This window comes from Suricata suricatta, chromosome 10 (genome assembly GCF_006229205.1).
Source record: "Suricata suricatta isolate VVHF042 chromosome 10, meerkat_22Aug2017_6uvM2_HiC, whole genome shotgun sequence".
In the NCBI taxonomy this organism is placed as follows: Eukaryota; Metazoa; Chordata; class Mammalia; order Carnivora; family Herpestidae; genus Suricata; species Suricata suricatta.
The window spans coordinates 36,525,752-36,597,840 of NC_043709.1; the positions used below are offsets into that span (position 1 = coordinate 36,525,752).

General features: G+C 37.7%; 3 protein-coding genes and 1 non-coding gene across 4 annotated transcripts in view; 1 reads left to right on the forward strand and 3 right to left on the reverse strand.

The window, feature by feature from the left end:
• Positions 1 to 14,134: 14,134 nt before the first annotated feature.
• LOC115305800 lies at positions 14,135 to 14,238 on the forward strand. Its single transcript, XR_003914998.1, has one exon. It is a non-coding gene; the product is annotated as a U6 spliceosomal RNA (small nuclear RNA).
• Positions 14,239 to 25,200: 10,962 nt separating this feature from the next.
• MYF5 (myogenic factor 5) lies at positions 25,201 to 27,199 on the reverse strand. The gene is made up of 3 exons (XM_029955938.1): positions 26,699 to 27,199; positions 25,807 to 25,882; positions 25,201 to 25,391 (listed from the first exon to the last, which is right to left on the reverse strand). The coding sequence occupies exons 1-3, from the start codon at positions 27,197 to 27,199 to the stop codon at positions 25,201 to 25,203; spliced, it is 768 nt and encodes a 255-aa protein (XP_029811798.1).
• Positions 27,200 to 34,785: 7,586 nt separating this feature from the next.
• Positions 34,786 to 36,468, reverse strand: MYF6 (myogenic factor 6). The gene is made up of 3 exons (XM_029955324.1): positions 35,930 to 36,468; positions 35,552 to 35,642; positions 34,786 to 35,333 (listed from the first exon to the last, which is right to left on the reverse strand). The coding sequence occupies exons 1-3, from the start codon at positions 36,446 to 36,448 to the stop codon at positions 35,215 to 35,217; spliced, it is 729 nt and encodes a 242-aa protein (XP_029811184.1). The 5' UTR covers positions 36,449 to 36,468; the 3' UTR covers positions 34,786 to 35,214.
• Positions 36,469 to 62,782: 26,314 nt separating this feature from the next.
• The window catches only part of PTPRQ (protein tyrosine phosphatase receptor type Q), a 194,975-nt gene continuing 185,668 nt past the window's right edge, over positions 62,783 to 72,089 (reverse strand). Inside the window, exons 43-45 of the mRNA XM_029954974.1 lie at positions 68,330 to 68,465; positions 63,289 to 63,412; positions 62,783 to 63,055 (exon numbers count right to left, since the gene is read on the reverse strand). Of these exons, the coding sequence (XP_029810834.1) occupies positions 63,018 to 63,055; positions 63,289 to 63,412; positions 68,330 to 68,465 (298 nt within the window). The 3' untranslated portion in view covers positions 62,783 to 63,017. The remainder of the gene's footprint in view (positions 63,056 to 63,288; positions 63,413 to 68,329; positions 68,466 to 72,089) is intronic.

The following is a 72,089-nucleotide window of genomic DNA, read 5'->3' on the forward strand; positions in this document are numbered from 1 at the left end:
TTAGCTAGAGCTGCCAGTGTAGACACTCTGGATTCTATGTTTACCCCAGTCCTCACTAATCCCTTCAATCATACACAGCATCTTTTGCTTGTTTACATAATATGTCTAGTTTCTAGAAAAGTTTGAATTTCATTTCCGTGATTTTCTCTTTTAGTCCCACTATCTCTTTTAAGACATGCCTCACTTAATGTCTGTTCTTATAATTATCAATATGCAAACTACCCAACGGTTAGCTCTGTGAGAGTTCTGTGCTTCATTCTGGGGTTTCTAAAGGGCACATGATGGATGTTCCGTGAATATTTGATGGAAGGATAATGCATTGGATGAGAAAGTGTCACAAGGTAGGGACGGGACTGGTACAGGAGTCAGAACATCTAGCTTTTCTATTAACGCACTATGTGACTGTCAGCAAGATATACCTCCATTTTTTAATCTCAATTTTCATGTTTCTAAAAATAGAATGGTCACCCTGTCATTTCTTTCTAGAATTCTATGATTCTAGAGTTCTCTGAATTGGAGTTTCTTTAATTTCTAGAAGTTTGCCAGCTCGGTCATGAAGTCCCCACCCTCTTCCCCGTTGAATATGATTGGAAAATTATTGTGCTTATGGTTTTGCAAGGGCGGGCAAGAGAGCACACCAAGGAAAATAATACTTGGCACCTTGTGAATGAGGTTTTAAACCAAATATTTTTAGACTGTGTGTTTTTTCTTTTATGTTATCTAAATCCTCCTAGCAGGGTTCCCATTTCAGACTTGATTTAGAGTTAATAATATGTTAAGAGTCAAGCAACTCTGTCTTCTCCGCTATGCAACACAAAAGGGGAGAACACAGGCATCAGGACACTTGTGATGAAGAATTTGCCAAGTCACAAGTTCCTTTATATTCGGCAGAGCAGTGAGAATTGTGTTGCCACTTGAAAGATAAATAATAATTGTAATAACTTCTTCTTTATTCCCAGCAGGACTGTTGGAAATCTGAACAGTACTTCTTCACAATATTGCAACTGGCAACACAGGCTCCCTGCTGTCTTTAGGAAACTCAGAATCATGTCATAAGATATATTCTTCTTTTCCTGACATGGCCTCATGCTGGATGTCTCAAGTAAAGGAAATGATTTCTTCCTTGAAATGTAGCACTACACAAGTAATAATTAAACACTATAGAAAAATTTGAATATAAATAAAACAGGAAGCATTACAATGACAGTCACCTAAAATACTGCCATGTAGACTGTCACTCTTAACATTCCAGATACATGCACATACAGATACACATAATTTAGAAAAAGGTATTTGTCATTTTATTTTCTAGAATCTTCCTCCTTTCTACCAGCCCACTACTGTCCTGGAGAGTAACCTGTCTACCTCCTTCAGTGGAATTTCAGTGAGACAGTGAATCTAAGTGTTAGCAAGAAGTATTGCTTCTCAATTTTGCTTCTTGTATAGGGAGCACTTTTTCTCAGCCTTGAACTACCATCATCTTGAGCCCCAAAACTCTTTATTGTGGGAGTTTTCTTATTCATTATAGGATGTTTAGCAGCATCCCTGGCCTTTGTCCACAAGATGCTAGTAAAACCTCTCCATCGTGGACAACCAAAGATGTCTCCAGCCATTGCCACTGGGGAAAAATGGCCCCCAACAATTGAGAATGAATGATGTAGTGTGATTGTCCTGGAATAAAACTTTAGGCCTCTTATGAGAAAGGAATGACTTAGCTGTTTTGAGACTCTGAAGGAAGGAACTAAGCACGTATATCTGGCATCTTTTGGATTTCCTTTGGGATCTGTTGCTTTTGGAGAATATATTATGCTCTCCTCTTAGGAGGCTTCTGGTAATATAACTGAGACTTGAGGTTTTGGCAGTGATTTACTGAACCAAGTGTTTATTATTTTTTTTGAACTTAGATGCTAGTCAAAACTGTACTATATGACATGCTTTTAAGGTTGTGGAGCTGACTTTAAATTGGCATGATTTAGGTGAGTGGCTTTAGGACTTGGGATTTTTTGTGTGCAGACTATATGGTTATTTTGACCTTGACAGGCCATCACAGAGTAAGGTGGCTTTATCCTCAGGCAACTGACTATATCTCAGCAAAAGTGGGATAATGGCCTTGGCAGATGTCTGCTGCTTGGCCAAGCTCTAGAAGGCAAGCTGCCATAGCTGGACAATAAACTCTAGTTTGACTTGACATTGCAAAAAAGACAGAAAAGTGGATCTGTTCTTTTTGAACATTGATAGGGAGAGAACTGTTGGCTGTTTGTACTGTTTTTCAGCCAGACTTTCAGACTGGGACTTTGACTAGCTCAGGCTGCTGGGTTCCACGTGGACTCCACTCATGAATTTCAAACTTTAAATTATTAGTGGCCAACCTGAGCAGATGGGCTGTGCCAGCTGCCTGAAATTTCATCCTTCTTTTTGTGGTCTTAAGCTGCATTCTTGGCAAAGTAAGAGCGAACATCTTTGATTCATGTTCCTTGGCCACATGTTCGCACATGCGTACCCTCTACTACCATCACCACATGGTCTCAAAATGGCTATGGCTTTGTCCATTACACCAGTTCTGACCATTCTCACCTCTACATTGTAGAGGCCCAAAGTATGATCTTATTCATATTAGTAAAGTCAATTTTAGGGTTTATGAAAAAAAATAATATGACATTGCTTACCATAAAGAAGATATTCCTTCTTCTTTGTTGGAGGTAGAGAAACAACCCAATGAACCTTTGGAAAAGTAAAGATCTATACCTGTAACAACATGTTTCTTGAAATCACAGTGACCAAAACATGGCTTTAAAAATTAGATTTCAGAAAGGAGCAAGAGCAGTATAAAAATAAAGGAAGGCAAAGAATTAAACTTGAGAAAGAGAAAGCATTCTTTAATGTTAAGATCATAGAAGATATTCTAGAGGGATGTGACAGGGACAATGGGGGTATCTGGGTGGCTTAGTTTGGTTAAGCATCTGACTTTGGCTCAGGTTATGATCTGACAGTTTGTGGGTTAGAGCCCCATGTCAGGCTCTGTGCTGACAGCTCTGAGCCTGAAGTCTGCTTTGGATTTTGTGTCTCCATCTCTCTCTCTCTCTCTGCCTCTCCCTCACTTGCATTCTGTCTGTCTGTCTCTCTTAAAAATAAACATTAAAATTTAAAAAAAAGGGAAAATGACATTAGATCTTAAAGGCCATAATAAACAGATATAAAAAAAGAAATGTTTCCAGATCTCATTTCTTTTAAAGAGAACATATGAATTAGAGAACTCATTTCAGTTATTCATAAAGGGTAACTAGAGTCCAATAACTTCTAATAGAGGAAAAGAAACAAGATCTTAAAGAGAAGAATAAAATGACTGCCTCGCAAAGAGCAGGATTCGAGAAATTACTGACCTTGAACCACACGGTTTGTTCAACTAAAGCTGCAGAGTCAAACTCAGCACATTTGGAAAGTCCCCTGAAGATTAGAAGAGCTATATCAAACAGTTCTAATATAGAAAATTTGTACCTATTTAAAAAAATAGTAAGATTGATAATAGAAACTCAAGAATTACCTGGTGAACTTCCAAGGTGACAGTATTTGTCAACAGGTTGGGAAATAACTGCCTGTGCCTGGAAGGAATGTGCTCCAGGAACTTTTGACATTTTAAATCCAAGGGAAGGCACAGATGAGATGAGAGGTACTGCTGGAAGCGGGGAAGAACCATAATAGAATATCTCCTGAGCAAGATTATCTAACTTGGCAGAAATACAGGCGGACATAATTTTGAATACTAGAAGCTTTTAGTGGCCCCATAAACTGTGTACTTCTGTCTACAGCAGACACCAATAAGGCAAAATCTAGAAGCATTTGTAAGAAAAAATAAAATCTGAGCCAGAAAACAAATTTTTAAAAAATGGAAACAACAAGACATTCCAATCCAGCACACAGTGCAAGTTCTACCTGTCTAACTTGGAAGGAGAGCAATGTAAAAATCAGGTAAATGTTAAAGTTAAACTGAACTTTTCTAAAAGGAATAAGGGAATATCAAAAAGAAATAAGGAAAGACTATAACAGCTCTGTAAAAAGATGCACAAGATTGATCTAGGACTTTCCAGAAGCTGCAGGAAGACAATGGCTTGGGGAACACATTGGCAGAGGTCCTCCTAGTCTTTACTGCACTCTGAGACGTAAGCCTCAATATGTCAAAAGCATCATCAGCTCAAGAATTGAACAAAGGTGATTTTGGATCTAAACAAATGTGGAGACCAGGTGAAAAGCACATTGAGCCAAAAATCTATACAACAAAAAGCATTGAGAGCAGCCACTATGTTTGTGCTCAGGAGAAATCGGAGACTTTGCCTATTAGTGAGGAACCACAGCATAAGAAGCGTAGATTCTACCGAGAGATGAGAATAAAGGAGTTTTGAGTCTGCTGAGTAAAAACAAGTATGATCCAGTCACCAGAGATCCCACATTGCAGAAATTAAGATTTGCAAGAAAATAACAGTATTATAATGTGTCTACGTTAGCTTTTGCCAGGCTGATGAGAAAAGGAGATTATTCCAGAGAGAGGGAATGGTGTCTTCAAGACTAAGAGTCACGTGGTCAGCGTCAACAACTGTACAAAGTCAAGCAACAGAATAGAGGAATGGCCAGAGATGAAGTCAGAGGCCAGATCTGACATACAAATAAGCCTGATAAATAGGTACTATTCATAGGTACAAATAAAAACTAAGTATATGTTAGTACCAAAAAAGTTGAAAAACAAGTTTTAATGATGGAAATACTAAGTGTCTTAGAAAAAGTAGCAGCTAAAAATGTTTCAGGTAAGGTTGAATAACACTGGACCAGAAAGGGAAGAGGTCTTAGTGGAAGTGGGAAATAAATACTAGTGAGGGTTTTGGTTATCTGTTCTGCATAGCAATGTGGCTGAAAATTTCGTAGCTTAAAGCAACAGAAGTCTATTACTTTTCATGATTCTGTGAGTTGGTTGGATGATTCTTCTCCTGACCTCACTTGAGCATTCTCGTGGGACTGTGGCGCTCAGTTGGTGTGTTCGTTGGGGGGGTGTGCTCAGCTGAACAGCTGGAATGGATTTTCTCTTGATGTAGTCTTTTCCTCAAGGAAGCTTGGTGGAGCTTATTTATAGTGTGATGGTCTAAGGGTTCCAACTAGGTGAAGGTGACAGCTGCAAGGCTTTTTGAGTCCTAGGTTCAAGGACCTGTGCAATATCATTGTATTTGTCAAAGCAAGCAGCATGGTCAGCCTACTGTTGATGTGTAGCAAAATATTGCACCATATTTTTTTTGGTCCATCTGATCAACCAATAAATACTTGAAGTTCTGTGGTCAAAATCAGTTGAACATGGACCTCAAACATCTGAACTATGATCCACCAACCAGTCTATGATATCATCCATATTCTACATTAATCATTTTGGGTGTTAGAGTTCTATAAATGCTATTCACAGAAGGACCTGTAGTATTTGGGTTATTTTCCCTTCCTCCACAACTTTTGGTTTTCTGAAGAATTCATAATTGGTTTGTTTTCTTTGTTTGTTGTGTGAACTTTTTGTCCATTTATATTAGTCCATCTCAAAACTCTCTCTCAATGTGTTGTTAATCTCTTCTCGATACAGGAGGTATTCTTCAGTATTCTTTTTCTAAAGGTGTTTCCTGTGGAAAATCCTATCTTGTTCCAATCTGATTGGTTAGCCAAATAGCGGTCTCCTAGAACTTTGTCATTAGCTAATTTCTGGATCTTATGTCTTACTTGTTTCTTTGCACAAACTCCCTCCTACTAGTGAAATACACCCCCCAGTAACTTTCTGAAAGAAGGTAAGTTTCTGAAACCATGAATTTCTATTTAAAATATGTTCTACCTTCCCACTTACTTGAACAAAAGTCTAGATAGGAAATAATTTTTACATAGAATTATGAAGGCATTATTTTGCTGTCTTCTATCTTTCCAAATAGTTCTTGAGATGTTTAATGTTTTTTTTTTTTTATCTTGATCATGGGTATAAAATCTGTATTCTTCTCTCTGGAAGGTTTTAGAATCTTCTCCTTGTCCTCATCTTCTGAAATTGCACACTGACATTATTTGGTTTGGGTTAATAGTCACCCATTGTGCTGAGCATTCAATGGATTCATTCAATCTGACAGAGACACTTCTTTATTTCTGGGAAATTTTAAAAATTATTCCTTTCTCTGCTTCCTTTAGTCTCCTTTCTCAGAACTTCTATTATTTGGTCATTAAGTCACTTGGTATGGTTCAAAAAGATGTCCAGTCTTTTCTCTGCCATTTGCCCTCTTTTTTCTTTCTGAGAAGTATCTTTAACTTTATTGTTCAGTCCTTCTCATGAATACTTTGTTGTTATACTTTCGATTTCTATGAGCTCTTTTTTATGAACCAAATATTCCTTTTCTGTAGGATTCTTTCTTGTTTCTTGATACAATAATTTGTAAATATCACAAGGGTTGAGTTTTTTTGTCAGTTCTTACTCCTGAATTCTTGATGTTTGACACATAGTAAATGTTCAAGTATTTGTTAAATGAATCTCTTCAGAGATATTTTTACAGGATTTTGGAGGTTTTCTCCTTTGTATAATCTCTCTTTCCTCCAAAATTTTATTTTCTAAATTATTTTAGCTTCTTCCTTTGTACAACTACTGAATCTTGGTTGTCTGCTTATATAAAAGCTTGCCTCTAAAAAGCTGATAAAAATCTCTTTATACACAGACTGACTTTCATAACAGTAGATTTCTTGTATGACATCAATCAAATAGAATTTAAAATATTCAGATCCAATTTTTAAAGCACATTTAGAGTTAACTATAGAGTGTTCTGAATCATGTGGGATATGTATACATGTCTAGTTTTAACATGTTCTAGTATTTTTCTCATCTTCCTGAATCCCTTTTTTTATTAATTTAAAAAAAATGTTTATTCATTTTTGAGAGACAGAGCATGAGTGGGGGAGGGGCAGAGAGAGTGAAAAGGAGACAGAATCTGAAGCAGGCTCTAGACTCTAAGCTGGCAGCATAGAGCCTGATGCGGGGCTCAAACTCATGAACTGTCAGATCATGACCTGAGCCAAAGCTGGATGTTTAATCGACTGAGTCACCAGGCACCCTTAACATGTTATAGTATTTTCTTATCATTCTGGATTCCTCTTAATCTTTACATTAATGGCCTGCCCAAGGTAAGGCTACATCAAACGATTATCTTTTTTTTTTAATTAAAAAAACCCTTTTAATGGGTTTATTTATTTTTGAGAGAGGAACAGAGGATGAGCAAGGGAGGACCAGACACAGAGGGAGACAGAATCTGAACCAGACTCTGGGCTCCAAGCCTTCAGCACGGAGACTGACTTAGGTCTCAAACCCATGAACCGTGAGATCATGACCTGAGCTAAAGTCAAATGCTTAACCAATTGAGCCACCCAACGGCCCTACAAATGCTTATCTTTTAATTTTGCCTTCCAATGATATTCATATAAATATCCAAAGATCTATAAGAATATTCATTACTGTGTTTATTTTTTTTTATTTTATATGTATATAAAGAGAGAGCATGAATGAGGGCAAGGGGCAAAGGGAGAGAGAAAGAAAATCTCAAGTATACTGCTCAGCACAGAGCCCAGCACAGGGCTCAATACCACCACAGTAGGATCATGACCTGAGCTGAAATCAAGAGTCAGACACGCTGCCAACTGAGCCTGCTAAGTTGTTTTTAAACAACTTCTATGTTCATCAGTATGGGCAGTGTAAGATAAATGGTGGCATAAGCATATAATGGAATACTACGCTGATTTTTAAAAACTTAAGGCTTAAGGGATACTTGCATGTGCTTATATGGAAAGAAGTCTAAATTTTGTTTAAAACAAGGTACAAAGCATAAAGAAAAATATGCAGTGTTACACTTGCATAAGAAATGAATATGCACAACATTAATTATCCCTTCCTATAAATAAAGCCTAGGTTCCTGGGGGAAAATATAAAATCTACTTTCTTTGGTAACTTATTCTATGGATTAATAACTTAAATAAAATCTTGGGGAAAAAAAAGAAAAAAAATCCATGAAAAGAGAACCATTTTTCTGTCTTATGTAACCTCAAAACAAAATGTTATTTATTTATATATTATTTAGTACATTACAGGTACCATTTTATGAATATGTATATTTCAGATATTTTACGCATGGTAACTTTAATTCTCACAGCTAAATATAAAGTAGATACTATTATTAACTCTCCTCTTTTTAAGATGAGGATGCTAAAACAGAGAAATTAAATAATTTGCTTAAGTTTACTACCTAAAACTTGAATCTTTCTGTTACTTTTAGCCTATATCAGCATTCCTAGCTCATATATGATTGGAAGGGCCAAGTTTTATTACTTTAAAATTATAGTTGGTCATTCATAAAATAAAATTGAGTTCTTAAACCTTTCAAATTGCTGTTTACTCTAATAAGCCCTATTACTTACATCTTCTTCATTGAATCACAACCCCTATTTTTATGTTTTTTTTTTATGTCTTCATCCTTATGAAACCTTAAATTCCAGACTTGTGTTTCTCTTACTTGGTGCTGACAGCAGCCAAGGAACCTTTGCATCTATAGCTTATGATTAAACATCAGTCTTTTTCATTGACCTCTGTCCTGGGGCTGTGACCTTCACAAACACTTCTCTTTTTTTACTGAATGGTAGGACTTTGTTATGGAGAATGTGCTGGTGTATTTCTAAATGGTAACTTTTTCCCCCATCCTGTGCCTAAGACAGGTGATTTTTCTTGGCTTTTTACCAGAGAACCTAGTGTAGTTCTTGTAGGGAAAACCCATAGATGCATGGGGATCACTCTAAGACTGAGATCCCCAAGAGTATCTCGTTCTCAAGTTAGTCCACACTGACTTACCCACAATTTGTCCTAATCATTTTGTAGATGTACTTGTCAGTTTATGACTCTGGCCCATTCTAGTCCAGGTAAATTATTACTGGCACTCTTTCCCTGGGTTCACATGTCTTCCCAGATTTGGGGATGCTCTTTCCCCTGCAACCTCAATTCTCTGTTGGGTCTAAGAAAAATTGTTGGTTTTCACTTCGTCCAGTTTCCTTCTAGTTGTGAGAACAGGTAGATGGTGCCTAAGGTTTTACACATCAGAGCTGAAACTAGAAGTCCAACTCTTTTTCTTAGGGTCCTGTGCACCTCCAACCCCATCCCTGTCTTATGAGGGATCAGCTCCTGAGTACCACCGACCTAGAGGCAATGCAGAACACAGCCTATAGTGATAAATAACCCCATCTTTGCTCCCCCTTCAGATCAAGAGCAACCGATAGTGTTACTTACCACAAAAAGAGAGATTTAGGAGCAATCTCATGTATTATGTTTGTCACTCTTGGCTTCCCCACAACACATTCCTAGTTTGCTCAGACCTCTCTGGGTACTCTTATCTGCTCCTTTTGCCAATTTTTCCTCTTCTTCCTAATTCTTAAATACTGTCAATCTTCAGGGACCCTTCCTAAGTCATCTCTTCATTCCACATGCCTTTCTATATGTTCATGGATTCAGTGATTATCCAGCTAATTAAAAATTTCAAAATTTACTTCCATCCCATCCTTTCTTTAACTTCAAACATATATATCCAGTTGCTTCTCAATATTTATAGTTGAGCTTCTTAAAAGCATTTCAGTAAATATTCTGATTGAGAGAATGATCGAAGACCTAATGAGCTTTCCATTGCTACAATGTCATTAATCAGTGAGCTCAGTAATTAATGCTTGAATAACACTGTCAAAGTCAGGATAAAGCCCAAAGGTAAAAATATTTGTGTTTTTCTTTACTCCACAAGTGATTGCAAACCCTTGAAAACAGTCTCCAGAATTTGTTCATCCTGGAAGGGGTCATAGAATATTTTTCTGACTATATTTTCCAAGTGTTGGGGTATTCTTTCAGAAAAAAACAATATGATAAGAATGTACAAAATTTCCTCGCCTTGACTTCATAATCTGTAAAATAATGCATGCAGAAGAATGACTGCAGTGAAGGTCTTTACTTAAAATTTCAGTAAATACCTGTTAAGCTAAGACTACACCTAAAGTCTTTCTGGCCATAAGACATAAATACATGTCAGGAGTAAGGGTGCTTCAGTTTGTCACTCAATATTTGCACTGACTGAACACCAGTTTAGAATTATTCAATCAGACTTTTGCTTTCAGGCGAATGACTTTTGACATTTTCCTACCAAGTTCTAAAAGAGTAGAACACCTCTTTAGTACCTTCCTGGAAAACAAAATCAGAAGACACATTAAAGAAACACCAGTTTTCTACAGCAGCACCTAAGGTTTTTTTTCACTAGATCAATGTCTCCTGAGCTTAAGATTTGATATACACTCCATTGAGTTCATCTCAATAGCTTAAAAGAAGAGAACATCTTCTAAAGACAAACTAGAAAACTACTTTTAAAATTCTTCCCTACTCTGTGTAGTAATTGTGGAATCAATTTAATATTCCAAGTGATGTACTGTTCAGCAAAATTTATGCCAAGGATTCAAACTTTCATTTATTTAGATTCTCCCAAGAACATTTTTTTTCACAGTAAAACTGCAAAATGTATGATGAAATAACTGACATCTGAAATTAGTTTCACTTATTATTTCTTCCCTGACTCATCATGGTAGGACTGTTTCTCACCCTGCACCAGAATCCAGGCTGCCCAAGCCCAGCCCGGTGTTGTCTGGTTCTTATATCTCTCCACACCCTAGTAAGAGCCCCGCACACTGATGATCCAAACAAGACATGACAATTGATTATATTTTAAATCTGTATATTCTAAACATGGTCATATAAAGGCTGGATTCTGACTGAATGAATATATTCTTCTAAAGGAGGAACATTTGGGAAATATATTTGTTAAGAGACACTCAAGGGTGCCTCCCTTCAAAAGGGCACAGGAAAAACCCTGAAGCCAGTTGCATATCAGAAATGGCAGCCATTAATCTCTTTGCCAAGCAGCATAAAGTAGAGGCCTTTGAAAGGAGTTGGCCTTAAGAATAAAGTCATGGTTTAATATGTTTGATTTGGAGCACCTTGCTTTCAGAAGCTAGCACCTGCAGCCAACTGACAGAGTCACTGCTTCTGAGAGTACATTGGGTAATGATACTGATGACATTTATGGTCCAACATTTCAAGAATTAATTTACAATGGAAATGATTCTTAGTGCAATGAATACATCATTGCAGTGAAAGATTGACTCCCAGTTTATCAGCTATAAACTATGCAGGCCAGCTTAAATCTTCTAGAAGGCAAGTATTATGGACATTACTCACAGTTATTTGGGGTTCATAATTCACCGGGAGAATATCTGAAGTATGAAGGTATATGCCACTACAGTAAAAACAAGAACAAAAAACTAGAAAGGGATTTGCAGGCCGTGAGAAACAATGGAGAAATGTGTTTCAGGTATTTCTGTGTCTTTTCCCTCCTCTGGTCAGATTTCCTATGAAGGCCTTACAACTTTATTCTTGACAGTGCCCTATATTCTGCTTCAGAAGTTTCCACCAAAATATTTTCTTTATTCAGCTTCTCTTCTTTATATTTAACTTATGGCCATTCCATCATTTTCACTAGAAACATTTTTTTCTCTAAATCTATTACAGAAATTCACACAAAGTGTGTATCTTTATATTATTTTGTAGATTTTATTTAAGATTTATAAGTCACTCATTTCTGGCCTTCAGTAAAGACTAATATTTTCCTTGGACTTCTGGAATATTCTCCAAATGACTCAAAGTACCTGTTTTTTCAGTGGGACATGGCTTAGTCTAGTGAAAAAAATTATAGAGATACACTGGTAATAAACCCACATTTGAATGTTGATTAGATTCTTGAATATATGAATACTTTTCTTGTAATTGCAAAAAAATAATAAAAATTATGCAAAGAAGATTATTGTAAGCTATTTACTGTACTAAGCTAAAACTAATACTTGCATTAGAAGGCCAGTTAGTGAGAAACATAGATACTGGAGTTTCAGATATTAGTATTTATTCTTAGCTCCAAAATAGACTTGGGATAAATTCTGTAACTGAAATAAATTTTACTATGTCTTTAAATTAGCATAGTCTTTCTTGAGGATACTCTGAATTTAAAAAATATGTAGAGAGGAACAATCCAATGGGAGTGGTCTGAGCAATCACTAGGAGAGTAGGAAGATACACTCCCACTGGCTTCCACAAAGGTTTTTGTCAGAATTCTGTATAATAGGTTTTTAATGAGTCTGATAATTATACCAGTGCCCACCCTCAGATACATTTTCCTTCTCTCCCAACCCATCCTTCCTTCCTATGGCTACAGTTTATGAAAGTAGATGTATCTATGTCCCAACAGTACATGAAACATTCAGGCTACTTCCAACATCAACTAACTCTCTAAAAGAAAAATTACAGATTGGGCAATGTTGATATAAGAAGGGTATATAAGTTGCTATCCATGGTTTTGTTTTCTTTATTCAAGTGTCCATTTAGAAAACTGGGGAAAAAACCGGGGCACCTGAGCATCCAACTTCAACTCAGGTCATGATTGCATGGTTCGTGGATTCAAGCTCTGTGTCAGGCTCTGTGCTGACAGCTAGCTCAGAGCCAGGAGCTTGCTTCATATTCTGTGTCTCCTTCTCTCTCTCTGTCCCTCCGCTGCTTATACACTGTCTCTCAAAAATAAATAAATGTAAAAAAAATGTTTTTTAACCTGGAAAAAACTAAAATGAGAAAAATGATGAGACAATTAAATCCATCATTCTCCCATCCAGATGCACTGTCATTCTTTGGACATTAATACCTAGGAATGTATAGTACAAGCACTACATGAAGGAGTTTGCCACTTTCTATTAAAGTCATTACTTTGGCCCTAGTGTTTACTGGGAGCTAATATATAAAGTAATTTCTTAAATGCCACCTTTAAAAAACAGAAGTCTTCCAAATAACTTACCAGTAAGTGATATGGCTCAGTGGTGAAGACTAGAATGAACGGGGATACTCAAGACTTTTGTCGGTATTCGCAAGGGCCACAGCAAATATAACACATGAAACTTAATAGCCACTATTTTAAGAATTAACCTCCGGACAGGATTAGACTAACAATTAGAATCCTATGTGTTTAAGTTTCAGCGAGCTATAAGTCTTGCCACCCCACTTTCATTACACGGTGATTTTAGAAGAGATAATTTTGCCTACCTCCCTCAAGGAAGAACTAAACATGATTTTCTCACATATGCTGAAATAACCATACATGTCTAGACAGTGCAAAGAGCACATTGACTGTAATATGCTTACAAGTCACTTATGCCAATCACCAGTATATGGATTCAAAGTATAACTCAGATATTTTTCTATAAGGATTAATAGAAAATAGTTTTTGTAGTACTTTTGTATCGCATGCTTGCATATATTTATTAAGATTTTAGAGTCTAGTTTATATTGTAAAAACTTTATTATTTTTAAATGTTTATTTATTTTGAAAGTGAGTGAATGAGTAGAAGAGGAGCAGAAAGAGAGAGAGCGAGAGCGAGAGAGAAGGAGAGAGAAACAGAGAGAGAGAGAGAGAATCACAAGTAGTGCAGGGCTCCTTCTCATGAACTGTGACATCATGACCTGAGCCAAGATCAGGAGTCAGATATTTAACCAACTGAGCCACCCAGCTGCCCCTATTGTGAAAACATTTTAAAATTATATCTTCAAGGGCACCTGGGTGGCTCAGTCAGTTGACCGTCCAGCTTCAGCTCAGGTCATGAGGTCACAGTTCATCGATTCGAGCCAGCTCAGAGCCTGGAACCTGTTTCAGATTCTGTGTCTTCCTCTCTCTCTGCCCCTCCCCCGCTCATGCTCTGTCTCTGTCTCTTAAAAATAAATAAACGTAAAGAAATTTTAAAAATTAAAAAAATTAAATTTTATATTCAGTTATTAATTCAGAGAATGATGGCCAGAGTTCAGAAGGGAGATGGGATGGAGAGGATACAGTCTCTGACACTGAAAGTAAGATTTTATTAAAACTTATACGTTAACCCAAATAAAAGGAATAATGATTTTAGGTACTTATTTATGCAACTTTATTTAATATTGGAGCAGTATGTAACTTCCTATATGAACATGAGTATTTATTTCGAAATTCTAGTGCTCACTTCGGCAGCACATATACTAAAATTGGAATGATACAGAGAAGATTAGCATGGCCCCTGCACAAAGATGAAAATCCTAGAGTTTATCAAACTGAATTTGAAGCAATTCATTTTGGAATTTTGATTGAATATTTATTGCTTGGCAGAAACAACAATAGCAACAACAACCAAAAAAATCAGAAAAAAATAGCTAGGTTAATGTTTTCTTCAGTTCCACCTAAACATATCTTCTGGCGATAGTGTATATTCTATTGCTATTATGGAAACATCTTAAGTTAACCCAGATTTTCTCTTGGGCCAACAACTAGTCAGGCCCCAGGGTAAGAATAATTTAGTTTTTTGGAGTATATGTTTCAGAATTCCCTCCTGAGCATTTTGTTGACCACTAATAGGTAAAAATCATTTTTTCCATGTATAGTGTGAGTTCTCTGTATTAGGAATTGATTTCAGAGCTTGACACGTTATGATCCTAAAAATAGCGAGTATTAAGAACTCTGAGTTATGACTGAGGAAAATAAGGCACAGAGAGCAAAAGCAGCTTGAGTAACCTCTAAGTTGAGAATTTGTGATTTGACCAAGGTCAGTCTTACTTCACTGCCCATTCCCTTAACTATATCCATAGTTTTCTACATTCTCTATGTTGGATCAGGAAACCAAATCAGCCCCCATGTGCTATTAAGAAACTTTGAGCTGTTGCATCACATCTTAAATTGGGTTAGTGGCACTACCATGACTTTTGTGGTCATCAAGGATCCTAGGGACTTTATACCAGTACAGAACACTTAACTTTACTGTCCTGGCCAGAAATCTAATTTGAGCAGTTTTACTCTGATGCTCTATTTTTGATTGGTTAAGCCATTCATCCTGTTTGACATTGTTGTGTGGTGTTGCTATGCTTACTTTAACCAGCTGTCACATTCCAGCCCAGAGGTGGGTGAAGTGATTCTTGTTTATATGTTATTCTAAAAGGACTTTTAGATGCTTTGGGATGGTAATGTGTCATTGCAAAAGACATTTATCCTTTCAGCACAGCAAGCCTGAAAGACTTTAAAATTCTTCAGGTAACCTTATAAAAAAAAACTTCTCACTATCATTCAAATGTTGGCCGACTGATGCAATCCTTCCTAGCTCTATTATTAAACCTGTGATTGTAAAGAGATGCCTTTGTAGTGGATACTCATTTCTTCATGTTGAATTGATTCTAAATTTGTATGAGCCTATTCATATCATATATCCTGTCTTTCTGAAAGAGATTATAACATTTAAAACAGGATGGATGTTCTGATCTACAATTAGATATGGGAAGATGTTTGAATTCCTCCCGTGAAAGTTCTATCATGTATACAAATTGATATGAGAATATAGTAATTTATTCAATGAGCATTTATTTTATATTCTTTGTGTGCCTGAAGCAATACTAGATATTAGGAGCTCTGGATTCAGGGAATTCACAACTTAGTAGAGAAAAAGCCCTCACAGGCTTTTAGTATTCTTTAGCCACCAACTCATGCTCCTTCTAAAAGGTACTGACAACTACAGTCAATGGAGTTTGGGTTAAGTTGTCCAAGAAATCATCCCAATTCTCCTTGTCACCTTCCTAAGTAGATAGTTCATCTTTCTAGTTACTATTATCCTTATTTACAGAATGGAAAGCCAATCAAGTAATTCAAAAAGTAACTTGAAAAATCAGTAATTTCTTCAAAGAAAATAATTATGAAAAGAGCCAATGTCCATCGATGAATGGATGATGAATGGTTGAATAGATAATGAGTGGATAAAGAATAAGTGGTATTTACATATATCATGGAATATTATTTAGGCATAAAAAATGAAATCTTGCCATTTGCAATAACGTGGATGGAGCTAGAGAGTATTATGCTATGCAAAATAAGTTAGTCAGAGAAAAACAAATACCATATGATTTCACTCATATGTGGAATTTAAGAAACAAAACAAATGATCACGGGAGAAAAAAAAGAGAGAAGCAACCCCTAATAAACAGACTCTTAACTATAGAGAACAGACTGATGGCTACCAGAGGGGAGGTGGTCGAGGGGATGGGTTAACTAGGTGACGGCGATTAAGGAGGTCATTTGTCATAATGAGCACCAGGTATTGCACCAGGTAAGTGTTGAATCACTTAATTGCACACCTGAAGTTATTATTACACTGTATGTTAACTAAATAGAATTTAAATAAAAACCTAAAAATGTATGAAAAAAGACATACACTTAATTAATTGGAACTATAGTGTGTCTGATGCGTCCTTCAACCAACATCCTCTTTTATTAAAATACAAATACTAGTTAACTTATGTGTAGAAGCATATGTGAACAGCTCTATGCTTATCTCATTAAATCTACTTTGTATATAAAAAAAGAATGGCCTATCCTGTAGTAGCTAATCTCTTCATTAACATTACACAAAACCAGTTATTTTTATTCAAACTTTTATTTCTCAACAAGTCAGCTTAGCAGTTAGATACAGAATGAATTTCATTAAAAAGTATTATCTTCAATGATAAATTAATATTTTTATTTTCAAGTTACATCTACTTTACTTTGGAGATAATTTTTAAAAATCCAAAGATATATTTATTTTATGTTACCACCATTACTTAATTAAAGCGGTATGATTTTCATCTAAGTTAGAATTTTAAAACACATTATTATATGCAATATAGTTGTTTAGGAGCATAAAATTCACCATTAGTGAACTGAATATGGTATTACAATGCTTCACTTTTACATCACATTTTAACTGTCACAGAAGGAAAGTGTTAACATTTAATTGTCTGTGAAATATTTTCAAGGAGTTAGCTTTGATGTGAAAAAATAATAGTTACTTAGAGAACTGTAATGCTGTACGTTTGAGACACCCAAGCCCAAGAAAAATTTTTGAATAAAAAGAAGAGAAACCACCACAAAATGGTGCTTAAAATACATCTCTGATAATATGAAGCTTTCACGTTCTTCACTTTCTCCATTACTTACTAGGTCTCACTTATTTTACGGTCACCTGTCTGCTACACAACCATTCATCTTTCAGCAATTCATCAGCATTGGCAGCCAGATGAACCATTCTGCAGCAATACATAAATACATACATACATACAACATATACACATTTTAAAAATCAAGGACTAGCAGTCAATACAGGCTCAAGCTGACTTAATGCTATTTATCTGGATGAAAAGTAAGAAAGGCAGTCAGTCAGTTACAGGTCTTAATTGTTTGATGGCGACGTATCATGTAACCTCGACATCTGGATGACTGGATTTTAGTCTTTGTATCCAGATGTTTGGCATCATACAGACACAACCTCAGCAGTTCAATCAGTCAACGACTTTCATTGAGAACCGGGCTTGTGCTGGACAGATCAACAGGGGCTAAAGGACAATGTCACCTCGTGCATGGGCCATTACGGAATCCTCTTAATTAGTCCTCCCGATTCTACCCTCTCGGTAGTGAACTGCCTTAATACTAAAACACCTTTTCAAGATCTCAGTTACTTGCTCAAAATCCTTGCCTTGCCTCAGGTTTTCACTGACCTCTAGTTGCTGCACAGGGCTATAATTGGAGGCTTAACAACCCCACTTACTCATCGAGCATGTTACTTTTCCTCTAGGTGCGCAAGCCCTTCCTCAGCTATAGCCTGGAGCGGACAATACTCATCTCATTGAGTTGCTTTTCTGCTTAGATGTATATTATGCACATCTGATACTGAAAATAGTTCTAGAGATATAGTAGTCACTTCATGAGTGGAGGTAATTGTTTTATCAATATTAACATGTAAAACCCAGATTCTAGTATAAAAAAAATGTTTAGTAATTGTCCTTTTTTAGCTTTCACTTGGTGCTAACATTTTTTTGACTTTACAACCCCATTGATTATAAGATGTTCAGGTTAAAACAACTTTTTGAGTAAAAAAGAAATCTTATTCCATTAAATGTAAGCAAAAAATAGAAAACAAAAGCTGATTTCATAAATTACAGTATGGAAAATTATGCTTATTAAGAAATACACTTCTTTCCATTGCTGTTACTGTAATTATTTTTACAATTCCTTTTACATGATGTTATAGACAAACTAAATTAACTATTGGGGGGGGATGAAGAATCAAAACGGATTCTAAATTTTTTGGCATGCTTACCTATGCAAAGGATGCCACCAAATGAAATAGGATACATAGGAGAAGATGTATTTAATTTTGTCCGTATTGGGACTGCTATCAAGAGGGAAAGATTCAGGCGCCACAGAAAATGTTAATGGCCTTCTGAAGAAAAGCCTGCCAATTAATATTTGGAGGATATTTTAATATGATTCTTTTAGGTGCAGATCCACTCTGGTTAGCTCTTGTATAGGATTCATGAAGAGTAATCAGGGAATCACTGGGTCCATGGTCACTAAAGCAGGAGGACATTTCTGGAATCAGGATGCTTCCAAAGATGCACCCACCAGATGCTTATGAGCCTTCATCCTAAGTCCCAACCAATGAACTTTCTTTTATTAATTATCATTCTCTATTTGTTATGTATCAGCCACTAAGCTAAGCATTTTTATTTCGTATAACATGCAATCCTCCTAAGTTCTGTGATTTATATTCTATTACTATCTACATTTATAGGTGAGAAAACTAGTTTTTGAGAATTAAGTAATTTACCTAAGTTCCCTCAGTTAATTAGTGATAAATTAGAGGGTCTAAATTTCAGCTCGTGTCCAGGGCCCCAGATTTACTATAAGTAATGAGCACACAGTGGGTGATATACTTTATTCTGTTTCTGAATCCACTCTGTCCCACTACTAATGGGCTTCTTTTGTTTACTTAATTGATATTCCTCTGTAATTTTGGCCTGGGCATTACCTATCATAATCTTTTCAACATCATGAACTTTCAATTTAGTTCCCATTTTTAAACAGTGATTTCTCTGAGTCCAAACTTCTATTTTTTTTTAAATGTTTATCTCAATGCACATATTGAAATCAAGCTATGCAATTCAGAAATGTTGATCAATCTACGAGATTGGTTGCTCTCAGGTCAGATCCCCACCCCTAACTGATTAATAGCTACTAAAAAGGCCAATCATGCCAATCAGAGGGTGCATGTGGGGAAGCTTCAGTTAGAAAAAGTATAGATGAGGCAATGGTAGAAACCATAGAAAATAAGTAGGAGGTAATTCTATGGAAGTAGAAAAGGTCCCCAGTTGACCAAAAGAAAAGAGACCACACAACAGGATCTTAAGAAATAAATATATACAGATTGGCCAGAGTAAGAGAGATCAGTACAAGAAATTAACAACAACAACAACAACAACAACAACAACAACAACAACAAAAGGTAAGAGAACCAGTAGAAATACAGAAGACAGTACTAAAGAATTCTATGAAGAAGAAAGTTTAAAAATGAGAGGTAATTTCACAATAACACATGCTTCAACAATATCCATTCATTCATGTATATACACAAAATTTGCTCCAATAGTCCAGGGGACACAGGGTTGAGCACGGACCTGTTCTTGGCAGAGAAACGAATGTTAATAGTCATGCAAATTAATACATAATTGCAATTATGAGATATGCTATGGAGAAGAGGTGTATGGTATTCTGAGATCATAGAATCAGAGGACATGATACTGTGAAAGAGTTCAAGGGAAACTTTGAATTGATGCCTGGGCTGAATCTAAAAGGAGATTGGAAATCAACTAGGTGATGTGGAGGAAAGAAGAGCAATGCAGAGAGAATGTGTAAAGCTCCTTTGGCAAGAGTGAATCCTGTGGTTGATAAAGGTCCCTTAGGTGACTGGAGTGGAGAGAGCTGGGACTTGACATTATTTCTATCAAGGGGTAATGCTAAGGATGTAGATAGGAAGAAGACATCTAGAACCTGAGGGTCTCGTTAAGTTTGGTCTTTTGTTAACCTATGTGAAATAAGCTGGAGGGGGTTTGGGGTGGTCGACATGATCAGATGAATATTCCGAGATGATTGCTCTGGCTGGAATACGTGGGAAAGATCATGCAAAATTCTTTCAATTAGCAAAGTTTCCACTTATACTAGTTTAAGGAAAAAGATCACTTGTTGGCTCCAAAATGATAAAGCATGGCTGAGAACAGATATTCAGGTATTTGGGGATACCAACATTTAATAATGTTTTTTGGAATATATCTCTTGCATCATAGCCACAGCTTAGCTTCTACTATGTTTTTTTTTTTTTCAGACAGAATTTCCTTTCTTGGGGATGAAATGGTAGCTGGCAACATAGAGTAAAACAACCTTATATACTATCATCCTAGCAGAAAGCGAACTTTTTTCCCATTATCAATCCAGCAAATATCCTAGAATTGACATTTCATGAACAACTTGGTCCATGAGACAATCATTATGTCCAAAGAAGAGGACATACTCATAGTCAGTCCTGAATTACTTGACCACTTCTAGAGTCAGTTGCTAGAGTCACTCCTACCTGAACCACATGGCCTGAAAAAAAGAAAGGGACAGTCCCCAAGGAAAGCCTTAGATGATGTGTTCAGAAGTGGAGATCCAGAGAAAATATGAGGAGACAGATTCTGAGAAACTTACCATATTTATGGATAGAGATAACCACAGTTTTATTGAGGATAGACATTTGAAAGATATTTAGGAGAATAAATCTATAGGATTTTGTAATGAATGAGACAAGAGATTAATGTATCAGGAGTATGTCTTAAGTTTCATGTTTACATAACTGGTCATACCATTTACTGAGACAGTCAATACTGAATGGGAGCCTGGTTAAGAGGCAGAGGAAGAAGTTGAACATCATGAGTTGAATTTGGAACATATTTAGTTAGAAGTGCCACTGAGACATTAAAGAGATGTTAAGGGATGTCTGGGCTGCAGGTATAAGCTGGTCCAGAATACAAACAGTCAACTGACTTGAAAGTTGTTTCAACTATGGATAGGGATAGAAGCAGAGCCAGATTACAGTGAATGGGTAAAATGGGTGAAAGATGAAGAAACAGAGAGATGCATTAGATACCAACCAGTGTGTTAGATTAAATGTGGCTACAAATTAATTACTATTTCTTCCATTGAAAAGAGGAGTTTAATTTGCTTCTCAGTGATTCTGGATTGGCTTCAGTAACTTCCTTGACCAAAAGAATGTTCTGGAACTACCAATGCTATGTCATTAAAAGACTTGTAACCTCTGCTTGAGCCTCCTAGAACATGTGCTGTGAAGGAGCCTAATTAGCCAGTCCAAACAGAGTGTTCTTAGGCAAATTATTAAACTCCTTAGTCTCAATTTCCTTATTTGCATAATGATAAGTACTCCATAATTACTAGTTGCTGCTTTATCATTAGTGCCCACTTAATCAATGAAATGAACTGAGTAGCATAAATGGAGATAAAATTTGGCTTAATTTCCTCTTTATGAAGAATTATTTTTTAGGATTTTAACACTATAATAATGTTAGAAGTAACTATTTGTAATCATTATTTACCCCATTTTACAGATATAGCAAATAAAAATTGAAAAGAGCAACACATTAATCATTCTAGACCCAGTTTAGACTTCAGATTAAATGCTATATCCTTTGCTTGGTGAGTGAACCATGTTAAACAACTAAATCATGAGTCAATTAAAATATCTATAATCAGACTTCTTAAAGGAAATACATCTAGTGTTCTATGCTTTTTGCAATAATGTGGAAACATTCAATGGTGATATTTTCATGGGGTTACTTTGCCACTCCAGCAGGCCCCTTCAGAAATTACAAATCACTGTGCTCTCATATCATTCCCAAAAATACCATCTCTGAAAGTCATGGAATTAAATTACTACTTTAATCTAGTAACTGCTATAACCCCAAAGAGAGAATTTCAGGAAAAAACACTCTCAGATTAAGTGTTTGTAGGAATGTCATCTTAAAGAAGAACTTGTGGCTATAACATGGCCACTAATTTTTATCTGACTTCCATCTTTCAAGTAAGAAAATTAAAAAAAAATAGGGGCACTTGTTGGGATGAGCACTGGGTGTTATATGTAAGTGATGAATTACTAAATTCTATTCCTGAAATAATTATTACATTATATGTTAACTAACTTGGATTTAAACAAACAAGCAATAACAAAAAGCAAAACAATACAAAAAACAAATAAAAACAGGGCAATCAAGACACCTTGATTTATATAGCAGTTGACTTCCAAATAGCACTTCCCAGTTTCCATAACTTCACTAGCCACATTTTTCCTATGTAGCCAATAAGCTTGTGCTTTCCATGCATGAGGAGAAAGGAGACTTTTTTTGACTCCTTTTTCCTGAGAAGCCCCTCCCCAACAGGTCTGCAGATAGTCAAAGGAACATTTTCTTAGCTTCTAGAAATTTGACTGCTGTTGCATTTTCCCACCAGCGGAGATGGAATGGTCTGATCCAAGCTCAGTGACAGTTCAACTGTTCATTCTAGGGGACTTACAGATGGCAAAATCCTGTTCTTCTTGAATATTTTGCCAGTGTCACTTTTTACTCCTCTCCTCCCCGGCCTTTCTTGGAGAAGAGACTTTTCTGGGTCTGGACAACTGGAGAGCCCATTCCTGAAGGATTTTTGTCAAAAAAAAGTACATATGACTGTATGTGATGTGCTGCGCCAAGCTGTTTGCTGAACAGCCACCAGCCTCCGATGTTAGTATATGAGAATCATCGAGCAATCTGGCACGGAGAATATTGTCTCTCATGACACACCGATCCCCACCTAGTAAATCCAGACCATGAGAAAACAGAACACTTTGAGGCATTATAATTTTTCACTGAGAGTATCAAACACACTAACAAGTTATAGAAGCAACTGGAGTTTGGTGAGAAAGAAAGTTCATTTTTATTCTCCTGAATTAAAATTACATGATATTCTCTGCTTGCTTTTATTAAACAGAATAGAGTATGGCAATATGTCTTAAAATGAACTTAAAAAAAAAACCAAACCAACCAATCTTTGAAAAGTCCCTTTTATTCTGACAACAACATCAAATCTCCAATCTCTCCACAGAAGTATAAAAAAAGAGAATGTATCTTCCACAGTGTCCAATGACATGAATAACTCAAACTTATACTGAAACTATCCATACATATCTACCATGGCTTCTTGAATTCTTTTCACCTCAAATCTCCACACTCCAGAACCAAGGATGAGGAAAGATCTACCTGTATGCTAAAAGCCAGCATCCATATTGGGACATGATGCTCATGGTGATGTGTGGCTACATTATTTTTTGTACTCAGCCCTTTCCCTCTCCCTCTCTTTATGGAATAATTTCCATTCTTTTAAGCCTGATGACTGGACAAGTGCAAGAAAATACATATCAGAAAGAAAGGAAAACCTTCCTAATTGCCAAGCTCTAGCAAGCAGTCCAGGTGATTACTGTATGTAAACACACCCTTAGCAATTTTAACCAAAAGTACAAATCAGAGGATAAAACAATGATCTCTTCTCTCTGTAAACAGTTACTTTAGATGTTTTAAGGATATTTCCTTTTTATCACTCTCAATGGCAAACTTGCGAGAATTTTCTCAATGATTGTCTCAACCTCATTTCCACTTACTTGCTCTGTTTTTTATCTCAGTTCTTGCTAAAGGATATTTAAAGTGATGAACAATAAAAATGCAAAATGCATGTCCATCACACACACACCCACGCACACACACACATGATGATTAATAAAATCAAAAAGGTTGTGAAAAGACAGGAGCCAATTGCAGTTTGCTTCGCTTTACTATGGTGTGTGTAAGGTTTTTTTTTTCTTAATGTTTATTTACTTATTACAGAATCCGAAGCAGAGGAGCAAAGGCTCGGAGCTGTCAGCACAGGGTCTGATGTGGGCCTGGAACTCACAAACTGTGAAATCATGGCCTGAGCCAAAGTCAGCCGCTTAACCATCTGAGCCACCCATGTGTTTCATAAATTTTCTTATCCCAGCACTTAACAACAGAAAAAGAATCAGCTCAATACTTTTAAATATTCTCTTGACAATATTAACATATTAATAAGATAATATTTTCAGGCAAGTGGTAAAGTAAGATATGACTCATGATTTCTAAGGTACTGTAGGTGTAAAATGATGTAATGTTCATTCTTGTCATTTAAACAGGTAGTCTTTTCCTGAACAACTTCTACTTTCCATCCACACACAGACACATTATGTGTCACAGTCTTAATATAAAGGAAAAGTTGTATTTAGCAGCCTTCCTTGAAAACTGATTAAAATAGAAATGTTCTCTTCACTTGTGACATCAACGGGCCCTAAACTGTGTCCATGAGATGGTAAACATCAAATGTATCTACAAAGCCAACTATTTTGGTATTTTTACCCCCAACCCAAAGTTGTCAGTGACTGCTAATCCCATTAGGGGTGTTTTGTGTTGTTGTTGCTGCTGTTTTTAAACATGAACAGAAATATTGCATTTAAATCATTTTATTTATGGTGGAATTTCCAAAATTTCATATATCTTGAAACTATCCACAAAGTACTATTTTGTGCTTACATTAGAAAGAAGCATTCCTTGTAAGAAAAGATCAAAATATATACCATTAGGCAGTATCATTATGTTTTTATTTAATACAATATCACCAAAGGGTTAATAAGAAAAACAAAAGTTAAATATGTTTAAAGTTTCCTGTAACTTATTTTCAGCTGTTCTAATGTTTTAAAGAAAAAAAAATCTAACAGCATACATAATATTTTGATGAGCAATATTTATAAAAAATATAAGTTAAGCATTGCAACAAGCTACCTTCAGTGGATTGTCCCCTATCAGAAAAGAATATTATTTGTACTATATATCTAAAGCAAAGAAGGCAGAAAAGAGAAGGAGGAGGAAGAGGAGGAGAAGGAAGAAGGAAATAAAGTATTAATTGCAATGGTGATTCTTTTAGTTAAATACACTTTCTTATAAAGTGGCAAAATAATATTTACACATTTACAACTGCGAGGAAATCTTTATATACAAGTTGTCTTGCTTTTGACCTTCTTGGGCTTCCTTCCTCCTATAGAGCAGGTCCTCCTCGTAGAACTGATCTAGACTACATTTTCCATTCATAGCACATGATAGATGAGCCTGGAACTAGAGGCCCCTGGAGTTGCAGGCTGTGAATCCGTGCTGGCAACTGGGGAGAGAGAGGCTGGGTCCTGGAGAGGCAGTCCAGGTTGCTCTGAGTTGGCAATTCGATCCACTATGCTGGACAAACAATCCAAGCTGGATAAGGTGCTTTTCTCTGTGGCGTATACTAAGGATACAAGGAGAAAACCATTAAAAAAAAAATCCTAAACAGAGAGACTTGCTTACATAGCCCCTTAAACTACAGGTCAGCAACTTTGACACTCAGAGGTCAGGTGGTCATAGAAAGCCTGATGCAGAAATTTGCAACACATATGTAACAATTCATGGGAGTAAAGTAGGGGGTAGAGAAGCTTCCAAGTAAAATTTCAAACAAAAGTGCATATGTGTGTGAATCTGTTAGGGGGATTTTGGACAAAAGCTGTGTATATAGTTTGCTGTGCCAAAACCTCCCCGTAAGAACCATCCCTTCTAGTCCCTTCCCCAGCACAGCCTGGAAGACAAGACTGCTTTGACAGGCTGAATTGTGACGTTGAACTGTTTTGTTTTTTTTTTTTAACTCCCCTGAAGTCACCACTTCTTACCATTTGGTACATCAGGACAATAGATGCTGTCAAAACTGCTGCTCTTTCTGGACCAGACAGGGCTGTTACACTCGGGCTACAAGGCCAAACACAAAGGAAGTTTGTTTTCAGGTCTTGGCAAAAGATGCTCTGATCTACAGTGAGTCTGTTCTTGACCACTAGCTCCGTAAATTGACCACTCTCAACCCGATCTTCATTGCCTGGATTCGGGAGCTAAATTGTAAGGGCGCTGAGGTCACTCTCTGTGCTTGAAGAAGAGGAGGGCAGCAGCAAAGGGGGGGGGTGGAATTCGGCAGCAACGTGCACTGGGTTAACCATGCAAAATGGATTGGAGTAGAAGGAAGCCACACTAATTCAGGGAGAGAACACTTTCCCAGGGCAAAAACACATTAAAACCTGGCAGCGATGGAGCAAACGCCCTCTGAAAAGAATGCATCAACATCTCTTTCTAGCCAGGCCTCAGCAGAGCAGGGACTGGGGCCATGTGGGTATTTCTCTCCATTTCTTCATTTAGTTATAACCATGGGGCAGTGGGAGCTTCAGACAATTGCCTTTAGATACTGGTGTATGATGGGTCCTATTACTGTTATATTAAAAAAAAAAAAAAAAAGAAACTGACCAGTGGAGAAGACAGGTTATTGATCGTTTGCAACCACCGATCTATGACAACGCTTCCATACAACGCTCACCTAGAACCTGGGAGGAAGTCCAACTAAAATCCTGTTCCACAGCTGTTTCCTGGCATCTTTCTAAATGTGGCACCTCTCTTCTAGCTTCCCCACCCCCATCCCACTACCCACCAATAACCAGTGAATATTTGGTTGCCACACCTGGCTTAAAGGAGATGTAAGAATTTTTGGAAAAGACTGGGGTGACCAGCGCTCTCTCTTACCATGCCATCGGAGCAATTGGAGGTGGGGCTGGTCGGCTCAGAGCAACTCTGACCGGGCAGGCTGTAGTAGTTCTCCACCTGCTCCCTCAGCAGCTCCTGCAGGCTCTCGATGTAGCGGATGGCATTCCTGAGGATCTCCACCTTGGGCAGCCTCTGGTTGGGGTTGGTCGTGGTGCACCTCTTAAGCGTCTCGAAAGCCTGGTTGACCTTCTTCAGGCGTCTCCTCTCGCGCATGGTGGCAGCCTTCCGCCGATCCATGGTGGTAGACTTTCTCTTGCATGCTTTGCAAGCCCACATGAGGCAGTGGCCGGCCTGGTGGTGGCCTGTAGGTGCTCGCACGTGCTCGTCCTCGTCTGAGCCTTGCAGTTCTGGTTTATGCGCTCCGAAGGCAGCCCCTTGTGGCTCAAACTCATCCCCGAACTCGCCCTCGGGAGACGGGATGCAGGAGCCGTCATAGAAGTACTCAGAAGGTGAGAACTGGCAGCCATCCATCATTTCCATCCTCCGCGGTGAAGCAAGTGATAACACTTGGACTGCAGCGAGAGAGCCAGGGGAGAAAGGAGAGCCTGGCGCCGCTGCGGGCCTGCAAATCCCCGGCGGAGCTCCCTGGTCGGTGTCTCTGGTAATTAACAAGGGCAAACGCCTGGCGGCCTGGGTCGGATGCGCTGGGGTTGGGGCTCTTTATATATTCTTGGGGGAGGGAGGTCGGCCCCATTAGCATATCCCACCACAACCCCCGCAGGGGCTGTCTGGGCAAACCTCCGCCTTTTCTCTAGAGACAGTTTGCTGTTTACAGCCCCTTTTGACGCTAATGGTTTTACTGCATTTCTGCCGGGGAGGGGGTGAGGGGGATCACTCCCCAACCGGCTTACTCGCTCTCACTAGATTTCCGAAACCAAGGGATCACTTAAAGAGTGTCACAGACACAGGAACAATGTCCACCCAACTTTTCGGAATCGCTCACACATAAAAAAAAAATTAATAAATAATACTCCCTACTATCAGCTGACACCCAAAGCCGAGCTGCTTTCTCAGTCTTGGACGTGAAGAATTACCTTATTTTTAGGTGTTTGTTTCTCTTCTACATGAACTTTAATTATTTTGGGAATTTTTTTCAGCCACTGGATTGAATAACCGGTGTTAAAACCTTGAAGTGACGCTTGCAATCATGGAGTGAATCTATATTTTAAGAAATCTATTTTGTTCTGATCAGATGGTCCTTTTATAGGCTCTATGTTATTGAAGGATGGGCAGGGAGGTTTCTTTTTTTTCCAAGATAGGGCTTACTCTGAGTGCCCTCTACATGTCTGTTCATCTGAAAGGAGATGGGCTCAAGGGCCAGGTGCCCGGGAGCAGTCTTCCCTTCCTTTCCCCTTCTGCACATGTTTCCTGAGCACCTTCTTCTTTGTACCAGGCCTTTGCTAGAGCCCGAGTCAGCCAAAGATCCACGCTGACCGCACCTCTGTGATTTGTATTCGAAGAAACTGCATTTTAGACGGCGACATCCCTTTCCAGGGGCGCGCCTTTGCTTCCTCCTCTTTCTGCTCCGCCCTGCCATTTCGACAGACTAAACAGGCAAGCTGGGCTTCAGGGTCGCTAATTTTCTGCTTTCAGGCGAACTAACACCGTTACAGATGCATCCCAGCTGCCGGCACAGCAATCCTTCTCCGCCCGTGTAAAATTTCCAGTGCAGACCTTGAGTAACTTCACGCACTTGAGCGACAAAAGCCTTCCAAAAAAGCAATCGCAGCGGGGTCTTTGGAACTTTAGTGGGTAGAAGGAGAGAGGGAAGGGCTGCCATTTAAGTAGGAATGAATCTATTAATGGGCTTTTCCCATTGCTCCTCCACCCTTAACCAACTTCCGGATGCCTTGGGGTAGGGGTAGGAGGGCACAGTCCTGTTTTTGTACAAGAAAAACCACCACTTAAGGTCTTAGTGGTCTTAACTAGTCTGAAGTTTTGGACCAGAGCCGTGTGGCCCTATTAAAATAGGAGGGAGTGTTCTTATCTCCATCTTCAGCCATCCAGTTCAGTAAGTGTTGTGGCTCTGAAGTAATGGGGAGAGGTGCTTTCTTCTATTACTTTTAAATTAAACTAATTTCCTCAAGCCACCCTGGCTGGCTAATCCCAAATCTGCAGGGATCAGAGAAATGCTTTTTCTGGGTGAGATCTGCTCTCCAAAGTGAAGTCTCTGAAAAACAGGGGTGATAGAGTAGCAGTCACTAAGGTTAGCTACCTGGTGCAGGGCTCTGCCCCTTTTCCCACGATCATTCAACCCTAAGACAGAGACACCACCATACCCCTCGCCCCCCTGAAAATCAAGGTCTTTTTCACACCAGTGGGTTGCTTAATTGTCTGACCAGTGGGAAATCCATCTGCACCATATTTAGCACTATTAACAAGTGTATCCCTTTGAAATGAATAGGGTACCCAGGGCTATACTAGATAAAAGAGTCCAGTTCCTAAAGGACCAAAGACTCCATCCACACCGGTGGAAACACTGGAATGCATACACATTGCTACCTCTGAAATACAATAGTGGGGAGATAACGTCACCCAGGAATTCTCAGCCAAGTCACACAGGTTCTGGCCAGCAATACTCGCAGTTTCTTTGGCTATGTGGTACAGACATTATGTGCAGATTTGGGCACAAATCAACTTGCACCTCAAGGTTTCAGTGGAAGACCGCCCCCCTTTCCGCTGATTTTTTTTCCCCCGGGGCACCCATTGTGCTTTGTCCCCATCCCTCCGTGTGGGAGGTTTGTAGCCAACACTTAGCAAGACTTCTGTATCTGCCATCCACCACTCTCAACCCTTTCCTTGCGTTCACTCATTGACTACTGTCGACCACTCTGTGGCAATTATTTATTAGATCCATTTTTAAAAGACTATAAGGGAAGATCGAGGGGTAGGTAGTTTGCCCCAGGGTTTTCTTCGGTCAATGCCGGCTCGATGCGCGTGCTTAGAGCTCTAGAGCAGAAACTCTAGAGCAAAGGCTGGGCCCCTGCCGTCTTTCCCTCAGCTCGGGGCCAGGGAAGATGCTGTCACTCACGAGGTTCTGTCATAACGGTAGTTTCAGAGGTTAGGGCTGTCTTTGGTAAGGTGATCTCAAAACAAATGTACCAGAGCGCCGTGGGCAGTGGAACTAAAGAAGCCGCGAAAACACTAGCGCCTGGCGGCTTAATGGGACTTGCTGGAGGGGAGGGGGCGGGGGGAGAACAGGGTCCGGGGTTGAGGACCCTTGGGACTCAAGCGCTGAAAATAGGATCTCAAAACACCTAAGTAAAAAATAAGACAAAACTTTTAAACCGATGTCAATGGCGAGAAGCGAAAAAGAGAGGAACCAAATCAAACCAAAAACTAAAGACCAAAACAGTATAGGAAGAGGGAAGGAAGCCAGTGCCTGACAGATACACGGCTGGGGTTACCCCGTTCAGGAGAGAGTCTGCTGCTGATTTCAGATGAGACGTGTGTAAGAGAAAATGAGAGAAACTGGGTGAGCCATACAGAGAAAAACAATTTCTTGAGTGGGCAAACTGGACAAAGAGGTATGAAACAAATTAAATATCACCTAAAGAAAAGAGATCATTTACTGATTATTCGGGTGCTCTTTCTCAAAATCAGACTAGACTGACTTTTGTTTCGCAAAGAAAAGAATAAAAATACAATGTTTCCGACTAGTCAGTGAAGTGGATTTCTTAGGTGCAGAGGAAGATTCCAATTATTTACTATGTAACCAAATTGTTAGAAATGACCTCCCAACACTAACTACTAGGAGAGTAGTCAGTAGTCAGATAAAAGGAAGAAAAGTAAGCCATGCATGATGTTACAAATGTATGCCACCCAAGTTCTAGTGAAATATGTAGATTATTAAATTTTTTTCCACTTGACGTTCTGAAGGAAAATAAATGCATGTGATTTTCTTACAATTTAGACTTAGTAGGTTTTAATTGCAGAGACCTTTAAGTAATCACCAACCACCCCCCCCTTTTTTTTTTGAGAACTTATTTTAGTTTAAGTATTATAGCAACAATCCTAGTGTTGATGGACAGACCCCACCAGTGAATGATGCTCAAGGCTTCCTTTCCTAGTAAATCTGGCCTACCCTAGGAACTCTGCATTTTTGAAAATTCTCTATGCTTCTCTCCCTGAGAGAAACCAAATATGCATGGAAAGATAAGTCTGTTTCAATTCACTTCTGCCTCTGTCCGAGATCCTTAACAGCTCCTGGACAACACTAGTTATTCTAGAGATTTGTGCTTATCATATATGACTTGACAATGTTGTAAACAATTGCAAACCGCTAGGGGCTCTGGGAACCAGGCACACCTAAGTAAACACATTAGTACCTGCCAAAGCTGCTGGAAGAATTTGTGGAGAAGACAGCTGAGGAAGACATTGGCCTCTGCTCGAATTCGAAGACTCCCAGGAGAGATCAAAGGCGCACGGAGGGACTTTGAGCAGCCTTGAGAGCAGAGCAAGGAGCCAGGCGGCAGCACTACCTCTGTTTCAGCACATGGCACAGCCATTCTGCCTCACAGGCTGACTCTGAACTAGGCTTGCCAAAAATCTCTTTTTCAGAATGACACCTCTAGGACCAAGGTTATTTTGTAGCACTTCTCTGAGTTTAAAGAAGCAACTGGATGGGTCTGTTGGAAAAAATGCATTGATGGCCTGGCTCTTTGAGGAAGCACCCTTTTATTGCTACTTTACTAATGCATTAGATTAGGAAATAAGATATTCAGAATTTAAACCTGAATATTTTTTAAATATTTTTTCCCAGACAGGGTGTTCTGGGAAGAGAATTTTGAGAGACCTAAATGATATAAAATATTGCTAAGAGAAGAGCACCAATGGAGAAATTGTAACTTTGAGCCAAAAATGTCTGAATAAGGAGAGAGTTCACTTGAGCAACCCAACACTTCTCTGGCAGACTCAACAGTAGTTGGTAACACTGAGTTTCAGCACCATGCTCCCTGCTCCCTGTACAAATGAAGGGCTCTGAAAAAAATATATATGTGAATGAGCCCAGAAGACATAAGTGAATTTCAACTATGTTCTGGGTTGGAATTCAATGACCCAGGTGTGATGATTAAAGTTAGTTTGAAAAAGCTGACATTTGACACTTTGTAAATTATTTCTTTGGTAATATAAAAAAGAAATCACACATTTAAAAAATATTTGATAACTTTATGCCTACCTCTGGAAAGAGGCTCTGTTTAAATCCCCAATTGCTTATCTTTCCAAGTTATTATATCTTGATTTTCTGCTTCCGTGGCCCTGTTTGTTTTGGCTTTGGCCTTAGTAAAGATTATCATCATTAATATCAAGTGAAAACATTTTAATTGCAAACACACCAAGGATTTCATTGGAAAGCCTAATATGCCGGCTATAGCAGTAGAGGTCACATGAAGTCTTTGGGAAATATTTGCTCTATTTAACGAAACGACCTCTATAGGCAAAACTTACTCCAAACAATTTCTCAAGTTACCTAGCTAGGAGAGATAGAGGAGATTGGGTTTGCAAAGACTAAATAAAATCCATCAGCCAATAAAGTCCATGAATTGATAAAAAAAAAAACATTCTGCTGCTAAACAGTTTGCAGCACAAATATTCTTAGAACTATATGTGCAGTCATAAAGTAAATTAGTTCATCTGGTCGTTTATGATATTTGCTTTCAGTTGTGGCATGAATCTGTAGCACATATATATATACCTATATTTTAAACACGTCTTTATTATGCTTATTTTATATATAATATGTACTGTGTACATAGTGTGTATATATATATATATATATATATATATATATATATATATATAGGTACACATTTGAGGGAAAATCTATGTTGATTCTCAGGAAAAAAATCAGAGATACATAATAAGTGTAGTTAATGGCAGTACAAACCACCAAGACATATTCATATTCATACATGTCCTGATTGGATGATTTGAAATGCTTTACTGCTTATCTTTAATTCAATTACTGCCCTAATTTGGAGTTCACTAGCTAATGACTCTTGAGAAAGAATGTTTGGAAAACAATTGTTAAAGAGAGCCAGTTATTCTAGACCATAAATGTTCTTTCTTATTTCCCAAAGCTTCTCCTTCAGGGTGCAGGGCAATTGAGAGAAGAGGCTTGAAGCCACTAATCGGTTCTGGCTCTACACTTAAAATGCAAAAACAACTCTGTTCCCAAGAAACCTTTGCTCAAAAAAATAAGTTCCTCTCCCATAAGTAGTTGTAGGATTATGAGTTAATATGTAAAATGCTAAGAATGAGTCATTCATATTGCTGCTGACTTTAATTGTTCCCCAAATAGCACCTGCAAGGCAGTAAACAGTATCTGAAGGAACTGTAGTTTTTGGTGGAAGAGAAGCCTTCTGACAGTCAATTCAGATTTACTAATGAAAAATAAAAGAGAGCCGATGTTTAGTATTTATTTGGGGCTCTGCTTTGGCTAAGCAAGCCCTTGACCCTGTGTTACCTCAGTGAAATCTTCACAGCCCATTAGGCACTATTATTGTTGTTACCATTATTTTACAAATGAGGAAAGGAGAAGAGAGAAGCTGGGATAGACCAAGGCTACAAGGTAGCAGCCTGGATTGAATCTAGGCAGTCAGTGTCCACAGAGACTCAGCGGTAGGCATCCAGGAACACTCCCAACCCGCTTTTCTCAAACCTCTGAGAGGGATTGTATGTCAGTGTCAGTTTCCTCTATGAACCTTCCTGCCCTTTAAACGGATTCTAGAAGGAACTAGAATTATCCAGGTGCTCCGAAGACAAAGCAACTATGACTTGGAGAGGCCCTTTGAGCCAGAAAAGGGGCAAGATACCGCTCCATGCCTGCAGGGGGCGGTGTCTGTGGCGGTATCTGGAACTTTAGGGGTGTGCAACAAGAATGTCCAGACTGGGGTGTGTTAGTTAGGAAGCAAGGTCGGGCTGCGAAATATTAAATAGGATTTGATTTTCACATTTGCAAACTGAAGACTAGCTGTAGGGAAAAAGAGGGAAGGTAGAAGTTAAGGGTGGGGAGGAGTGTTGGAATGAAGTGGCATTTACAGAATGCAAGCAAGAAGTAGCAATTCCAAAAAATGGCCTGGCCGGCTCCTCGCCTTCACTTCCCACTGCGATTCTTGGTGGTCGTTTCTTCCTGAAGTTACAGGATAAACAAACCTGGCACACGTAGTAAAATCCCGGCAGTGAGGAGCTCCTGGGGCTTCAAGCCTCTCTGGGGCTTTGCTTTTTGGTCCAGCTAAGAGGTTTCATGTGTGTTGTTGTTGTCTTTTGCCCTCAACCATTTAACCCTTCCCTGTCTTGAAGCAATCTGTCCCTCAAAGAGGCCTTCCCCACCTCAGGAGACAGATTGTTCCCTTCTTTTATCTTTCTATTTGCAAAACAAACTCAGCCACTCGGGACCTTGAGGACTTATTCCAGTCTTCTAACCACCAGTCTGGTTCAAGAAAACTAGGGAGGGGCTGGGGACCTGGCTGGGAGGCCAGTGCCAGGCCCCAGGACCCGGATGAACAAGGTTTCTTCATGAAGGGCGGGGCCTGGAAAGTCAAGGAGGGAAAGTAATTGGGGCTAAATTAGCTAAAAATTTTATTTAGGCAAATCAGAGTTTTTGTGTGGCTATTTCTTGCAACAGTGAGATTTTCCTGGATTGAAAATTCAGCAGTTAACTTTGGGGAAGTAAATCTCACCCAGGTCTCCAGATATAGGACAGTTAAAAACATTAAAAAAAAAAAGATACTGATAAAAGGGAAAAGGGTCAATTCTTTCTAGATATTCTATTTTTGCCACAAGTGTTGGTCTATATGAGATAGAAAGGTGAGCAGTTTAATTCAGATATAGGAAAACAATCCATTTTCCTCCTTTTAAATCAGCCTTAAAGAAAACACCCAAATAAACGGGGTGGTGTGGCGTCTAAATTAAAATAGGGCTCCTCTTGATTTATGTGCACATACTCCCAAACATATTTTTCAGTTCAATCAAATTAGGACCAATGTTGTTCAGAAAGAAACTTATCTTTTTAATATTACGGTATCAGGATCCTCGCACATTGAATATGCAACCGTCACTCCACATTAAAATATATTTCTTAGGTTTACATAAAAAATGAAAGTACTAAGATTATTTACAAAAAAAAATACATTCAGTACCACTAACATGTAGATGCAACGTTCCCACTTTGCTTCGGACAGGAATGAACTTCTTTTGAACATGGCACAAAAAAGATCAACGTAATAAAAGTAGTCTGTTACACAACTAACCAAACAAAACAAAGTAAGGCCACTCGCGAAAGCCAAAGCCCAAAGCCGAGAGGCTTTCTCATCTGAGCGTGCACGACAGTTTCTGAGAAGTTTCTTTGTGAACACGTCTCCTTCCCTTTCATAAACTCGTGGGTCTGGGTTCCTAAATATTAACGTAACGTGACCCCGTCTAAAGGATTAGGCGAAGGAGGGAGGGTGGGATCTTCCTGCTCCGGGGAGAGCATCCCAAACTCCGGCTCCAAGTTACTTCTCCACCACCTCTTCCACGCAGGGGAGCTTGCGTTCCTCGGAGGAAATGCTGTCCACGATGGAGGAAAGGCATCGAAGGCTGCTCGAGGCCGACGAGTCAATGCTTGCCCCTCCTGAGCGCAGAAAAAGAAAAACACACAAGCCTAGCACTCAAGGAATGCAGAACGTGGCAGCTCCGGCCCTGCGGGAGGACCGGTCCCCGCGCGCACCCAGCGCGCACCGTGCAGGGTGCGACCCCGCCCCGCCGCGGTCCGGGCCCTTTCTACCCTTTCACCCCGGCCCCCTCCGGGCATGCTCCCCAGCACAGCTCAGCGCTCTTCTTTTACTTTACCTTCCTTGGCAGTTACCACGAGCCCCCTGGAATGATCCGAAACACTTGGCCACTGGGAGCTGCAGGTGCGCAGGAAATCCGCACCCTCAAGCTGGAGAAAAACCAAGGCCGCAGATTAGGAAAGAAACGTCGGTTCCGGGGAGGGAGTGGGGGACGCTTTGTGGGGGTGTCTCCCCTACTTCCTCGGGCCGGGTACGAATTTCGTGCCTGTTGCAGGCACCCTGAGGTCACGGGTCACTGGGGGTTCATTAGAGAGGGAGCGGGAGGGGCGGGAGAGGAACGGGAACTGGAAGAGACCCAGCAGCTGGAGGTTAAGGCCCCGAGGAAAGCGCCTAATCAGCCTTTGCATTCCCTTGCCCCGGCGGCAGCTGGGCTTACATTCTCCTGCTTGGGTCTGTAGCTGAAGGGGTCCACCCCTAGCTCCTGCATTTTCTCCTGCTGATCCAGCTGATGGAGCAGGTCCTGCAGCCGTTCTATGTAGCTGATGGCGCTGCGAAGAATCTCCACCTTGGGCAGCCTCTGGTTGGGGTTGGCCACAGTCCGCCGCTTCAGTGCCTCGAAGGCCTCGTTGATTTTCTTTAGTCGCCTCCTCTCGCGCAGGGTGGCAGCTTTCCGCCGGTCAGTGGGGGCAGATTTTCTTTTGCAGGTCTTGCAAGCCCAGATCAGACATTGGCCGGGGCAGTGGGGAGGCTGCAGGCCGGGGGGCGCCAGGACATGTTCCTCTCCGCTGCTGTCGCTTCCAGCTTCCGGGGGCATTTGGTCCTGGCAGGGCGACAAAGTACCATCACTCCCTGGGTACAAAGGAGAGCCCTCTGCCACTTCTAATGGCTGCAAGGTAACATTTTCCCCGTCCAAGTAGAAGAAATAGGAGCCAGTTTCAAAAAGGTCCATCATCATGTTCTCCTCCTTGGCCTCTGACTCGGTCTGAACTGGGTGATGGGCTCAAAAACCCAGAGGAACCACCCAGATGGCATTTAATTAGTGCGGTGACATAAGTCGCCCCAGCTTTATATATAGTAGCTCCTGAAACTCAATCCAACTTTTAGCTGTCATGGAGCATCAGTCTACCAATGTGATTCCAGCCAGCGCTCTCTTGAATATCTAGTTTGAAAGAAAACTGAGACGTGTCACCTCCAGGAAGATGTGACAGTCTGTATGCAGAACAGGTTAAAACACTCAGAATCTTACAATGTAAATAAAGCATTCAATGCCTCCCTTTAAGATACTTTAGATGCTAACCTGTTTACAGGACAACTTCAAAACAACCGGGGATTAACACTACTCCCTCCCCCTCCCCCAGGCTCATCTGAATTCTAAGTATAGACCCATGATGAAAGATTTCAAAGGCAATAGCCATTGCTCCAAAATAGCCTGGTTAATATTTGCAGAGTGGTTCAGCTCTTTTCTTGGTGCTGCCTGTCAAAAAGATGCCATTCCTGTGATTAAAACCATTTCAGTCCTTCAAAGGTTATGCATGACTTTCAGGCTTCAGCCTCAATAGCAGCAGGTAAATCTCTTTCCTCTCTTTTACTAGGGCTGTAAGATGATTTGGGAGCCGGAGGGGTGGCTGGAGGTCGCTCAGATTCCTTCCTTGGCTATCTTTTTTGGGGGGAGGAATTCTGAATTCTGTACCCCTCCATGGTGGAGCAGCGGTTCCAGTGAGGTAAGGGGTGGGGCACAGGGGTGGGGTTGCAATACATACAATCACTTGTCTTTAAAAACAGTTTTAGTGGAAACAAGACTCACACTATAGCTACTTTGTATTTCAGAATTCTCTGTGGCCCTCTTCTCTTCAAGGAGCCTCGGTCATGGCTCCAGTTTTGGCTTGTTAGTTTACATTCTTGATGTACTGGACTCCAAATAGGATTTGGATGAGAGAGCACCGGATCCTAACCACTAGACCACCAGGGAGCGTCAGGATTCAGATGAGAAAGGTGGTGACCAAGGCGCAAGCAAGGAAATAAAACACTTTAACTGCAGCTTGCCATGGTCCAATGCACACAAGTATGGTGGTTGGAAAAGCAGTACAATATAAGGGTGATGTACTTGGGTTCTAGATTCGAAGGAGCCCTCTAGTACGTTAATTTCTATTTATGTGTACATAGACAAGTACTAGCTCTTGGTTTCAAGATAGCAATGGTTGTCTTAGAGACTTTTGCTGAGGACCGACTCAAATGATATGCGTGTGAAGCACATAGCCTTCTATTAGTTGCTTGATGAACCTTAGCATTTAAAGCATAAGGCTGTGTACAGGACTAAGACCATTTTTTTTTTATGAAGGAAATAAAGCAGAGCTATTGCAGAGGGGTTCCCCCCGTTACTATTGCATTCTTTTTCTTTTTCTTTCCTTTCCTTTTTCCCTCGCAGAGCTCTGAAAGGACACCCTTCACCTATAAATGGCCTTTGAGATGAGAGTCAACCTTGGTTTTGGCCTTTCTAGTCAGTGCCTGAAAAAGTAAATGGAAACATAAGGTCTTCTTATTTTACCCCCAAGCAGGGATAATTATAGGCTCTGTTCACTATGACTTCATTCTGTAAATGAATCGAGTGAAGACAGTACAAGGGACCAATGGTCAGACAGTGTAGGAACAAGCTCCATTTTTTAGTCCAGTCACTTATTCCAGAAGATAATTCTTCATTGTCTCTTAGTATTAAGCAATAGGCTTGGGGTGTTTCATTCCGACATTTTTGGCTGTTTTTATTATTTTTGTTATTGTGCAGCTGAATAGTTTCTTGTCAAGTTTTAGGACCACCATTTTTAAGATTTTGGAAAGGTAAGAAGCCCAGGGAAGAATAATAAGAATCCATTATTTTGTGTGTGACATTTTCTCCCAGTTCTAGCAGGGCTGGCTGTGCACATCAGCAGTTAAGGTAGCAGATTGGAGGCAGAGTATAGTCTAATTATCCTGTGCTCTCAACCACACTGTTTGATGCATCTTATAATGTGAAGACAATTTGAAAAGTCATATTTAACCAGTAAAAGTATATAATATTATTGCTAATATTATTAAAGTAACAATAATTGAAATTCATTTATTCAACGTTTTGGGGGTACCTACTGTCAGATAGTGTCCTGGGGGTAAGCATAAAACAGTAAAAACATGATCTCTTCTCTCATGGAGTTTGAGTCTAGAAGGGTCAATAAAATGGACCAAGATAAAAAATGAGAAATAGCCCTCAAATTGGGGTGCACAAGATTAGGTTACGGTCATTTTAGCTTGTAAATTCTTAGTCAACTCCTATAGCTCAAATTCTGTTTTTTAATCCATAAAATTGATTGAGTGACAAAAGGTACTCATACTCTCAAAGTAGTGGTGAGATGAAGTTTTTAAAATTGTGCAATCCCTTAAAAATGTCACAAACTCCATAAAAGTACTTTCTTTAATGGAATTAGGTGTAGGCAAAAATGAGACAAGAAAAAAAGCAAATGTAAGGAATTTTGTTGCCTGGATAATAGAAGTGACGTTAAAGTGGTACCATTCTTAGCCTCAGTATTGATTTTAAGGGGTATCAGATAGATGTGGGGGAATCCGCACATCATGCATCTACCAAGAATGTGAAAGCATGCGCTTTCCTTTTTATTTTTCCCTCATTCAAGTGTTGCCACTGGAGAAACAGTGAGTTAAAAATGTAGGAAGAGAAGATTCTAGAAAGTAAAAAAAACTTTGAGGTGCTGATCAATACCAACCTCCCAGACTGTGGGGGGTGGCATGTCTCTGTGGGAATGCAAACTCTACTCCTGAATTGTTGTTCCTTATTAAATTGTAAAGCCCCTTTCCCAACATCCTTAGGACTTGGGATAATAAAATTTAGTGTTGTTGTTCACCTTGGTTGAAACAGCCTTTTCCTTCTTTTGCTGTTGTTTTGGGGACTGGGGGTGAAGGTTCGAGGAGAGAAAAAGGAAATGCCAGCTTGGGAAATAACCACCCATTATTAGATTAGGTAATGGGAAAATACGCAATGCTTCCAAACAACTAACTGGTGAACTCTTGGAACGCAAACTGTTTACAGAATACGAGATGCTTGTAATTGCAATTGCATTATTTCTCAGCAGAACTTGGGAGACACAGGCCTTGATGAGTGGTCCAAACGGGTTTGTGTAAACCGAAATCCTCCAAACTTAAAATAGTGCGAGTAGGTTTTTAACAATTATGGAAAACCTAATAGCAATGAGAGAATAATCATTGTAAGGATCAATTATTTACTTCAGGGGCCTAGAATTCATTCATAACAAAACATGAAACTAGGCTGGTGATAACATTGAGTTTTCAAACAGTTTACCAGCTCATTATTCTTACTTCATGCTGAATTACTTGTAAATGCATTTTCTTCCCATCATCCCCACAAAAGCTTGACTGTATCCAGTTCTTCTCTGTGAAAAGAAGTGGGAGGAAAAGGATTATGGCTACTCAGTCAATGGTGGATTTTAGCTATGAGTCTTTGGGAAGGTGGTGTAAGCCGTGGAAAAACAACTTTGGAGTGAGACAGGATCTAAATTATAGCCATTCCTTTTTTTTTTTTTTATGTTTATCTATTTTAAGAGAATGAGAGAGAGCATGAGAGCAAGAGAGAGGGAGAGGCAGAGAGAGAGAAAGAGAGAGAATCCCAAACAGGCTCTACGCTGACAGTGATGAGCCTAAGGTAGGGCTTAGGGCTCAAACTCACGAACCATGAAATCATGACCTGAGCCGAAATCAAAAGTTGGATGTTTAACTGGTTGAGCCACCCATGCACCTCTAGCCATTCTTAATTATATTTTATGATTCTCAGTTCTATAAGAAAGAGATCAACCCATATATATAACACATCCAATCACAGGCTTGTTAGCCTGAAATGAAATGATAGTGTTGAGTCCATGATAGGAATATGCACTAAATAAACATTAATTCCCCCCCTACTTCCTCTACTCAGTTCATAACACCTCTGACAGAAATGGCCAGAGTGAATTAATTGAAATACCTAGATTTGGTGAGGCACATATTTAACATGAATTTAGGAATTCGCTGTGTTACTGGTACAACGGAAGTGAACCTATTGAACCTTGTAAGTCCAGTAACAGTGTTTTGTGTATTTATGCCTCAACAAATCTCCAGTTTCCTGGGGGACAGATAAAAATTAAAAGATGACACACATGAGTCGAGGTCACTATGAACTTTAGAGGAAAGGAATGTGGTTCTAAGCTGTCGAAGAAGAGTCTATCATGAACTGGAAGCTCTCGAAAGGATGGGTTGCAGATGGAGTGCCTGAGATGTGGGGTCACAATTTCTAGGGAGCCTGCTGAAGATTTTTGGCAAGCCTGTGGTTTGGGATGGTGGCAACAGTAGGAGGAAGCTTAAGGAAGAAATAGACACAGAGGAAGATTTGTCAGAAACTGAAGACATTTTCTTGGGTTGCGTCTAAGGAATTTGGCTATGTTGTTGCATAATTGGATTCAAGGTAAGCTGTTTCAGTTACAGCCGAGACAGTAGGACTGAGAGCCACACAGAAAATGGTTATACTTTTTCAACAGTGAAAAGAGAAAGAAGAGAGGGAAAGGGATAAAAGGAGGGAGGGGTGGGGGGAGAGGAGAGTAACAGAAAGAACAAAACTCGAGTCCAGCCCTGCCTACAGAACAGGCGACTAGCATGGCCCATGAGTGGCCTAAAAAATAGAAGGTGAAGAAACAGCTCGCTGACTGAAAGGGAAAATTCAGAAGAGGCAGATTAATGCTTTAAAGTTGTGGCAGCTAAGTAAGTAACATGAACCCCTGCACCTGTAATTTACCTAATCTGCAGGCAGTTTGTGCCCAGAGATGCCCCAACACTGTGGTAAAAATAGTTTTGCACTTAGACTGACAGAACATTCGAGTCACTGCAGAGAACGTGGGGGAGGGGCGCGAACCACGCAGTGGAACAGAAAGACTTTCAAGGCAGATCTGCACAATCTCCGGAGTTCACAGCAAGAGCTCTGCTGAGAAAAGGGGCGGGTCCTGTGCTCCGGAGGACGGTGGGTTCGAGGCCTGCTGTGGGGCTGCTGTTTTAAAATGGCTAAGAAACGGGCCTAAGACAAGTCAGGAAGGAACCAGAAAGGCTGCTATTCAGATCCGTTAAAAGATACAGTTTTGTTCTCTTTGTTCTCACCCCTCATTCTCTTCCATTTGGGAGTAGAACACAACTTTCCATAAAACTCGTGTTCAGTTGTTGCACTCACTGAAAATGCTACCGAAGGAGGCTGCCGCTCACTTCTTATTTTCATGTCCATCATTTCCAGAAAAAGAGACAATAAATGTTCCTCTACCTGAGAAACACTCATTCCTTGGTGCTTACAAAAATGAAGTTTTCTTCTTAATTTTATTCTGTCCATTATTTTTTCATTCAGATTTATGAATTTGGGAGCAAAATTCATGAACCGTTAGAATCTTTCCAGGTCCAACAGTGCTTCATGGTGGGTCACCAACTGGTGTAGGTTTGCTTAGGAAGGGAGCCCAGGGACCCTGGCTTTCAGCACTAAAACTGGGGAAAACCCATGCAAATCAGAAGGAGTTGGTCACCATACATCACAAAAACGTAGGATAGGTGCCTACAAATATTTATTCATAAATAAGACAACAGAGTGCAGGATATATAAGGTAGACTTTTTTAAAAAATTATGGTGATTACAAATATGAGGTTTGACTTCAGATCCAAATTCTAGGCCCAGCTCTGCCACTTGCTAATATTTCACTGTGGGCAAATTATATAACTTCCCTAAGTTTCAGTAACAAGTTCATAAAGTGGAAGTAATATCACCTTGTAAGGCTGTTTTAAAGATGAAAACAAGGTCAATGAAACACTTACTATACAGTATCTAGCACATAATAAAACTCATTACAAATCAGTATTCTTTAACTTTGAAGAACAGAAAAAAATCATCCGTCTACATATCGCCTTAATAAATCACACTCTGCTTGTTTTCTATATGTTCTAAGATTTCATAGAATGTACTATTACATAATGTCAATGTACTGAGTAATTTTAGAAATATAAATATAATACAATATCATATATACCTTGCTTTTTTTACTTAAAATAGCACATAAATTTTTTTATGACACTACATACTGTTTAAAATGTCTAAGATACATGGAATAATTTTTCAGTGTTGCTTACATCTTTTAAAAATGAAATAAATTGTGCTATTTAGGTGATCCAAATTATAGTAGTGTCTGGTGTTACTAGCTTTGCTAAGCTAAACAGATGTCTCTAGTGTAGAATAGTTAGCCAAGTATTTTGTTACTGTCCTCCAACTGGCTGGTTATGACATATTGTCCAAAATAGTTGTACTTTAATGTCTATGTCAGAGCCTCCTGTGACAAATAGTCACCACTGTACAAACACATTTATTCCATAATGTTTTTCTACCAGTTTAGAAAAAAAAAGTTGTTTAATCAGCCATACACACACATTTCACACTTTTTGAGAAGCTCAGACATTTTTACCTTCTGTTAATACATGTTATGTTTTAGAATCGTGATAAAAGCACACCAAAAATTATAATATGTTTAAATTGTATATTATCTGGAGCTTTTTAAGTACAGGAATTACATGTCCAGTGTGTCACTAGTCACATAAAATTATTAAGTTTTGTCTTCCTTGATTTCATGACCTAGGCTAGCTGATATGTTTGGAAAAGACTTTGCTATGTAATTTCACAGTAAACGTATACCCATTTCATTTAAACCATGTAAATTAGTTTTTCATTTTTTTGTATTTAAGTTTAAACTGCCATGAGATTTAAGCTATTCAACAATATAATATTCAAGAGTTGGTACTTTAGAGGATAGAATAAAAAAGTAGTTTATATTTTATTTTGTAAAGCTGTAGTTATTATTCAACTCTGAAAAAAAAAAGTGCCAGGCCCTGTGTTGAAGTACTTTACATGAATGATCTCATTACATCTTCACAATGTTTTACCAAGCATGTTATGCGATTATCTTATTTTAAAGAGGGAGAAACCAAAGCAAAGAGATATTAATCTACTTGCTCATGATCACATGCTTATAAACTAATCCTGGTTCTTATACCAGTTATGTAATCAAAAAGAAGTTCTTATTCTGAGCCCCATTACAGTGACCAATAAAAGACTAGTCCTCAGTGGGGAAAAAAAAAATCTAGGGGCAAACTAACTTAGAGGACTTTTGAGTGTTTATTTGGCAATCCACAGGGTAACTTCCGTTTTTCTAGTAGAGTGGCCAAGAGGCAGTGTTGATAGCCGATGGCTGAGATTTGGACCTGGGTTCTGTCCCACTGGGAAATAATGATGCAATTGTCTTTCCCACGTACAGGCAGCCTGTCGCAGAGGTCACATACCTGATGCTCAAATTAAAATGCTCCAAATCCAATATCTATTTCGTTATTTAAAAATATACAGTAAGAAGCAAAGGGAAAAAGATATAATAGCGTGGCCACTCAGGACAGGGTAAACATAGGGTGGAAAGACCATACCATCCAAGTCCTGAATTACACAGTGCTGTGTCCTGCTCTCCTCCTCCTTCAGTCTGCTCACACACAGTAGTTACAAAGACTGTGACTGAGGGAGAGCAAGAGATCGCTGCAAATGGAAGGTTCCTGGAACCAATACATGGATGCTCCCTGGACCTCATCAAAAGCTACAGCTTACCTATAATCAACTGAGCAGGTATGGTTTGAATCGGTGTGAGCCAAACTGGATTTCCCCAGTGAGTGCTCAGTGTAAGGCCTCCTGAGTATTTGATGTCTTAGGCATATTTCGTTATTGATGTTTGATTGATTTGATTATTGACCACCCTGCCATCCCTTCCTATGTTCACAAGCATAAGCTACCCCTGCTTTATCTGTCTAATTTGTTCTCCAAGCCATTTGCTTTTATATTTGATTTCATCCATTCTTCTTGTTTCTCCTCTTATACTCCCTCTATGGTAGGATTGAATATTCTTAAACAATAGCAAGTGTACATTGTATTTCAGAATAATTTTTATGTGCTTTCCACTAGAGCTGCTATTGCTTCATGATTTTTCATTGTTTACCTAATTTCTTTTAATTCTTTTACATGAACCTGTCTTTATAAAGGCTTAACAATATCATCTCATTTCTACTTGCCTCTGTCCATTCCTTGTTCATTGCTTCTTTTTGGATGTTGCTATGTTATGCATTTATGGTCCCACACCAAATCCTAGACCCCACGTGTGGTTGTACCTTCTGGAAAGAATCTATCACTTACTACTATACTTATTAAATTTCTAGATCTCATATTAAGTTACAACCATTGATATGATTAACTATTTAGCAACAGTTTCAGGTTTATTTTACCACTTCAGATTCCACATTTGTAATATATTTAAAAATGTTCAAGGTGATTTTCCTTTTTTAAAATATATCCTTTCAAATTTTTTAAATTAACAGACTATCATTTTTATTTTCTTAGAACTTTTTATTTTTAAGTTATCTCTACACCCAATATGGGACTTGAACTCACAACTCCAAGATCAACAGTCACATGCTCTGCCAACTGAGCCAACCAGGCACCACAATTAACAGACTTTTAGATTTACAGAAATATTCAGCAAAAAATTCAGAGAGTTCCTATAAACTCTCTTAGTTCCACCCTACAGTAAATTTTTTTTGTTTCCATTTATTCTCATTCTCTTTTTCTACCTCTTCCTTAATAAGCCTTTGTTGTGTACAAAATTTTATATTAAACTTAGAGGTCTATATAATACTTGCCTTCACAGTGCTTGTTTTGGTATATTTGTTTTATGAATGTGAGTTACATCGCAGTTTAAGAGATTATTTTACATACGTCATTTATAAAGAAAACCTTTATTAAGAAATCCTATTAATATAATGTCTTCCTAAAAAAGAGAAGGAATATACTTCATATTTTCAGTCACTATTAATTACACTTTTAGTCAGATTTAATAATCAGGGAAATATTTATTTATTATTATTATTCATTTATTGACAGATAAAATTTAGTTTTCAGTAGGGTTCTACTCAAAAAGCCTAAAACTTAAGATGTTTTAACTTCAAATATTTTTAAATGAATTTGGAAACAAAATAGTTTGAGCTTGAAAGAGTCTTTTTCTCTCTCAAAAATAACGAGCACATTTTGGTCCAAGAATCATATCACTGAGAGGAGAATTTCTTTCTAAACTTGCTTCCAAGAAAACAGATGATCATATGCTGTTGGAGATCAAAAAAAAAAAAAAAAGACGCTTACATAGCATGTAATAAAACATTCTTTTCTGCTTGAGACAGGCTGTGACAAGCATGCCTTCCATGATGGATATTTGATAAAGTCCGATGTTCTTTTCACACAAACAAGGGCTCTATTAACACAGTTTCCTCAACTCCACTTCTCACTTCCAAATCCTCTAGGAATTGACACCAACTGTCCATCTTGACACTTGTTCATTAATTTCTTTTCAGTAGAACTATTCTCTTCTTTCAGCTGTTGGAACAATTTAAGGTTTTACAAACTTTTCTGATACGGCTTTTTTGCGGAACATTCTTTCTGTGTCCAGAGACAGTCTAACACCAGAGCCCGAAAGTATGTCACCAAGTCATTAGTGAAGTTTGCTACTTGCTCCATTACCCCACTCTCACAGAGGGAAACTTTAGCTTGACCTTTTATAACGATGGAAAGAGAAAAATCAATTTGTTCTCTCTACCAAGACGTAATGTCTGATGCTCAGTAACTGGTGGGAGTAAATCCGTGCCAATGCTTCCACACACCTGACCAGAGTGGATCTGACAGATCCCTAGTTATAAACCACTTACCGAAAATCTTTCTGTTCCCTTCCAATTGGGAGACATGCATGCACACACTATGGGAGGGAGGTCATTTTCACAGCCACGACTGGGAGCACTAACAGATCCCAGGGAACAGAGAATGATTGTTGTATCTCTTTGTGAAATATGGTCAACCTTGCTAATTTTTATTCACGGTTGGAAAACTCCAGCTCTTTGGGGATGAAAGGGTGTAAAAATGAATAATATGAGGCATGGCTGTAGAGGAGTATAACATTTGTTTTGTTGCAAAATGAAGTTGGACCGTGCACAGGGGTGTGACTTTTCCGTGGCATTACGAGCTCTTTCCTTGTGTGTCAGTTTTTGTTTTAGGTTAGTGAGAACATCACATCAGGAAGAAAGAATGCAAGAGCCTAGGGTTGCTTTGCACTCTCCCGATCTGTTGTGCTGCTCTCAGAAATGTTGGTCTTTGAAGTTGACGAAAGGTGGCATTTTTTGCGGTTGTTCTGCTGGAAAATAATATGTGTAATAAGTGATAACTTGCTTGTTTTTATATTTTTTTACCATTTCATTCTGATCAGCGTGGTTTAGTCTTTTAGACTTGTGTATTGTTATATAATGTAATTGCATGAAGAACATGTGCTACTCTTAAAAGAACGAAGTAATTTCAAGATATTAATTCTTTCATGTTCTATATATGATTCTAAGTAGCTAGACTTCTTATGTTTCCAACTTTATTTTTGCTTCTTTGAAGGTTTGGTATTTTATATAGCTTTCTAAAACTCTCATAGCAAATTTTTTTTCTTTAATCTTATCCATTTCAATTCACCAAAAAGCTTATTTTTTTTTCTGACTTTGAAGAAAATCCCAGTCTTCTCAATGGAATAAGTTATCTTTTGAAGATTAAAGTGATGATTAAAATCAGCTTTTGGACATATGATAATGCTATAATACTATTTTTGGCAGTGGTGTGTTACTTAAGAGTTTTATAAATTCATTATCTTAGCAATAACCTCAGCCACAGGAAAAAATGAAGCACGATCTTATAAGATCTTATAAGATTAGTGTGAGATTTCCTTAGGGGGCAGTAAGTTAGCTCTACCTTTAGAAGTGGGCACCAAGACTTTTCTGGGGCTCTGGGGCTTTTAATAGTCTATCTAAGGGAAAAGCAAACAATGGAGAGAGAGGAGGGGGCGAAGGGGAGAGGCGGGAAAGAAAAGAGGGAGAGAAGGGAGAGAAAAGGAAAGGTTATAAGGGGAAAAATAGGATTGGGAAATCATTCTGAGTTCAGAACTGAGAATAGACTTCTATCAAAATTGGCTCTTAAAAAATTCATGATGTTTTGAAAATCAAGGCATGTTTGGAATTATTTTAAATGCTTAGCACTACTGGATGAGCCCAAAAGGCTTTAGGGTAAAGAGCGTTTTTAAATGGTATGCCTCCTAGGGAATAAAATTTGGTGAAAAAGCAGTCACAGGAAGCTTAGAAGCATTTATATTTTCTCCTGTGTTCCCCTCAGAGTTGATGATTGTAAGGAAATATAAGAAAACTATTTGTAGAATATGGATCAGCAAACGACACCCATTTTTCACAACAGTCTCTTTCCGCATACCTCATATTGATTATAAAATCTGCCTCTATGTTATTCATAGCAATCACTTATCACACTGCCCTGTAGTGCTTATTTGTTCCTATCACCCACTCTCTAGGGCAGGGATTCAGTAATCATCAGCACTCGGAAAACTACCTGGTGAGGAACAGGTACTGTGTAGTCTTTGCTGAATGAATTAACAAGAATGATAACTGTCAAAACCCTCATCATCTTCTGAGATGAAGTGGCATTTTCTTTATTAGATATAGATTTCTATTTTTATTTCAACTTGGGATTTGTTTATTCGTGCTTTGTCCAAAATGCATGTATCTTGATCCGTGCAAGACATAACGAACATTTGCTGTCTTTGGAAAGGGTTGTCTGACGTTTGTTTTGCTAGAAGTTCCCAGAGACTTTATGGGACCAGAAACTCCCTTACTCAAAACAACATTTTATAGCAAAACCTCTCCTTTTGTACGTGAAATTGCTAAGCCACCGATACTAAGTGTAAGTAATTAATTGCTAAATCTGGCTGCACAACTAAATTAGAGTAGAGAATTTGAGTTCAGGCACTCATGCTATAAGAGAGTATGACTGTTTATTGGCTGTTCATTTTTAAATTGGTGGCTTGCTTGTTCCTGGTCACTCAGCTCTCAATCACCTGGCCACCCCTGTTGTTACTGGTCGCTATGTCAACAAGAGTCACTATTTCACCCAACTGGCCCCAGTAGAGTGACAGCCTCGGGGTATGTGTTTACCTTTCACCTAGTCACTCCCCAGGACACTCGCCAGAAGCTGATCTGTGTGGCTGCTGTCTATTCATCTCCTGACCCTGCTGGTCCAGTTTCCCGGGGGCCTGAAGGTGGTCACAGCAGTATGGACCTTGGCATGGAGAACTGTAGTCTTAAACTCCCCTCTCTGTATCCTTTTACTTTCTTCTTCATAAAGTCTTGGCTTTATAGTAATAAAATTATGTTTTAATTCATCATAAAAGCACTTAATTTTGTAAAACATTTTTTAGTCCAGTAAATCCTCAGTAAAAAAAAAAAAGGTATCTTTAATGTTACATACTGGGCAGCCTGTTTATAAAAAGCCTTTGAAATAAAGAGAGTAGACGATGTAAGGCACTTATTGAAATAACCAGGCCTCAAGGTTTATTTTATTTTAAGAAGGGGTCTTGGTATTAATTGCATCAGAATCCCTAGGGGAGCTTGTTAAAATTTGGGTTCTCATGACCCACTGAGGCCCAACTGAAGTAAAATATTTCTGCAAATGCTAATAGAGTTGCTGATGGAATTAAATGCGTCTAGCCCAGTGGTTTTTAATCTTGGCTGCACATTAGATCATCTGGGAAGTTTGGGAAACACCAGGTGATTTTAATGCACAGTCAAGGTTGAGAACCCCTGAACTAACACAATGCTCCATACGTATTAGATGCTCAGTAATTGATAGATACACTTGTCAGATAAATAAAAGCTAGTAATTAATGAAAAACCCATCTCTAATTTTAATTTACTAAGTGAAAGGAAGGTAAATGAAATTTCCAATGTAATTTTTTTAAACTTCAAATAAGACTAGATCTTGGCTTTTAGTGAACATTTATATCCCCGATTATACATATAGTTAAATGCTTTTTTTTTAAATTTTCTTTTTATAGTTTTTTTTTTTTTTTTGAGATAGAGAGACAGAGCATGAGTGGGGGAGGGGCAGAGAGAGAGAGATTGACACAGAATCCAAAACAGGCTCCAGGCTCTGAGCTGTCAGCACAGAGCCCAATGCGGGACCCAAACCCACAATCTGTGAGATCATGACCTGAGCTGAAGTCGGACGTTTAACCAACTGAGCCACCCAGGTGCCTCATATAGTTAAATGTTTTTACATTAGGTAAGAATAAATATAATTTAAATTCTGAATAGCATTGGTAACTTTAAATAATGCAATCTCTTTTCTTCAGTAAAGTCCTACTTTTAAACATGGATTCTAGAATACAGCAGGAAGAAATAAAACCATACTTCAATTATTGAAAAATCAAAATTTTCATATGGTAATAAAAATGATGATGAGCACCTACATTTATTGCTAACCTGCTGTGAAGCATTTCAAATTATCATTTAAAATGGACATTTCTTTGGATATAACTATTTTTTCACAATATCTCTAAGAGTTAATATCACACTCAATCTTCACATTGTACATTTAAAGTGAAAACAAAGGCAATAAAAATTGCTAGGATGAATCACCTTCTCCATGTATTGTTTCTTATATAAAGAATTCTTTATTGGAATTAAATTTGAATAAACCTCTCCTAAATTGAGATTTTTTTTTTCCTTTAAAAGTTCACAAAATGGCACTCTTTGTGGTATGTAATCATCTACCTTGTTATACTATTAAAACTGTCAGAGGGGCGCCTGGGTGGCTTGGTTGGTTAAGCTCCAACTTCGGCTCAGGTATGATCTTGTGATTTGTGAGTCGAGCCCCCTGTCAGGCTCTGTCCTGACAACTCAGATCCTGAAGCCTGCTTCAGATTCTGTCTCAGCTTTCTCTCTCTGTCCCTCCCCTGCTCGTGTGCATGTGCTCTAAGAAATAAACGTTAAAAAATTTTTTTTAAACCCATGAGAACTGAAGTACAAACTAGTTCATACTATATTAATGTTGACTTTTCTAGATTATATGAAGTGTCATTTAAAAGTTAGATGATAGGAGCCCCTGGGTGGCTCCGTTGGTTAAGCATCGGACTTTGGCTCAGGTCATGATCTTATGGGTCTGTGCTGATATCCTAGAACCTGCTTTAGATTCTGTGTCTCCCTCTCTCTCTGCCCCTCCCCTGCTCACATTCTGTCTCTCTGTCTCTCAAAAATGAATAGGTATTAAAAAATTTTAAATAATAATTCAATAGACTTAGAAAAAATCCATAATAATGGAAAACTCACTAGAGTAGGCCTTTCCTTTCAACAGGCTGAAATTAACAGATTTGTGGATAGATTCATTTTAGATTTTTTTCTTCGCAAATTGCATATAATTCAAGCCCAAATTTTGAAAGCACAATAGTCATACATCAAGCCATTGCTGTAAATATCCCAATTACCTTCTTAAATATTTTCATAAAATCTTGATGCATTTTTCCCCAGACCGTGACCAGAAAAATAAAATGTAACTCACTACTCCAAATTGTTAATAATAGCTACACTTAGGACAAAAAAAAAATAGCAATACTTAGGTACTGGAGTTTTGGTTGCTATATATATTTTTAGAAGAGTTTTCTGTATTAAAAAATTCTATAATAAGCATTTTCTACTTTTGTAATGAGAAAATAAAATGAATAGCATTTAAGAAAATCAAATAAAGCCAGAAATTTAAGCACAACTAGAACCAGTGAATCTGGTAAATAAGACAGAATCTTAATTTTTGGGACCAGGAAACAGGATCTGTACCCCATTTGCAGCAAAGTCCTACTGATGCTCACTCAGAAGTATTGAAGGAATAGATCTTAAGTTTCCCTGGATAAGGACTAAATTCTTCCCAGAGTTTGAGGTGAGGCTGAGCTTTCTGGTTAAACAGAGTTGCTGCTGATACGCAGAGTGAGGACCGTGGCGCAGGGAACCTGGCAGTTTGCTCCACGTGATAAGCCTCAATTATCTGGGAAACTCAGCTATGTGAATACGGTCTTTCCTAATTATAACAGATCTTGTTAGATGCTACTTTAATTAAATTTTTTGGACTGGGAAGTAAATTTACTCAAAGTGACCCAGTAGACTAAGCTTCAGATTTTGTTTCTGGGACGTACATATATCTTTAAATTCTTAGAAGTTGTGGAAAACATATAAATGCTTTATGTTAAGTTGGTATGACCCACTGGGCATTAGAACTTGGGTGAGTCGTTATCCTGAAAGAGTGACATTATTTATGGTCATTAAAAGGAAATAAAGCTATGCACATGCTAAGACTCATTCACTACAAAATTCATTTTGGCTTATGGTGAGGTGGGTATATTTCACATTGATTCTTTTTTCTTTTTAAAATGTTTATTTATTTATTTTGAATGAGAAAGATAGAGAAAGTTCAGAAAGAGAGAGGGGGAGAGAGAGATCATCCCAAGCAGTCTACACTGTAAGCACAGAACCCAATGCAGGACTCCATCTCACAAACCCTAAGTTCATGCCCTGAGCCGATATCAGGAGTTGGACACCTAATGGACTGAGCCACCCAGGCGCCCCTGATTCTTTGTTTCTCTTTTTCAATTTCCCTTGATCATTTACTGAATAGCTTTTCTCCATCGCGGTATTTCCTTACTGACATAATAAAACCTTAAAACTTGGTCTGTGTTAGAAAACTTGTTTTTCTTGTCAAAGAAAAGTTTTCATTGTCAAAATTGAGGTATTGCTTGCAACAAAACATTTCAATATAGGAAAGAAAAATTTTCCCATTACTCATACCACTCAAGGAATTTTAACTGATTTCTCAGTTATTTGTTCTTTCAGATGAGCCTAAGCAGTTTTTACAAATTTGAAAAAATCCAATACTATATGAAGATTTTTTAAGTTGACAGGCTTCCCATACCAAAAAATTTAATGATATTTTCGATTTCCCTGTTTTACCCTTTTCTTCAGAAATACCATGTAAGTTTAACCTCATAGTATTTTATAATATTTTGAATATTATTAGTGAACTAATTTTTCTCATTATATCTTCTCACTTACTATTTATGGTTTTGTCATATTTATTTTGTGGTCACCTGCATTACAGAATTTGTTACTACTTAGAAAGTCTTTCAGTCTACTTATTTGTATCTTCTAGGTATTTTGGTACAATACTTTTGTACCAATTAATGACAGTTTTGACTCCTACTGTTTACTGTTTTGGTTACAGTAGCAGTATACATTTTCAGTAGCTCATTTTGATGATTTTTTTTGCCTCTCAAATCTAATAACCTAGTTATTTAAGGTATTCATTCATTCATTCATTCATTCATTTATTCAATTACCATCTATTTAGAGCTCATGCTCTATGAAGGAGAGATATAGAGATGGAGATTGAGATCAAGATAGAGAGAGAGATGGATATGTGTATAAATGTGTCTATCTATCTATCTATCTATCTACCTATGTCTGTCTATCTATCTATCTATCTATCTATCTATCTATCTATCTATCGATCTATCTACCATCTATCTATCATCATCTATCTGTATTTCAGAAAATAAGGGGTCATTGGAACCTGCCTGGGTCTCTCCACTTTGTGTCTGTGTCTGAGGAAAACAGTTGCCTCTAAATCCAGCTGGCGTGCAGGACCCTGCTCCCTGCTGACCCACTTTTCTGCCTCTGCCTTTCCTTGGATCCAGTTCCTGGACTCCCTTTAGCCTTGCTCCACCTGCCTGTTATGACATGCTACCTCTTTGCTAGTCCGCCCTCATGTGTCCTGCTAGCCTGGTTTGCCACCTGTTGCTCACGGCTGTCCTCTCTGGACCTGGTGTCTGCCTTCCCGCGAATGCGCGCCTGCAGCTGATTCCAGACCTGTCTCTGCATCTCCAGCCCCAGCCTCGCTGCATGGAGTATCTCTCCCAACTTTCCTCTGGAACTGCCTCATCTCGCCTTTTTTTATTCTAGTGAATTTTGATAAGGTCCTTAAAAAATGTGTTAAACCTATTCCTGACTCCTTAAACAGTAAATATAATGTAATTTAAAGAGAAAATAAATTGTTTCCCTAAAGAGGACTTTGATCGCAATAGGTATTATTTATTGTTTCATCCAGTGGCTATTGAAATACATTGTATTTCAAGTGGTCCTGAATTTTTATGGTTTGAAGGCCCATGTGTTCTTAATTGAGAGATGTGTGTGCATGTGTGCACACGCGCTGCATGCGCATGTGCACACAGACACACAGTATTACGAATATAAACTATTGGCTATGTTGCTTCCAAACTGCTGTGAACTGGAAAGCCAAGTTTGTTGAAGTGCATATATTGTAAGGAGAAAAAAAGGCTGGTGATGAACTAGTTTTGAATAGTAAGTTGTCCAAATGTACAGAATTCTTTTTCATCACCTTCAGTTATTTTAAAGGCTTTTTTTGCATTTTCTCCAGATCTTGGTTTTATTCTGGATAACTGATAATCCTGAACAAATGACACAGTGTTTGTATGCCAGTTTTCCCTGCTCTCCCCCCTTTATCTTCAATCAAGTATTGTTTGCTCCCTGAAATAAAAGATACTTTATAAAAAATGTTTAATGTTTTATTTATTTTTGAGAGAGAGAGACAGAGACAAAGACAGAGAGAGACAGAGAGACAGAGCATGAGTTTGGGAGGGGGCAAAGAGAGATGGAGACACAGAACCTGAAGCAGGCTCCAGGCTCCGAGCTGTCAACACAGAGCCCAATGTGGGGCTCAAACTCATGAGCCCTGACATCATGACCTGAGCTGAAGTAGGACACTTAACTGACTGAGCCACGCAGGCACTCCAGAAAAGATATTTTAGCGTGTGTGTGTTGGTAGGAAAATACACTGTGACATAGGCAGCATTATTTTACTTCTATTGAGGAATTTTCAACTGAACGTATTTTTTAAAGTTTCTCTCACATATAAGATGTTACGGCAAATGCTGTGTGCATAAAATCATGAGAACTTAGTCCTTGTTTGCAAGCACCTGACAATTTAATAAGTGTCTAATGCCAGTGCACAAAAACTATTAAGAAAAATGTAGGAGTCAAAGCACAGTACTGGGAATGTTATTAGGTTTAGATCTGGAAATAAAAAGGCAATGAAGGCTACTGAACAATTAGTGAAATTATCAGAGCTGAGAAATAAGGATATAAATCTGGAAACAAGTTGTAGAGAACTGGAAAAACAAACACTCCAATCTGGTTTGGACCAAATATATATTGGAGGAAGCAGAAAATGACAAATAATATTGAACTAGATTTCTGAATTCAAAGGCCAGAACTACCACTGGCTTTGTGGCATGAATACTTTGCATAAAGTGGCCTAATTTAGACAACATCAGGAAACTTCTGTTCTTGAAGATGGTAGTGATTAGCTTTCATATATGTGTTCTATTTCTAAGTAGGTGAGATCAAAGATAATATAGATAAATAGATAGATGATAGATGATAGATGATAGGTAGATGATAGATGGTAGATAGATAGATAGATAGATAGATAGATAGATAGATAGATGACAGATACAGAAGCCTCTAGGTAATAAATTGGGGTATGGTGGTAATACTGCAGCCCTTGAAATCAGACTTTTGGCTTCAAGTCTAGACTCCTATATTTACTTAATGTGTAACCTTGGCCAGATTACTTAACCTTTTTTTGCTTTTGTTTTCTCACTTGTAAAACACAATAGCACCTGCTTTGAAGAATTGTCGGGAGATTAATTCATTAGTATCTGTAAAGTCCTTAGAAGAATACCCAGCACATAATGGCTATTCAGTAAAGAAAGCTGTTATTAGTTACAATAACTAAAATTATAATGGTCTATATTATGCACTTTATTCACATCATACTTTTAAGTGTATTCTTTAAAACATAAATATATAAAACTTCTGATATAATAGTCCAGGGAGTAGACATTAATCCTGTTAGTATGCATCAACTTTATGAATGTGGTGCCTCGAACTTCTCAACCTCTGTGTTCTAGTGAACTTAACGTGTCTTCCATGGCTGTTCATCTGGTTGTAAATACTACGGAGTCAGAACTTAGTGAATTCTGTGGAAAACACTTGGACCATGTCAAGTTTTTTTTTTTAATTTTTTTTAATGTTTTATTTATTTTTGATACAGAGAGAACCAGAGCATGAGAGGGGGAGGGGCAGAGAGAGGAGGACACAGACCTGGAAGCAGGCTCCAGGCTCTGAGCTAGCTGTCAGCACAGAGCCTGATGCGGGACTCGAACCCAGGAACGTGAGATCTGACCTGAGCCGAAGTCGGAGGCTTAACCGACTGAGCCACCCAGGCGCCCCCATGTCAAGTTTTATTTTTAATGGTTAAAACACCAATTGTTAGTGCTTGGGGACTGGGGTAAGTAAATAATAAAAGTATGTAAGTAGTCCCATTTAGTGCTCATTTAATCAAGAGAGCAGGACACTTGGACAGATTTGTGAAAATAATACCTAAACATTTTAGATCATGTAAAATGTATTTACATTTTTAGTTTAAAGTTTAAAATTGACATGTTTTTTTAAATTGTGAATTGTTTCAAATGCAAAGAACTTTGAAAAACAATGTAAACTTGTTTTATTACGTAAGAAATCTGTGTTGCCATATCACCCATATATGCTCCAAATTTTAAACCAATATTTGCAAATGCATTTGAAACCTTTGGAGCCTCCTGATTCCATGGCAATGCACCTCTGTACCTGTGTTCCTCCCAGGTCAGAGGAAACCATGATTCTCATGTGAAATAATACATAAAAATATGTACTATTTGCTGTACTTTTAAAAACTTTTTTAAAGGTTTGTTTATTTTGAGAGAACACTGTCAGCATGGAGCGTGATGTGAGGCTTGAACTCACAAACCTTGAAATCATGACCTGAGCTGAAATCAAGACTCGGACGTTTAACCAACTGAGCCACCCAGGTGCCCCCTATCTGTTGTATTTTTAAGAATTATGTAAATGGCATATTGTAACTATTTTGAGACTCTTTTGTTGTTAGCCTTCTATTTTTTAAATCAATTTTTGGACTATAACTTACATGAAATAAAATTCCCTCATATGTATATAATTTTTAAAAGCATTATGACAAATGAATATGCCTGTGTAAATATGACTCCATTTAAAATACAGAATGCTTTCACCACTCCTCAAAAGTTCCCTTTTGCCCACTGCAGTCAGTTCCTCACATATAACTCACCTACATAATCATTGATTTGACTTCCATCACTACAGATTAAACTTGTTTCAGAACCTCACACCAAGGGATTCTGATATTAGGTGCTTCTTTGTTATCTGCCTTCTTTCACTCAGTATACAGTTTTGAGGATTCTCTCTGTTCTTATGTGTATCAATAGTTCATTTCTATTTTATCAACAAGTTTTATTTCATTGTTCAAATATTCCACAACTTATTTATTTATTTCCAAATGGGTGGGCATTTAGACTCTTTTCATTTTTTGACTATGATGAAAAAAGCTGCTAAGATCGTTATTATTACAAGTCTTTTCCAAAAAATATTTTTTAATTTCTCTTGGATAAATGACTAAGAGTGGACATTCCGGGTAAAATGGTAGTATGGTCTTATGTTTAATTTTATAAGAAACTACCAAACTATTTTCAAAAGTGACTGTATCATATACTTCCAACTGTTCTAAATCATTGCCAGGATGACTTGACATGTCATTTTAATTTTAATCATTCTATTGGTGTGATTATCTCACTCTGATTTTAATTTGCATCCTTGATGACTAATAATGTTGAACATCTTTTCATGTATTGGCCATTCGTGTGTGTGAATGTGTGTATGTGTGTGGAGGGTATGTGTATTATTCTGTAAATATACATGTATTCTGGCTACAAGTCTCCTATGACATATATTGTGAATTTTTTCTTCCATTTTTTCAGCCTGTGGCTTGACCTTTCATTTACTTAATAGGGTCTTTTGAAGAGCGGAAGATTGCCATTTTGATGAACAATTTACCCATTTGTTCTTTTATATTTCATTTTTTTGGCTATCCCAAGATAATGAGGATTTTCTCTTAGTTTCTTTTCTATAATCCTTATAATTTTAGTTATTATATTTATATCTGTATTCCATTCCAATTTAATTTTTGTTTTTGTTATATGAGATAGAGATAAAAATTCACATTTTTCCAAGTGGACATCTAATTATTCTAACACTCTTTATTGGAAAGACATTCTTTTCCCCATTGAATTACCTTGTCACCTTTGTTGAAAAACAATGGGCCACCTATGTATGGATTTAATTTTTGACTTTCCATTTTTTCCTTTTAATTAGAAATACTATATATCTATAGTGTAAATCATTAGACTTTGTTCTATTTAAAATTTTTTTTGGCTATTCTAGGTCTTTGTATCATTTTTATATAACTGCAAAACCGGTTTATCAATTTCTAGAAAAGAAAAAAAGCCTTATGGGATTCAGCTAGATATTCAGTTGAACCTATAGATCAATATGAGGAGAATTGATATCTTAACAGTGTTGAGTTTTTGAGTTCATGGACATGAATTACCTTTTCATTTTTTTTTGAGTCTTCTTTAACTTTTCTCATCAATATCATTTCTAGCATAGAGATCCTGCACATACTTTGTTAAATTTGTTCTTAGGCATGTTTATGGATGTTATTATTAATGGTATGTTTAATTAAAATTTTGGATTTTCCATTGAATGTATGAAGAAATAAAATTGATCTTTGTATCTTCATCTTCTATCCTGTAACCTTTTGCTTTTAATGTTGTTTTGTGTGTGTGTGTGTGTGTGAGAGACAGAGACAGAGACAGAGCATGAAGAGGGAGGAACGCAAGAGAGGGAGATACATAATTTGAAGCAGGCTCCAGGCTCTGAGCTGTTAGCACCCACAAACCATGAGATAATGACCTGAGCCAAAGTCTGACACAACGAAATGAGCCACCCAGGTACCCCTTTTCTGTAATCTTTTTAAAGTTACATATACTTAGTAGCTTTTTGTTTTTATAGATTTCTCAAGAGTTTCCTCACACATAACTATACATTTTACTCACAAAGACAATTTCATTTCTTCCTTTACAAACCATATTTCTTTCATTTCTTTTTCTTGCCTTATTGAAATGGCTAGAAACACCAGTACAATGTTGAATGGAAGTGTGAGAGTGGTATTCTTGCCTTTTTCTTGGTCTAGGGTGAAGGTCTGAAATATTTCATCATGATGTATGATACTAGCTCCGGCTTTTTTGTAGTTGCCCTTAGTCAGGTCTAGGAGGTACTTTCAGAACTTTGAATATGTCATTGCCTTATCTATTGGCTTACATTATTTCTGATAGAAGTCAGCATATTTTCTTATCCTTGAACCTCTGAATGGGTCTCTATTTTCTTTCTCTAATTTCTTTAAAATTTCTGTCTTTATCATCAAATTTCAGTAACTTGATTATGACAGGCAGCTCTCACTCTTGCTAAACATAGTCTTGGGTACTGCGGTTAAACTTTCATTATATTTATCTATAGTATGGGATTCTGCAGATCTTAAAGAATTTTGTAAGGATTAGTTGGGATGATGTATATAAAAGTGTTCTAAAAAGTGTATGATTTACTAAAATGACTTCCCAATCCAATAATACTTTCAGTGAAAATTAAAATAATTTGAATTTATAAGTTTAGAAACATAATATTATTATCAGAGTAATGCTTTTTGTTACCTTGTATTAACAGTTTTATTTTCAAATGAACTATATTGCAGACACTGATTCAGAATATTCAGGTGGAATGTCCAAAAGCAATATATTCTTGACTTGTTTTCCAAATCACATTTTATGGTATTTGTGTACATGTCTATCTGTTTATTTTAGGTCAGAATTTCCTTGTGAATGCCCAAATTGTTAATGGAAAGAGCATGAATTGTCTTATTTAGTAAAAGGTATATATAACTTCCATAATTTTCTCTTCAATGTGTGCATGTGAAATACACACATGTATATGACCTACAAATATGGCATGAATGTCAAATAATACAACACAATCATTAAAAGAAATGCATTATCTTACTGATAAACATTAAACCAGCTGGCCAGTCTGAGTAAAAGATTAAGTTTGTAGACTTCATTATACTTTTAGAAACTTTCATATATGCGATCCTGTTTATTCCTCAGAACATCTTCATGAGCTGCTGGGTGTATGAGTCCTGATTCCACATGAAAACTCCATGCACAGTAATGATGTCTTTTAACATGAAATAGTATTTGTCCTAAAAAGGCAAGCTATTTTGCCAAGATTATGCTTTATACACTTTTCTCATCTTTTCAATGTTTCATATTCATCAAACATTTCATTTGAGTTTTCTGCAAGTTGGCCCGTGAAAATGGACTCACCACAATAATGTCATGGACTTACAGGATGCATACTTTGTTGAACTGAAATTCCATTTTAAAAATGTAGTGTTTGGTACCAGATGTGGAGAGTGAATCACCATGTTTTTTATGAAGAGGGCAAGGTTTAATTAGCCTTTTTCAAAAGACTTATTAGACATTTCACCTATAAACTGGAAGAAGAAAATTATGCGTTTTAAAGCAGGATGAAAGTAGAGGTGACACCCACAGCTGCTCTCGTCTCTGGCAAACCATTCCGAGAGGCTCCAGTTTCATTTGGTTCAGATGAAACACATGTTGCTCATTTATTGTACATGTGCGTCAACGTATTTTGACAAATCTGATCTAAAAATGTTACAGATGTTTCTCATTATTCTAATTTGCACTTAGTAACTACCTATAGAACTTGGCTATAGACTGGCCCTTTCACAATCTAAGTAGGAGAAAATGTAGCTGTCATTAATATGTGTTTTAATTCAATTTTAGTTATAATTTTGTGATACAGTTAGATATACACATATAACAGGTGGACTGTTATAATTTTTTTCCTGTGAATGCAGAGAAAGCTTTTTTTAACAGGTTTCAAATAATTTCAGGTGGACATGAAATTATTCAGATCTTAATGTCTTTTAGAAATCTGCTGTTCAAAAGGGGCACCTGGGTGGCTCAGTCAGTTAAGCGTCCGAATTTGGCTCAAGTCATGATCTCGCAGTTTGTAGGTTCAAGCCCCACATTGGGCTCTGTGCTGACAGCACGGAGCCTGGAGCCTGCTTTGGATTCTGGGTCTCCCTCTCTCTCTGCCCCTCCCCCATTCATGCTCTGTCTCTCTCAAAGATAAATTGTAAAAAAAACATTAAGAAAAAAAGAAATTTGCTGTTCAATGTATGGTCTGACATCAGGCAGCGGTATTATAACTTGAGTACTCATTAGAAGTGAAGAATCTCAGGTCCTACCCTAGAACTGCTGAAATAGAATCTGTACTTTAACACATTATAATGTGTATACACATTAGAGTTTCATAAATACTGTTTTAGGAGAGATCTTATATTATAACTGTTTTATATATACACATATGCATACACACATGGGTCAAACCTGAAATTCTATGCTGTACACATCTGTTTTATATAGATATTGTATAAAGTGGGCTGTCTTGTAGATCAAACTTGTTTATTTTCTTATCATCTAATACAGTAAAAAGAAACCTCATCAGTACTTTCCACAGGCTGTCTTCCATGTATTCAAAAACCCATATTCCTAAGCACTGGCTTACCACACATTTTGAGAGGAGAGAGAGAGAGAGAGAGAGAGAGAGAGAGAGAACACAGATGTAAGCGGGGGAAGGGCAGGGAAAGAGAGAATCCCAAGCAGGCTCTACAGCACTGCGAGTGCAGAGCCCTACATGAACTTTGAGCTCATGACCTAAGCCAAAATCAAGAGCCCCACCCTTAACCAACTGGACCACCCAGTCCCACCACTCAGTTGAAAATAAGTGTATTTTCAATGACTGACACATGAAGGAAAGAGAACTCCAACTGAAATCTGTTAGAATTCTCATCATTTCTTACTGTTGTTTTCTGTAACTTTCTGTAAAGGAAAACTTGTTTGGAGCAGTAATGAATTGTATTATTTATACTTCTTTGCCAAGAAAAAACAAGAAGCAGGACTGCTTGTAAGATGAATTTAATTTCTTGGGTAATGAATTTGATTTTAAAATTTCTTGCTATCTATAGATACTGTGGGAAGTGATTATACATTAATTCAATATAATATACTATATCACTATATTGTAGTTATATTTAACATGCTTCATTATGTTATTTAAGGTAATTATCAATTAGATCTTAATATGTAATAAAAATAAAATTTTTACTTATAAGGACCTCTGAAATCATGCTGCAAAGTAACTTAATTCTTTAAAATTCAACTTTATTGGCCACCATATTTCCTATATGTATATGCCAGCAGAAATATGAAATAATTCTTATCATAGAAGAAATATCATAATTGATACTATTTTATGATCCTTAATTAAAATCCATGACAATATAGTTTCATTCTAGTTCAAAACTTTCTTAGCACATTGTCACTACCTAAAAGAAGAGAGGTTGTAATATGCTTTAAAAAAATCTCTCACTTGCTACAACCTGGTTAATTTTTTTGTTTTCAGTTCCACCAAATGCACTCCTCAATAATTTACTTTGGGAAATGAAATAAAGACCATTTTATATCATCTATTCAGAAGTTTCTGTTGGCACCACAGCAGCACATCATTAGTTTACAAGCTTGCCCTATATATATATCACACATTTCTGCTGAAGAAACCTTTCAAACTGTTAATATTAGGTGGAATAGATATCTAACGGACAAATATTCGGATACATTTAACTATGTATTTAACTATACGACATAGTGGTACAGCTTGTCCTGAAAAAATGTACAAACGTAGACAGTACAAATGTACTCTAGGACTTCACATGAGTAATCGCACTGTTTAATTTTTCTTCTTGTGTTTTTCAAACTACAGATCACAATGCAACTTAAATAGCCCTAAGTGTCCCCGAAGAGCTACTGTGTGTTGCATAAAGGCTAAGTAATCCCTGCAGTGTCAGAGGGTTACCGTTCAGCTGTTCGAGATCATGAGATGATATCTCAGCACTCATAAAACAGAGATTCAAAACACAGGGGTGTACATGGAAGTACAGATCATTATGACAGTCCTGGAAGTCAGCCACAAGAAACGTTAACACCCTGGAGGCCAAAATAACACTACTGAATCAACATTTACAACTTTCGTTCAAGGTTCAATCCACTAGGCAGGGATATTTTACATAGAAACATCATGATGATAATTTTCTATTTGGCTCATTCCGAAAATGTGGAAGGCTTCAAAAGTCTCTGGGATATTTTTCTCAATATTTTAAATGCATATTTATTCTGTACAAAACAAACAACTACCCTCAGTTAGCTATTTCCATAAAATGTCAATCCATTTAGTAAGGCACAGTAACAGAAATGTTGAGATTTCTTTAAGGCTGCACATTTCAATTCAGGAGAGTGAGGGGGAAATTTTGGCCCCTGGGATTTGAAAATGTCTTCCGTTGCAATCTTTGGTCTGGATATTTACATGGTGGTTTCTTCCCATTCAAGCTCAACATCACCTGTAACATAAAGTAACATGTCACAAGAGAGAACTGAAGCTACCAGCTAAAAGTATTTAAATGCTTCATGGCGAAAATATGAAGACAGAGAGGCTATTATCTTAACTTGGATTAGAGAGGAATAAAAAATTGTTATGTGCATTAACCAAGCTATTAAAACATTTTCAGCATGTGGTTATTATGTAATGAATGCTTCTGGTAAACTAGTAAATTGGTACAATTTGCCGGTTTACCTTCCATGGCATCCAAAGAGTCCATCTTCTGAAGTGCTGAATAGTTAACAAAACAGATGGGCTGATTGCTTCCTTTACTTGATAAGAGATCCAGAATGCACTGGTATAAAAAGATATACTGTGCCTACACACCAAAGAAAGAGTGGTTAAATAAATGGAAAGGGAGGAGGTTTTTCCTTTAAAAGGAGCTATACCATTACAGTGTAAAGTAATACTGAATTTAATAAATGCTAAACAGCTAAGCTAGAAGCACATCACCATGTATATGAATGATTTTCTGCTATTTAGAACATGAGGGTTTCTAAGTTCCCATGGCTTCTTGTTTCTGTTTTTAAATACTTGCCCTTAAACCCCATGCTAATATGTTTTTGCTTGCTGTGATTATAAAAAAGTAGCAAATTAGATTATTTAAATCTGTTTATGATTTTCCTTTTCCCTGTTAGGTCTAAATGAGCAATTTTTCTTATAGTTTTCTTTTTAGAATGATTAGCATGGTTGTTGGCATGCAGATGCTAAATTTGTGCTTTCACTATCTGTGAGTGAGCATGTCCACATAGCATCATAACATTTAAAATATGTTTAATAATTCTGTTAATCACCTGACACTTGGTCTATTCAATGTCAAGTGTCTGGTCTTTATATGTAAGTATAAGGCAGTTAATCACTGAAATACACCAACACCCACATCCTGGACAAGGACTCCTAACATTTCATCTGAATGCTTAGGCTAAATTCAGTACTATCTAGCTTTTTTCAATAGAAGTTTTTTCAATATAATTCAGTAATCTGTTAGCATTTCTGAGTTTGGACTTTCACAAAGATACTTAAGATCAGGTTATAGAAAATCACCCTCATTTTTCCATTGGAAGTAACTGATGTTAAAGGAATATAACCAAATGTTTCCTCTATCTATCTATCTATCTATCTATCTATCTATCTATCTATCTACCTATCTATCTATCTAAAGTACATACATATACACATACATACACATGCAACTAATTTAAATAGAATGTCCTCTAAGGTGACCATTGTTAGAGGTTATATTCATATCTATTGCTACTGTATCTCAAAATCATTTTGGAACTCCTCTACAGAAACTGTATTCAGAAAATTTTGGCCATTATTATGAACATCTATTTCTTCATGAACTACAAAATGTTTCCACAAACATCTCACTTCATCTCGTCTCGTCTCGTCTCATCATAATGTCAGTTCTGTGAGGACAGGACCCTGTCACACTCACTGCTCTATTCCCATTGCTTGTAATAGTGCCTGAGATGTAGCAGTTACATAGCAAATGTTTGTTGACTTAGCAAATTTAATCTTCACACCTAGCCAACCTTTACCATTCAAGGAACAATTTCATTTGGGCAACATTCAGAAGTCATGGGGGGTAAGGATTTGTAGGTGAGTGGATTATCAAGTTGCATAATTCAGTTTGGGTAGGAGATGAAGTGGTGTTAAAAAGTAGCAAAAATTCTGTTGAAATTAGTAGTAAATTACTTCTCAAGGTAATTCTAAAAAAGTGTTTTCAAATATACATCCCACAATGAGTAACATTATTGACAGAAATATACAGACACAATATAATTTCTTTGAAAGTGACAAGCTTTGAATTTACGAGTTTTGGTATTTGTTTTTTTACAAAATCACATTCGAATTTGAAGTCACATTTGATATGTGAAGCTTCTGACTGTCCCGATCTCATTTTCTCCACTGGAAAGAATGATGGGTGTAAAGTCTGCCAGCGGGGCAGGCTGAGCTCCATGGCCAGTACTGTATTTTCCAAGATCCCTCTCTCATGGTGTGTTAGTGCTAAAGAGGCAGTGATGAGTTCAATTCTAGCTTCTACCCTAGATAATCATAACACCTTAAGAAGTAAACTTTTCTGGTGTTTGGCTTCTTCATCTGGAAGATCATAACACGTATGTTGTGGTATTTGAAGGACTTAATACATGTAAAGTGCCTAGCAAAAAATTATACACCCCAGATATATGTGTTTGCTTTTTTTTACCCTAAGGCTTCACATCTGTAAATTTCCAGGAAAACCACAGCAGGGAAGGGACTCATCCTGATTAACCCTTATTGGAGGTACCGAAAGCAGCTCAGCATGTTATCTTACTGCATACTCTTCTCTCAGAAAGTTCTTGGGGCTGCTATGAACAGCTCTCTCCTGGGTCTGGGCGATGCTCCTCTGGGGCTTTTTAGTGGCAAAATATTGCTGAGGTTCCCACCCCCTCACCCCTGGCCATGACTACTCTAGTATGTGCCAAGACAGCATTCTTCATAGAAATTGGGAACATTCCCCATTGCAACAGAAGAAAATAAGAAACCACTCTAGTGCAAGGCAATAGTGGTTTGTAAGGACTGGAGTCAAGAATTGGGGTCATTTTCCTTTTTTAGCATCACACAGAAAAGACAGTAAAGAGCATAGCTTTGGGAAGGAAGGGAGGCGAAAGAGACCTTCTGAGTACCAGCCTTTCAGCAAGTAGGGCACCCAGCAGAATCCTATCAGACATTTACTGCATGCTGGGCATTTACCGCATGTTGGTGCTTTATTGAATACTGACAATAAACTTGTGAAAAGTATAACATGGTTATTTTACCAAAGAGAAATAACTCAAAGACGTTAATTAAACAAAGACACAGAGCCAGCAATTAATTAGCTGAGCTGGAATCTTAACTAAATTTTCTGACTTCACAATTCATGCTCTTTCCATTCCCTTGCCTAACCTGCAACATAGTACTTGGGCTGGTTAGACAAGCATAACCTTTGAAGCTTATAGCATATATTGAACACTAAATTGTGTAAAATTATTAATAGGCATTCTTGAACATACTCTTTACAAAGTCTGGTGCTACAAAATTTAGAGCAAGTCAAAATATTTCTAATTTTTATTATCTGACTCTAGATTCTCAAAGGAAATAATATCCCAATCAGCCCCACCCTCTATACTGTCTAAAAGAGTCAACCAATCTTGATCAATGTCAAGAACACTGAATGCTTGTGCACATGTGTACATCCAGGGACATAGGAGGAAAATGTTAGCTTTCTATTTATTTTTATTGTTAACAAAAATAAGAAAGAATTTGGGTTTTAGTAATGGTTAATAGTTGTATTTATATTGGACCCCTTGGACTGCAAAATGAAAATGTGAGTTTCCTCCATCAAAAGTTTGTTAGATTTTCAAGACAGTGACAGCAAATGCTGTATCAGGTGCAGTGCCCTTTTGAGCATGGGGCCCTGTGAGATTGTGCCTGTCACATTCAGGAAGACAACCCTGGTCACAAGTTATATTCCATTTCTGAAGTATCCCAAAGGAAGAGTGATACTTCACTCATTTGTTCCCTTTCAGCATATAAGAGAATGCATATGAATTACATTACCTAATTTTACCTAACTGCCACAAAGTTGAAGTGGCTTAAAAAGATTCCTACAAAGAGACTGTGGATTGAAGGTAGTATTTATCATGGAAGCCCAAATGAATGATGAGGAAACAGCAGGGCTGATGTTCTTTGTACCTTTAGAATAGTCATTCTATTCGGTAAAAACCACAGTGCAACGAAATCTGATTAAAAGCTGGATCACTTTTTTAAAAATTATAAATAATTTAGAATATGTATTTAAAACCACTACTGAAATAGAATTCCTTGTGCTAACTATATATTTTATCTTTTGAAAATATTTAATGATAATATAATAGCATCATAATTAGCAAGATCTAAAAATATTGCTTATTTGATCTTTATTTCATGTGTTTTATTTCTCATTTTGTATATGTCTTATAATTTACATAACTTCAATCTACATTTAAAAAACCAATGTAGAATTATTAGAGTTGGATGTGCAAACCTGTATCCTGAAAGGGACGTACAGTCCACAAAGTTTAGATGTCTATGGTCTAGACAGCATCTTCCTAAGAACATTATGTTCCCCTACATGGCATTGTAAGTTCTGGGGTCAAAAAAGGTTCAAGGATTTCACAATCATGTAAGTTTGGAAAATGGTGCCCACTGGGGCTCTACATTTGTAATTGTAATGCAAAGTAGATAGAGGCTTTAAGAAGTTCTAAGATCAGTTTAACTTTTTAAACTTATTAAAGCCAAGCCATGTTTTTCTCACACCTTTAACAACTATGATGCTCTATGTGTTTTCTAGGAGGTATTGTGAAAGATATGATTACAGCAGATCGGTATATCTACTGTGAGAAGATTTCTATTTGAAGGACACAGAACTATCAGCCCACATATGCAGATAGAAACATCTTATATGGTATCATTAAACATACTTGGGCTTGAATTTTGGTTTTGAAACTATTCCATAGTAGAACCCTGTTATATCATTTAAATTATTCAAAGGGAACATCTGCTTCCCTATTTGTAAAGCAAAGCCAATAATACCTAGTTTGTTGAATTAGTTTTATTGGCACTGCTTTACAAATAAAGGATTAAATAACATAATATAAGTAAAGGATTTACTATTACACTGTGTGACTGTTTTAATTAAAAAAACTATATATTTTGTAAATATTTTTACCTTTAAACTAAAACAACAACAAAACAAAATACTCCCAGGTAGCTAGTTGGTAATATGCTATGACGATCATTAGCATTAGTATACAATAGGGGTAAATATGGATAAATGAAATACATAAAACCCCATAACAGTCAATATTTTAAGCTTCTCCCAAGTATAATTTTTAGCATGTTTATAAAAGAAATTGATTTGATTCTTTTCCTAAGCTTTTCAAATTTTCCAAATGCTATAGACAGATCAATTTTGTGAATTCTTTTCTATATGCTTATCAGTATAAACAGTTAGGATGACCAGTCAGTAACAGTTCACAGCGGGGACTATGCAGCGTGAGCTGCCCTTCCCAAATCCCCTCCCCGCAGGAGGTTTATTATATAGCCAAAGAGGGCAGAGTGGCTGCTCTGCAAATAAAGTTTCAAGTCCATGCCCAACTGACTGCTGCTGCTAATCTCCTCCGTGGGGACACTGTAGAGCGGACCCCGCACACAGTTCCAGACATCTTACCAGGTTCTGCACCATGCACATTCTCTCGCTTCTCAGTTCAGCTACTAATCCATATATATCCACAAAATCGTGATCATTTACATGTTGTGTTAAGTGGTCCAGGGCAATAAAAACTCCAGTTCTTCCAACCCCAGCACTGCAGGAAGAGTGAAATTACATGAATGTTGTTCAGCAAAAGATTGTTCATGTTGACAGTGATGAGGAAAATGAACTATGATAGTAATAAATTCTGAAGAGTTTTTTTTCTTATTTGGAGGTAAGTTTTCTTTGGAGTGTGTTTGCATTTGTGTTGTTACCAACACTAGACAGATCAAGATGATTATTATTAACACTCTATCAAATGTTTGAGGGTATTTTTTTAACCAGTTGAACTTTTCTTCTTTCATAATTTTTTTAAATAGTTTATTCTCAAATTGGTTTCCATATAATATATTTGGAAAAGCATACAGATGTTTTGTTTGTTTCAAGTTTTTATTTAAATTCTAGTTAGTCAACATGTAGTGTAATATTGGTTATAGGAATAGAACGTAGTGATTCCACACTTACATATTAAGTGCTCATCACAAGTGCCCTCCTCAATGACCATCACCCATTTAGCGCACCCTCCCACCTCCCTCCATCAACCCTCAGTTTGTTCTCTACAGTTAAGAGTCTCTTATGGTTTTCGTTTCTCTTTATTTTTTCTTCCCCTATGTTCATCTGTTTCTCAAGTTCCACATACGAATGAAATCATATGGTATAAGTCTTTCTTTGAAAGAATTATTTCCCTTAGCATAATATACTCTAGCTCCATCCACTTCATTGCAAATGGCAAGATTTCATTCTATTTGATGGCTGAGTAATATTCCATGATAGATATATGCATATATCAAATCAAAAAGAATTTTTTAAAAATGTTGAATGTTCTTAACACCAAAAACTTTGTATTGAACATATTTTTGGTTTCCAGTAGAAATGCTGAATATTAAAATATTGGCCCTATAGCATTTCCTCTGCATCTTACTGGCAGTCTCTCATGTGTTCTTTTCTTGTAATTTTTTTTACTTCCTATAGATAATAAAATTGAAAAACTATTTCCTTTTAAGAAATTAGTTTCATACCCAAGAACAGCATGTGCTCCATAGAAACTATGAATTGATAAACTTGACAAGATTTATGCAGAAATTCCCATTAGGAGGAAAAGACTGATAGCAATTTAAATGGCTAACACAGGAAGTAAATATCAAAAAGAAAAAAAAGACACTTGGGAGGTCACCTAGTCTTATAAATGTTACTTTGTACAACATAAAATTACCATTTTTGTAGGTTGAATTTTAGCAATTTCCCATTATTCAGCCATATAAGAAATAATAAGCATTACAACACAAATCCAATTATGGTAACACATATACACATGCCTGAACAGAGTAATCGGTTATTACAGTATTCTATGTATTTTGAGTGTCAGACCCTGTCGAGGCCTCTGGGGTACAGCTGTGAACAACAATACAAAGTCCCTGCACTTAAGGAGCCTATTCTCTAGAGGACAGAGAAGGGTAGGACACAAATACTGCATAGAATGTTCTTGGTGGTAATATGCACTCTGAAGAAGGAGAAATCAGGTTAAGGAGAAAGCATCCCCCATTGTAATATTTGAAAAGAAACTTGCATTAGGGACCATACAGTGCGAGAGGAGCACTGCAGCTGGAGGGTCGGAGGGGAGATGTGTGTGGAGCATGTTCTGCATGTTTGAAGAGGAGCAAGGAGCCCAGGGTTGGGAGAGCGCAGAGGAGAGGTGAGAGGGGCAAGTTGTCAGGGTATCTGCTGCAGGGCCGAGGTGGAGCACAAGAGTGGGGCCAGAGTCAGGGATGACCCCAGGGTTCTGGCTCCATGGAGAATGGACTTGCCCTTTACCAAGATGGGGGCTGAGAAGGAGGAGTGAGTTTGGAGATTGAATCAAGTGTTCTGTTTTGGACAGATCAAATTTTCAGTTTTGTGGTCATTCAGGTTGTCACACTGAATTGGCAGTTAAATGTACATCTAAGTTGAGGTGAGAAGTTGCGGTTAGAGGTAAAAATTTAGTAGACAGTTTTAAATAATACCAAAGAGAATTATTAATTTGAGCATACTTTTTTCCAGTCTCTTTTATCCATTTCTATTAAAAAGAGGAGACTCTCTCTCTCTGTCTCTCTCTCCCTATTGAAGTATAGTTGACACACAATGTGGCATCAGTTTCAGGTATACAAATAGTGATTTGGTAAGTCTATAGATGATGCTATGTTCACCACAGTGCAGCTACTATCTGCTCTCTACTCTTCTCGAGACTACAAGGGATTAGGGACTTTTCTTTTCTAATTGATGTTAGTGTCAGTATCAGTGTATGTACAAGACACAGAGAAGCTAAAGGCAGCTACTGTCCATTAAAAATTTTAATAATTAATGACCCAGCTTTAAAGGACTCATTGACTTTAGAAGCAAGCTGTTAATCTATTTATATCACATACTATTCTGATGAAAACGTTATGTATAGGGAAGGGAAATGGAATTAAGACGGTAAAAATGAGGCTTTTAGTCTTTGTTCTATATGCTCTTTAAATCTAAATATGTTTAGATATTTAATAATGATCAAGCATTTATGTATTGCCTTTATAATTTATTTTATTTATTTATTTAGTTTTGAGAGACAGAGACAGCACGAGCAGGGGAGGGTCAGAGAGAGAGGGAAACATATAATCTGAAACAGGCTCAAGGCTCTGAGCTGTCAGCACAGAGCCTGACGTGGGGCTCGAACCCACGAACCATGAGATCATGGCCTGAGCCATAGCTGGACGCTTAACAAACTGAGCTACCCAGGCACCCCTCCTTTATAATTTAATAAATGTAAAATATTCCTAGAAAACATATAACCATTTTAATTACATATTGAATTTTTTCCTCTAAATAAAAGTAAAAAACTTGGAGTGATTAATATTTTCTTACATCTTTAACCACATCGATTATTGTATATACAATTAGTTATTGGAATAATTATAATTAATAATTTATTTATTAAAATGACTAACATTTTACCTAAATATTTTATTGCAGTAAAAGACATATAACATACAATTTACCGGTTTAACCATACTTCGGCACACAACTCAGTCGGCCTGAAGCATATTCACACTCTTGTGCAACCATCACCACTATTCATTTCCAGAAGTTTTTCATCATCCCAAGCAGAAGTTCGCATTAAACAGCTAATTAAACAACGTACTCATTAAACAATAATTCCCCATCTCTCTCTCCCTTGAGTCCTGGTAACCACAGTTCCACTTTCTGTCTCTGAATTTACCTATTCTAGGCATCTCATGTAAGTGAAATGATAAAATAGTGTATTAATACCCACTTGTTCTCTAATTTACAAACAAACTGTTGAAGAGACTGAAGTTGAGACTTATTTACATCATGTTAGAAAACACAAAGTAAATTAATCTGTCCGAAAAACTCTGAATTCGAAACAACCTTGAATTTTATTTCTGACTATGAAAAACCAATGAAAATGAGGAGAAAATTTTCAACCTATATTCTCTTAACCATGTTCAAAAAGCTAGTCATGGGGCGCCTGGGTGGCTCAGTTGGTTAAATGTCCGGCTTCGGCACAGGTCATGATCTCACGGTTCGTGGGTTCAAGCCCCGCATCGGGCTCTGTGGTGACAGCTAGCTCAGAGCCTGGAGCCTGCTTCCGATTCTGTATCTCCCTCTCTCTATGACCCTCCCCTGCTCGAGCTGTCTCTCTCTC

Excerpts from the sequence above, each read along its gene's own strand:
- MYF5 (XM_029955938.1), bottom strand. The coding sequence starts at position 27,199 with ATGGAAATGATGGATGGCTGCCAGTTCTCACCTTCTGAGTACTTCTAT. Across the intron at positions 25,883-26,698 it reads CCAATTGCTCCGATGGCATG|CCCGAGTGTAACAGCCCTGT; the intron begins GTAAGAGAGAGC and ends TTGGCCTTGTAG. Across the intron at positions 25,392-25,806 it reads TTGTCCTGATGTACCAAATG|TATACGCCACAGAGAAAAGC; the intron begins GTAAGAAGTGGT and ends TTGTATCCTTAG.
- MYF6 (XM_029955324.1), bottom strand. The coding sequence starts at position 36,448 with ATGATGATGGACCTTTTTGAAACTGGCTCCTATTTCTTCTACTTGGAC. Across the intron at positions 35,643-35,929 it reads ACAGACCCAAGCAGGAGAAT|CTTGAGGGTGCGGATTTCCT; the intron begins GTAAGCCCAGCT and ends GTTTTTCTCCAG. Across the intron at positions 35,334-35,551 it reads CGTGGTAACTGCCAAGGAAG|GAGGGGCAAGCATTGACTCG; the intron begins GTAAAGTAAAAG and ends TTCTGCGCTCAG.